The sequence below is a fragment of the Scatophagus argus genome, chromosome 14 (genome assembly GCF_020382885.2).
Source record: "Scatophagus argus isolate fScaArg1 chromosome 14, fScaArg1.pri, whole genome shotgun sequence".
In the NCBI taxonomy this organism is placed as follows: Eukaryota; Metazoa; Chordata; class Actinopteri; family Scatophagidae; genus Scatophagus; species Scatophagus argus.
Window position 1 is genome coordinate 14946037 of NC_058506.1, and position 72089 is coordinate 15018125.

General features: G+C 39.8%; 1 protein-coding gene across 1 annotated transcript; it reads left to right on the plus strand.

Moving 5' to 3' along the window:
• Positions 1-1476: 1476 nt before the first annotated feature.
• Positions 1477-34624, plus strand: nsg2 (neuronal vesicle trafficking associated 2). The gene is made up of 5 exons (XM_046411728.1): positions 1477-1802; positions 2233-2406; positions 12025-12135; positions 30888-30998; positions 33067-34624. The coding sequence occupies exons 2-5, from the start codon at positions 2278-2280 to the stop codon at positions 33262-33264; spliced, it is 549 nt and encodes a 182-aa protein (XP_046267684.1). The 5' UTR covers positions 1477-1802; positions 2233-2277; the 3' UTR covers positions 33265-34624.
• Positions 34625-72089: the final 37465 nt, after the last annotated feature.

A 72089-nucleotide genomic window follows, 5' to 3' on the forward strand; every position in this document is an offset into this window, starting at 1 on the left:
ACCAAGTGACTCGTCCACTCCAACATAACAATGCCATCTGAAACAAGAACTAAGCTCATATAAAGAACAGGACCATGAAACAGTATATCACACTGTAAGGAACTGTAACATGATATGATACATATCGTGTTGCCAGATTCTTGCTAATGCACAGCCATAGTCAGGAAATGAAAGAAATCAGCTGCACTACCACGTAGCACAAAACAGAGGATCCCGTTTCTCCGGTCCATACTCTTATCTTTGAGAGACCACCGCTGCAGATTGGGATGACAAGAGAAAATGATTGGTTATGATTGGATGGTTCAAGAGGGAGGGCCAGCAGAGTTTATAGGCAGGGCAGGAATGTGATACCACTGTCATGGAAGATTGAAACTTGCCCTCATTGTCACCGCATGCAAATGTCCTGGCAGATGTGGTGGTTCAGGCATAGGAAAAATGAGATGGGAGCATGTTCAGCACATGATGCATTGCTCATAAGTAGGTACGTCAAAGCAGGCAGGCAGAGGTTGTAAGGTCTCTGAACAAATCTATCCAGAGCTTTAGATCATGCTGTTATCATGCATGTCATGAACAGGACAACAGAGGACAGTGCGAGGTATAACGTCTCGCAGATGCTGAAGGACATTTTTTTTTTCTTCAAAATACTGTCGTGGGATGAAGATAGAGGACAAAGGACGAAATCACTGAGGTGCATTGCTGATGTTAAACCTCTGAAGAGATCCAGTCAGATGAAAGACAGAGAGAACACCATGTGAGCACACCAGCATCTTAGAGAGTGCATCTTGACATTGTGCAGCAACACTTTTCAGGCTGGTTCACAGAACACGCTGAAGGATCATTGTGACCAAGTCATTTCTGTTAGGGGACATACTTGATGATATTATTCATGATCTTATCACCAACCCCCTGCACGGTTAGATATAGATATAGATATTATTTATTTATATTATTTGTCTCAGTCACTGTTGGCTGATTTCCTTTTCAGACCAATCTGACTGTGCGTCAGTCACTAGACCACTAGATGGCGCTGTAGGACCAAAAGAAGCAATTTAGTTGACACATAAGTTTATGTTGCTTTCAAGTGCCGTTAAAAAATATTGAATGTGTTATCTGTTTTCCCAGGATTTATTATTTTTATTTTAATCGATAACAACATTGTTTCAGAATAAAAATAATTACATGTAATTTTGAAGAATTCTGCTGAAGTTTTCTGTTTTGATTTTGATTTCTTTTGAGTTGAGTTCTTTCTTCTACATTCGCATCTTAATTCACACAACAACTTCAAACTGTTCTAATTAATTAATTAAAAATAAAACAAAAATAAAAACGCTTTTGCAAAGGGACGTATTGTGACAATATCATTTATCTTTATGTGACTAATTTATATGACTAATTTTAAGTATTATACAGATTCCACTCCTGTTAACTCAGGTTTAGAGTTTACGAGCAGCCATGAAAGGCAACATTAATTCTGCTTCTACTTTGGCAAACATACGAGACTCCCAAAAGAAAAAAAAAATCCCCCTAGTGGCAGCTCCGGCGGCTGGGTGTAGCAGCACGGTGAAGAGGAGGCTGTGTTTGGATTAGGGGGGTTGGGCTGCCTGCTGGTAGGAAACCTGCCGCCAGACATCCAGTTTGTCTCCGGCCGTGCAGCGTTGCTTTCCCGCAGCATCAGCAGCAGCGACGCCGCAGCGCAACCTCCAGCCTCCTCACCTGCTCCTCATCTACGCTCCCCTCCGCCTCCGTCCAGACACAAACACTGCCGCAGCACAGAGCAAACGGACGGACAAGGACGATCACCTGTAAGTAGCTGCTTTCTTTACTGCTTTTCTGTTTTGTTGTGACATTTATGTGACAGAGAAACGTGGACATGATGCTTTTGACGGAGGCTTGCACCCCCCCTCCCCTCTGCTTTCCTATAAATATAAAAATATAGTCCGAGATAATGTTGACACTGCAAACAAAAAGAGCTTTCTTCGCGTCTTTGGCTCTTCTGATCATTCTCTAATTAATTGCATGCTCCGAATTGACACGTCTCTCAACTAAACAGCCATTTTATTGCATTGTGATGTAGAACACTTTAAGGCTACAATCAAGTTAAAATCTCATCAATATTTAATTTCCTGTTCCACTAGAATCCTCTCCATCAAATAGTCTTGAGTCTGGCGGGTTTTATTGACCTGAAACGCTGTGAGGTAAAAACCGTCCTTTCTCAACACCTCCTCTATTCAGGAGCAGTCTTCAGGGAAATAAGGGAATATAGAAGGGCGGTGAAAAATGGTGAAACTGGGGAGTAATCTTCAAGACAAAGGGGCCAAACCTGTGAGCGTGGAGGACGGCTTTCAGAATGTGCCCCTCATCACTCCACTGGATGTTGGCAGCCTCCAGAGTCAAGCACCTGACAAGGTGAGAGACTACAGCCCAGTGGGGTGTGTTTGTGTGCCAATTGTGTGCCAAAGTTGTCCATGCTTGTTTGTGCGTCCGCCTGCTTTTCTAAGTCTCTTTCTGTTTCTCTGAAGCCAGTGTTGTTGACCTACGATGTCCCCAAACCCCTCTTATGCTGAATAACCCTCCCAACACACACCCACACACGTACCACCTTCATTCATAGTCACATTCATTCATCTCAGCTGTCTCCCAGCCATGTCCTTTGTTTTCCAGCTGAGATTAGGAGACAGATTTGGTGCCAGACAGACCGTCATTTATCATCTCGACATCCCATAGTAACTGCACCGCTGCTTGTTAATCCAGTTTCCATGGTGGCAGTGCAACATGGAGAGCCGATTGGTGTTTCTGTGGGGGTCGGGACAGAGAGCTGCACTGATTGCACATTATGAAATGGAATTAGACAATAGGCGAGCTCACTGACTCTCCTTGTGAACGCTTTATTATACAGCATACGATGTGATGATCTCATTTCGCAGCTACATGAATCCATAGTCCCTATACTGAGCTGCCAATCAGTGACTTATTGTGGAACTCAGAGGTGAGTTTCTACGTCATTCTACATCATTACATCTACACTACATCACTCAAACCCACATACTTGGACTGGAATCTAACAGGACAGTCAGTTTTCGTCAGGGATGCTGTTTAATGTCTGGTGAGCTTTGCTCTCACAATTAGCACTTTGGTTGTGCTGGGGTAACAGTCTGCATTATCTGTAGCCTTCATATTCACGCGAGTGCGCAGAGATTAAACTGCAGCTTCCTGGAAAAGCTGTCACTCTCCGGACGACATTACATCACGCATCATACTACACAAGTAGTCTTAAAGAAAGTCACCTCAATGAAATTATTGGTCAATTAATATCACTAGACTAGAAACTGGCAAGTCTTTTGATAATTAAAATGCCAAACATTCTCTGATTCCAGCCCCTAAATGTGAGTTGTTTTGTGAAATTTCATCTAGAGAGCAGCCACTCTATTGTTTAGTGTTGTCTGTATCGCTCACTGGTGGATAGATTTTCATCTGCGATGATAGTTGTTTAACAATGGAAGACTCCCATGATCCCACAGTACCCACACTGATGTCTGACACTTCTGTTATTATTTTGATTGAGGGACTCCTAGCGGCAGAATTTACACACTTTGTGTTTAACTAAAATGGTTTGGAGCGAGCCCTGGAAAAACAGGAAAAACATCACAGGAAACCGCAAAAGCCTTTTATATCACTCTGTGTCCTATGAGTCATTTTGTGAAGCTTTGGAAAGCATGACAATTTACTGCACGCCATTTAAGGAGAGCAAGTATCACATGATTCGCACGATGATGTCTGATTTTGGGATGGATCCCCACCGGTTGTTTTATGGTCGATGATTTCCAGAAAACTCCACAAACAACCGCAAAAACTGGACTTCCATTCTCGCTGCTGCAGGCACAGACACACAATAGAGCCTGAGCACCCGCTTTGTATTCTGCTGAGGGAGGCACAATCTCTTTCCATTTCATATACCTGTTAACTGGACAGACTTGTCATTCACTGCACTCGCTCACACACAGCAGAACACACAGGAAGGCTTGCGTGCACTTTAATTCACGCTTGTGCATTCTGAAGGAGTGTGTGTGTGTGTGTGTGCGCAGGCATGTGAACATGTGTGAGTGACAAGTCGTTTCTGTCAACAGTCACCAGGTCTGAACATGACATCCACGGAGCTGTCAGTCATTTTACGCTGATTAAATCAGCCTCACTAGACTGGAGAACACTGGCACACACTGTGGTCAAAGCTGCCGTTGTGTTACCATGAGCACACGCAGACACACACACACACACACACACACATTGCCGTGTTGCACTGTGCTACTGGTCAAGTGTGTTTTACTGATTAACCTGAGCAGCGAGAGAGAGACAGAGAGAATAACCTGGTTGGAGTGTGAGCTCCTGTGATACACCAGCGAGTTATTGTCATTGACATTTGAATGGAAAAGAAGTCAGAGAAGAAGACTTGCTCTTCGGTTGACTATCGGTGACCTTTTAAAGGCCTCGGGAGACGCAGGCACGAAGATTGCTGTCGCTTGTTGCTTCTGCATAGACTCTCTGACGGCTGATGCAGATTTCGTATGCCGCTCACTCACACACACACTCACACTGCAGAGAAATTGTTAGTTCAGTCGCTGTATGAGTTTGGTTTAAGTTGCCCATACTTAAAGGCATTAAGCAAAAAAGTCTTTTTTTTTTGTATGTAATTATGCAAATGAAGATGGGTCCATTTGCTTTTACATGGGACAATGTGGGAGTTTTAAAGGTCAGTTTGCTGCTAAATCTCTGAATGCGTCTCCAGCTGTAAGCGTGAGAATTTGTCTTCCTGGCAAGTGATGCATGAACACAACAGAAGCCCAGAGACATAATAATTAAATCTGTAATTAGATGTCAGAGCGTGGGAGGTGTTGATGATGGCTATTCCAATTCATTTAATGGAAATTCTGCACACTGTACTGCACCCTACACTTTATGATCACGCTTCTCTCCTTTTAAAACACCATGTAGCAGTATTTTTTGTCCTTTAAGGCCAATTTTCTTTATTGCTTTGTAATTTGCTTTAAAGGTATAATCATTAAACCTGCAACAACTGATAATTTTTATGATATGGTTAGCAAACATTCACATTAGATCAGCTTTACCAAGATAGGATTCCTGAGGGAAATGCATGGCTTTGTGATGCTGCACTACCATCTAGTCACTCGCTGTGCCTGTCTGTTGTTTGACGCTGAGCAGGTAGTGTACTGCCGGTTTTTAGAGCTTTTTTTTTTTTATTAACTTATAATGGCTTCCTGCTACAGGTGAACGACGCTACGAGAGCTTTGAGAGTGAACAATTGAGGGCCAAACAGCTAAACAATGAGCTGAAACTCCCAAAGCTTGCCAAGGGGATCTGCATATTCAAGTGACGATTGTCACTGTTGTCTCATTGGTTTCATATTTTCATGTATTGCAAGAAGCAATACCTTTGTGTTGATTTCTAAACCTAAAAATATGCTGCACCAGTGAAAGCTTTGTGGTGAAAATCTCTACAGTTTTGTTGAATTTAAAGTTGTTGTTGTTTTTGCCACTTGCCACACTCAGGAAGAGCTCACTGTTAATCAGCTTTTGTCTGCCTTTCAGAGTCTGATCTGAGACCTGTTTTGCTCAGTCTGTCCTTTAAATCTAAAGCGTAAGGTTTACTGGGTCATGTGACCTGACTTGTACCCCAGATCAGCAGCGCAGCTCTGAGCAGCTTTCCACAGTCGACCCCAGCTGTTTTCACCCTGATCCTGCGCAATGACTGTGTGACCTCCTCGACTGCAGGGCTACCAAGGGATATTTGCAGGGACTGGCTGCAGTCATGGTGAAGTTCATACTCATACGTACACAGAGACAGAGACACACACACACGCGCACACACACACACACAAACCCATGCATAAAAATCCTGCTGTGGCCTTGCAGAGGCTGAAGCATTAGAGAGGTTTTAGATTTGATTCCATCTGGGCAGGGATGCGTTACAGCCACCGCCGGGTCACCTATATCTTGATTAGATTGGCTGGTAGTTTGAAGAGAAAAAAAACCAACCAAAAAACAACAACTAGAGGAGGGTGGAGAGACTCGGTGATAATTTGACTCACAGACAGACATACAGATCTTTTCTTTGTGTTTGTCAAAGCTCAGGTACAAAGACCTGCTTCAAAGGCTATGATATTTCCTGTCCAACACATCTTCTCATACACTCTCATCTTTTTCTTGTTGCTTTCCTCAGTTCACACGGAGTAGCTTTTTAAGTCTCCTTCCATCTTTACGGCTGTGTGTTCTTATCCTCATGAATTACAGAGGAATTCCTGGGAGCAGGAGTCCTCAGTCAGCATGTTAAATCAGTAATGGATCAATGAACGATCTCTTACGCTGTAGTGATCTGAGGCCTCATAACCAGATGAACCGTCATCATCGAAGTTTAATTTGACAGATGATCACAAATTATGCATTGCATTAAAAATCTATCTGGCGGGCTGTGCACAGAGGCTGTGAGAGTAGCCGTGACTTCTGAAAGCTAATAATTCTAACGATGCTTAATAATAATCCTCTTGTTTATGTAAAGGAAAGCCTGCACCCTCATAGAGCCTGTTAGCTTCCAGTGTGTCTGCTTTTAAAAGTAAAACCCCAGCTCTCCATGAGAATGTCTGTTATTTGAGCCAGAATATTTTTTTAATTGAATATAAAAATAATTGTTGAATAAGTTTCTGTAAGCCAACTAATTGATTAATTCACTGATAAAGTGGATAGAAAAGAAATGTAAAGAATTGAAATAATAAATCAACTTACTAACAAGTACTGTATGAAAATGAGTTTCCAGCTAAATCGAGGACACAATGTGCAACTGTTCAAAAAAAAAAAAACAAAAACATTTTCCATTCAAGCACTTCAGAGCTTTTTAAAATGTAATATTTAGCACACAGTGGGGTTTTTAGTGTTAGTCCCTTGTAGAACTAACTGCTACAAGGGAAAAATGTATTTCTTTTGTATTTAAAGTAATAAAAAACTGTATATTTCATAATCATACAGTCGCTCTGGGCCCTTGTACACTGTGCGGCCCAAATGTAGTACAGTGCTGCCTGTTGGGCACACCAGTAGATTTCAGTTCTTCTGCTCAGGACTGGAAGCCCTGCTGGTTTTTATTCTAGCTGTGCAGATAGAGAACGATTTGAACCTCAGAGATGTCAGGGGAAAGCAGATAACCAGTCTGGTTACCACCTGGTTGAAGAGAGAACCACCAGTGGGTTTCAGGAGTGACAATCACTGGGATTGTCATTTATTTGTAATGGTATGAAGCTTTGCCTTTTTAAGCTGCTATAATCAATCTCTTACACTTTATTGGATCCAAATTCCCATGTGAATGTGAAAAATGTTGCTCTTTGTAATTATCATCCAACTCTTCAGCTTCTCTCAGCTCCACTGCGGTGTTCAGCAGGACTTTCAGCTCGTTCACTTTCAGCAAAAAAGCTTTAAAAACGAGGGCTGAGTGAGTGTCTGTTCAGCCAGCTGAATTATATCTGTATCCATATTTGGAATGGGAAAAGTGTGTGCGGTCAACTGGAAGTTGTTTATTTAAGTTGCTATATTAATTATTTAATAGAAAACTATTTACAGACCGGCCTCAGAACTGAGCTTCAGATCAATGTTTTTGATCACAAGATTAATAGAACTTATTACAAAACAATCTTGAATGAATAAACGTCTGTTGGCAGTCAGGATTTTCTTTCATCATGAGAACAGATACTGATACATTTTATTTGGATGATACTTGTAAAAAGAAAAGTACATTATCTATACTGGAGTTATCTGAGCATTCACTCAACCCCACTAAAAACCCCACTGCTACCTGCTGAATACTAATTGGCAGACAGAAACAGAGGTAGCAACTAGCTGGGGAACACAGTGCAGCATTTAGCAGCTAATATATATTTGTTTTGAGTTGGTGGAGACCAAAAACTTAGCTAAAAGGAATAGCGTGATTATCGTGTATGTCAAGTGGCCAAAACATCACTCCAAATGAATGCTAATGTTGCTCTGCACCTGCCTGATGTGTCAGTAGACAGCTGTTTGCTAATGAATTTTCCGTCTCATCTAATTTCACTGTTGCGTTTACAGCTTGTTTCCATTATGCCCAATGGGTCAAAAAAAATCGTTTGTTTCAGGTTTAAAACAAACACATGTTATGTCTATGATCAAGAGAGTATGAATAAAAGGTATTATTAACTCAGCATTATTGGATAATTACATCCTCTGAAATGGTATTATTTGTTAAGGTCTTTGAAAACCTGTTTTGAATTTCTAACCAGATCCATGTCAAAATAAATAAATAAATAAATAAAAAATACTGAGTGGAACTGATTTAACATTAATCACCTTTGATTACATCATAATGTATAATGCATCCATCCTGTTAGAACTCCAATAAGAACTGCGACAAAGGATTTTTCACTGAAACCTCACCAAAGACCAACTCTCCCGCAGCTCAGTCTGTGGGGATGAAAAATGAAACAGCAATCATAGTGATAACAGGTCTGAGGAATAATATACTGGTGAGGACAGGGAGAAAAGAAAACTTTTGACAGCTTTTCCACAGGGAATATCAAATCTAAAAGAAATAGTGTGATTGGGGACAGAGAGATGGAGAGAGAGAGTTTGACAAGCTAAAACTGTCTTTTTTGAAATGTACTACTCTGCATGTCATTCAAACTCTTGTTCATTCACTCAAATATAAATATTACATTTTAAAAAGCTCTGACGTGCTTTTAAAAAAAACAAAACATATCAAATCCTGTTCTCTTCAGTATATTCAGTCTCACATATTGTGGAAGTAGTCATTTCAATGCACGGAAATAAACTGCAAAGCTCTGTTACAGATCTAAATGTGACTCAGTTTCAGTCACGGAGATATTAAAAGGTCACAGTGAACCAATACATTTGCATAAAACCTTCATGACTAATTGAATATCTGTAAATAGATTCCAAGAGGAAATTGCAGCAGAGACTGTGTTTGTGTACGCACTGACATCATTTAGCTTAATGCTACTCACGTAGAAGCTCCTGTCGGTCTTATTAAAAAGTCACAGTAAATTAAGAGATTTAACTGCAAGTTCAAATTAGGTCATGATATCAGGCTGTTATGCTCAAGTTTAAGAAAACCAAATTGGAAGATGTATTAAAATTGAAACGAAAAGTCACAGGATCACCAAAGTTATTACAATTCACAGTGACATGTTCTTGTAACTTTGTTGTATTAGTCAGGTACCAATAAAATATTTTCTTGTTCCTACTGGCATATAAACAAAGGTATAGTGAGAGGAAACAAGACTATAGGAAACAAAGTAGTAAAAATGTGGCATATTAGAGGAAAGGAGAAGGTGTTTTTGTAAATTCTGGGTACTGGGAAACAAAACTGAAGTTTGCGTACAAAATGCTACTAAATCTGCACAGGCACTGCATTATGTTAGCAAGAGAGGCTTAGGGTGGTCAATGTGTCATGATATTTCAAGTTAAACCAAAAATGCCAACATTTTGGTGTCAGAAAGCTCACCAAAGTAACTCAGTTTCATGCTCTGGGGAGTCATGAATGTCTGTATAACATTTCATGGAAACCCATTCAATGGTTGGACCGAAGTATAGTGGGCTGACCCTCTGATATTGCTATCTCTGCAACTGTCCTTAGTGTTAAAAAGAAAAAATGCGAAGAAAAATAAACCACGAGAAATCACAAATGAAAAGTAAGGTTCCTACTGCTGTGAAATAATGAGATGCAAGCTGTAATTATATTTTCAGTGATCCTGTCACAAATGTTCACGACTGCATCATTTATATGATTTTTTTTTTCTTTTTTCTTTTTTTTTTTTTTACATCTTTTTAAAACAAGATTTAATTGTTCATATATTAATGGCTTCCCAAAGAAGGTGGCTGGTTGTTCAGTTGAGCTGCTCATAGCTAAGGGGCTGTGCAAATGAGGCAGCTTTGATTGATTGCCACTTCAGTGGGTAATATGAAATGGAGGCGCGAGAGTTACAGGAGGGAAGAGAGTAATGAAGCAAAATAAAGCACTGCTGTGTTTGAACCTAGAGGCCTCTCTACACGTTATTGTGAAATGAGTCAGAGAATGAGAAAGTTGAGGCAAAATTAAGACATTAGTTACGAATGTGACAAGCCTGATGGCGGCTGTTGGTGCACTGAACACCACAAGGGTCCGGAGCCTCAGGGGTCCAGTCAAATCCACTGTAGTCAGTACACCTACTGCGGCCTTCAACTCTTAGATAAGAGCTTTCTGCAGCCAGCAGACAGCATTGTTATTCAGATAGTGGAGTCAGTTTGTGTGCGCAGCAGTTTCTGGCTTTGTCTCAAAGTGACAGAGAGACGCTTAGAAGCAGCGCAATTAGCCACAAGGACACTGAGACATTGTCCTCTTTTCTATTCATGCAACCTCCACTCTGCATTGCCATTTGTACACCTTTCCCTGCGTCTGTCCCATCGTCTCGTGTGCACTGGCCATTATCATGCACAGTGAATGCACCGAACAGTACGGACACTTTCTCTTTTTAGTGCAGCACCGATGCTAAAGTGAAACCTGGTAAAAGCAATTTTTTTTTTTTTTAAATTCAGTGAAGTCAGGTGCTGTGAAAGAGGAGGTGACACTAAAGCTGAGAAGACTAGTTAATAAAGTATTTTTTAGGGTTTAGGATTAGGATTTTTAAGTGTGGATTGTGCAAATGCTGAGATGTTTAATGTTAGACATGGTGGATCTGCACCAGAATTAGCTTAGGTGTATGTGAGCAAATGCTTTCTTAAGCAAAATCTTTTTAAAAACTCACTCAGCATGCACATTGTATGTTGGATTGGCAGAGTTAAAGGATAATTCCTCTTGATCATAACTTAGTTTTTATTCTTACCATTATACCATTTCATTTTACTGATCAGGTTAATGTCAGGTTAATGTTAATGAATTTGAAGTTGAATTATAACCTAAAGTCTCTGTTGCAAACATCCATTAACTTCCTGGGTGAAACTTGGCCCAAGGAATAGACCCCTCAGTTGTACATATATTTTTATCTTTTAATGGACGGGCTGGATTGTTGACACTTTGCTTAAGGGAGCACTTTCCCCATCTACAGTTTTTTATCCAGTACTATCTGCAAAACAACTTAAAGGTAAAAAGTGGACTGCTCTTTGGGAATTTCGCTCTGTCTCTTTTACCCAGGTTCCCTCGTAGCCATCTGTTTGCTTGAGAACTGTCAGACTGACAGTACTGGGGCAAAGCTGTACTGCCCCCCCCTCTTTTTCCTTCACATTTTGGGACTGGGATTCTGGGCACCAGACCTTATTAACATACAGTAGAGCAGAGTAGAGTGTTTCCTGCAGCATGGTTTCTGGCTGTTGTGCGCTGGGTGTGATTTATCTTTGTTTGATCCAATGACAAAGTAAAAGGGGGAGTTCATGAATTCACGGCGCTGGCAATATGCTGCACTTATGCTATATACTGGCACTATTATGTATGTGTTATCTGTGCATTATGTTTTCAGACATTTACTTACTTACACTGTGTCTTTTTTTGGCAGTGCTTATCAGTAAACACATTTTTTAAATTTCATTTTAAAATGCAATGCACAATATAAAAACCACTGCCCTAAAGAAGTGCATGTTTATATTACTCTCAAAAGCCTCAGAAGGCATGCAGAGATGCCTTCGCCACGACAGTTACAACATAATAAAATGTCTAATTTTGAAGGAGATTCAAAAAAACAAACATCGAGTAACTAAAGTTGTGATTTGGAACCTGAACCTGTGATTCAATGCTGTGGACTTCACAAATTAATGCTGGGCATCAAATCAAAGCTTTCTTTTCATCAGGTTGTCATTCATGTGTCTTTACATCTTGTTTTCTACATCGTTAACGTTGTGGTTTGTTATGATGACTTTCATTCCCTCCTACAAAACCATCCATCCACCCTTCATTGCCTATAGCGTCCCTGAGGATATGAATGCTTTAATGGTTTCTTTTCCCCTCCAGGTGGTGGTGAAAACTCGCACGGAGTACCAGACAGAGAAGAAGAGGCTGAAGGTTCCCAAGGTGGAAGAGTTCACCATCAGCTTTACTGACGGGGTGTCTGAGAGACTGAAGGTAGGAATGTATGAGGAAGGGCAGGGATGAGCTGATCCGTCATAGTGGATTGGTATCTGCACTGATCCTGACCTTATTACGGGGATCAGGGATCAGGCATTATATAGTTTCCTGTCAATATCATAGTTTTTAGTTGCATGCATGCAGCATTGGAATTGGTTGGGTACCAACTACTGGCCCTGCATTCAGTGTCAAGAGAGTAAAAATTGGATTGCTTTCCTAAAGAAAACGTATTTTATTTGATGTGTGGTTCAAAAGTGTAATGACTGTCCAAGTAGAACGTTTCCTGTGTGGGTTGAGGTAATATTTGGCTCTAAACAGAGGCAGGATATTTATTCATCTGACATTTCCCCCTCGGCTCATCAAAATTAAATCAGTGTGACCAGGTTGAACTGCCAGAAATACACCTACAACTGACTCAGACGGTTTGCAATGTAAATTGGAAACAATGCAAGCAGAGCTGCCGAGAAACAAATGGAAGAACTGGTAACAATATGATCACCTCATGCTGACACGAACATCATGCGCTATAACCGTTTCAGCCACAGAGAGGTAAAAGTGCACAAAAGCTAACTGATTTTCTAGAAGAATTTCGTTTTTTTTGCTTTTCTTCCTCCACAATTAATCTTCTCACAGCCCCTCAGATTTATTGAGTGACGCTCACCCCTCAGTTGGAAACAATTGGCCAAAAATACTTGACTGTATCTATAGGCAGGAACACACATTGTAACTATGGAGCAGGTTATAAATGTCACTGGATTGTCACAACTGATTGGACCAAGTAGCACAGGTCTGTTTGAGTCTAATTCAGTGGGTGCTTGTATTTTTGCCAGGCAGCAGCTGTGGCCTAGAGGTTGGAGAAGTGGCTTGGAGGGTTGCTGGTTCGACGTTTGTTTTTTTTTTAAGTAGGATTTTGAATGCAGGACTAATTTACATGGCTACTTTAACTTTTAGTAAAGTAGCTGTGCACTTCTTCCGCCTCTAATCCTCCCTGGCAGAGCAGGACAGGTGACTTGTGTGTGAATAACTGAGTTACCTTTCGCAAAACATCGACATCACCCGGGAGCAAAGAGAAGTCACTTTGTCATGGCAGCAGAGAAAACCTCCCTCCATGGCAACCCTGAAAGAGAGCGAGAGAAAGAATGAGCTGTGTGTGTGTGTGTGTGTGTGTGTGTGTGTGTGTGTCTGTGTAAATGAGAGGTGTTACACTGGCCTTAAAGATCCTTCAAAGAGAAGGAGAATAGAATTAGATATCAGACACCAAAAGAGGCTGTGAAATCTGTCTCTGGATGAGACAGTGTGTTAACACACACATACACACACACACGCACACACACACACACTGCTATGCCGAAGCCGTGTCAGAACATGTTGCCAAGGTTAAGTAGAAAACTGCATCACTTGGACCTCTACAGCACTCCAAAGCGATGTGAAGTTATACAGTGGAAAAGCGTGTTAAGAATCCTCCATGTGGAAAAAATATCTGTTTGTCCATGAAGTCCTGGAGTCCCTTATTGATTTCAAGTATGACCAGATAAAGGGGAGGAAGTCCTCCAGCATTTTATGAACTGTATTTGACATCACACAGGTTAATTAGGGAAAGGAGTAATTTGGAGTAATAAAATCCTCTGCCGCAGTATATGCAATATACTGTACTTTCTATGATAGATCATAATATCTATCTATCTATATCTGTACAGTTTCATAATATGATAAATTGTGTTTGATAACCAGAAGGGAATGTGTGTAATGTGTGTTTTTGCACAGTAAAATCTCATTTCTATCACTTCATGGCATAAATTGCCATATCGCCCCACCTTGTACAGGGATTATGCTACATAGCAAAGACTACATTAGCCATGAATAGTATAAGACACCTGAACCTCTGACCAAACAGAGGTTGAGTTGCATTGTGGGTAACACAGGCACCAGGAAGAATTTGTGGGATTTCCATTTCATTTAAAAATGCGGTGTAGCAGGATTGCTAATGTGCTCTTTTGGGATACATTTGGCAGCTGTTTTGGAGACTTGTTGATGTGTGGCCCTTCCATCAGGGGAAAACAAATCAGGACGCAAAAATGTACACATTGCCCTGCAGCAATGTTGAGCAACTTGTTAGAGATTGCTGCTCATTAGAGCTGCCCCAAAATGTTGCATCAGACTTTACTGTCATCTCTGGCTCGCCACACCATGTCAGCTTTTGTTAGGCAGAAATGCATTTCGGTCTGTGTGATTTTGTGCGATGTCGGTTGGTTTTTGGTGCTCAACTTGAAACGCTTGCTTTGCTTGACTGACAGAGCTGATTCTGCAGGCACACAGGCATGTCCATGCACACACACACACACACTCAGCTTGCTGTGCAGTACAGAGCAAACATTTCTGGATGAAAAGCTTGCATATCTCCTCTCTCTTCAAAGCTTTGCAGATTGTGTTGATGGATGAAGAGCTCAGAGTGTAAAATGCTCTCTAATCTGCGCTCTCTCACTGCCTTGCTCTCCATCCTTTTCTCCACTCTTTTTCTCCTTCCCTTCCACTGCCTTCTTAATACCTTGCACGTTTTTGCTTACTGCACTCAAACTGCTTTATTTTGAAATGCAGTACAGCTTGTTTTATAAAAGCCATTTCGCTGCAGATTTCAATCCAAACTGACACACGTGGCCGTGGCTGTGAACATGGAAAGCAGACAAAAATAGTAGCAAATGGGTGATTTTTATGTTTTCTTTGAGGATGTGTTCATACCCACAATGCATTATTACCTAAGGAAAAGGAATGTAAAATACAGCTATAATGTGGTGGAAGTAGGACATAAAGGCAGATATATGACGATGGTTTCTCACCATAGCCCACATCCTCCCTGCTGTTTCTCTCCATCTTTCTCATCCATTCCCTTCTCCTTTCATCCCTCTCTGTTTCCCAAAGATTCCTCTCTTTAGAGCAAGGTTCATGTGTCATGGCTTCCGGGGTCTCAGTCCCCTCCCTCTTCCCTTACCGCCTTGGCTTTTACCCTCCGCCCTCCCTCCCTTCCCTGTCTTTCTGATTACTCCCGGTAGGCCTGAGGTACAACGTATTCCCTTTAGTTGTTTTGTTCCGTGACCAAACCGAGGAGAGCACGTTCCTCCTCTCATTAGCTAGCCAAAACAAAGTCAGATTTGAAAGCTTTCTGAACATGGAGGAGTCTCAATATAATGTTTGTAAAGCCTCATAGAGAGGAAAAAACAATATATACCAGTAAATTAATGACTAAATGTATTTATAAGTTAATATGAAGATGAATTAGTCTGTGGTGACAGCTGATTTTAAATAGGAAAAAATAATTTCATGCTATGGTGCAGGTTTACCCAAACAACACACAACTTCATTTAATGTTTATTATAATTAGGTTTAGTTTATTATAGTTGTGATTGTTAAAGGACACGGTCTGCATTTTGACACATTTTAAATATTTTTCTCATTTCGGGTTATATGCGATCGATATATGTCTCTGTGCCAGCCATAGCCGTGGCTGGAGGAAGTGTTTTCTTATCATAATCTTTCCCAGACAAAAGTGCATTTCAGTACAAACCTGACCACGTACGAGGCTCAGCCACAGTCTCTGGTGTCACAGTTCTTCATTTTGTCCGCCAGCTGTCCACCCTGACCACCTCCCTATGACCTCTGTGTTATATAACATCTTGTCTAACATCTAACCTGTCATTTATATATTGCTAGTTTGTTTTCCCATTTATGTTGGCTGGACTCACAGGGTCACAGGGAGGTTTTCTGGGTGGACGGGGGGCTTACAGAATCTCTCTGTGGCTGAGTTTATGCATCAAAAACATTTTTGTTAGGGAAAGCTTGTGATTTCTGTTCATAAACATGTCGTATCTTATGCTTTCTGCCGCTGTGGACTTTTCCTGTACTGCACCAGACCTTGATCTTTCCTTAACCTTAAGCAAGTTTAAAGCTTGGCTATGCTGTAATCATAGAAGCAGTTATTTCTTAATTTGTTGCAAGATTTGATATTTTGCTTGAAAAGAAATGTACGTTGTCAGTGAACATATTAGAGATTAGTTGCAAATTAGTTACATGTACATTAAGTAATTTCCAGGAAACTAACTGTATTATGCAAAACTATTTAGTGTGATATAATGTAAAGGTAATTTTACCTGTAGGTTTACCTGTCAATGTTATGCGTTCTGTGAAAAATATAAAATATATCAGCCAGTATATTTTTTGTTCAAATATCAAAATCGGGCAGGCTACAAAAAGTCAATATCAGAGAGAGGATGAAACTGAAGATGCATTAAAGGTATTTGCAGTGTTTTTGATTTAAATTCAGCTCATGGCCTTTGCTTCAAAAGGGCTATTCTCTGTCTCTTCCTTTTTGCCACCAACTCCAGCCTTTTTTGATAAAAAAGAAAATGCCACGAGGAGCATCTCTGAAAATGAAGACATGGAGGAGAAAGGATTAGTATGGAAAGGAATGGATTAGTCTGGCACAGCAGGGCAGGGATTGGGAGATGCAGGTGTAGAGTCTGATGAAAGGCAGATTTAATTCGTGTTGTCCTGCTTGGTTTCTGGCAGGTTTGCTATCCAGAAAACATGGTGTACTTGGCCAGCTTTTGCCCCCCCCCCTACACACACACACACAAACTTGAAACCCACGTGCACACACCCACTCCTACACACGCTCACACTCCCAGACCAAATGCCAACGCAAACCTCATCATGTGCACACACGTGCGCACACACACACGGACACACTGACTACACGACAACGCCATGACTGCCAAGCCGAGCCCACTCTGTGCCAGAGGAAGTTAGCAGGCCTGTGCAGGTAACGACGGGAGAGACAGCCATCGTCCAAAACAATTATCCCATTATTACCTCCACTTCGCCTTCTGATAAAAGCTTTGCTGTAATCTGCCGCCTCCACACAAGGCCGTCTCTGTTTGTCAGGTTGGAGGTAATTACTGCTGTTGTTCGAAACCTTGCGCGGCCCCCTGTTCCACGTATTGTTCTTCCTTGTTTTGTATGGATGACTAATAGTACGTTGATTGTAGGGAGTGTTCTCTGCTCTCAGTTAAACACCCACACTGATGCACACACACATTCAAGAGAGCAATGGGGGGAACAGTTGATGTACCTTCAGCAACAGTATTCTACTCTGAACCTTGTGAGCTGTTGAAGTCAGTAGAACATCAGAGTGAGGGCAAGAAGAGGGTGGATGCTTTTCTTTTTTTTTGCTTATGTGGGAGCAGCAGCATCCAAAATGCTTTGCTGCTCTTGCTCATGATGATGTGTTTGTAAGCGAGCATCAGCTCTGGCTGTGGTCATCTATTTTTAAACTCTGTACATTTCAAACTACAGTTTATTTCATTCCCATCGTTTTAGGTTCTTACTGACTTTTATTAATTTAAAATTTAACATAAAACATGCCACAAAACAAAAGTGGAGATCAGAATTTGCATCCAGTGATAGAGAGGAAAACTTGAGGAAATGAGAATAAGTTGTTTTTAGATCCCTCTAACAAACAATGCAATAGTTTAGCAGACAGAAAACGTCCCCAAAGTTATTAAGATTCATCCTCTGGGGATAATGAATGTTTGTACAGAATTTCATGAGATATTTCAGGGAGATACCTTTTTTCCCCACCAATCTCACTCGGATGCAAAATACTGAATTTTAGCACCTTTGCCCGAGGATACCTTCACACCCACATGTAACATGGGCTGCGTTCAAATCAGCTCAGAGAAGTCAGCCAGGAAGTCAGAAGAAACAAACAAACAAACAAGAAGCTCTGCGTTTTTCTTATGGGAGATTACCAAAAGCACACACCACTATATACCTCTTCACCCTTCAATCCTTCAGTAAGACCCTGTAGAAGATGCATTACATGAATACATTTATGGGCAGACAACCCAAGGCTTGCATGCCTAAAGGCTGTCTAGCTACACTGTTTTCGTTTTTTCCACACACTGGAAATAATTTTTAACAAGTCCTGAGCTGACTTGAATGTAGTAATCATCTTGCAGTATTATTATCTGCACCTCAGCAGCTGTCATTTTGCCCAAAGGCAGCTCAAAAGTAATTGGTAACAGAGGCGTGACTTTGTTAACCTGTTCAGGGATTCAACCCACTAACTTAACTGGCTACTTATCATCATTTGGCAAATATTCCTTCCTTCTCTGTCCATATTTTCTCCTTCACCTTCTCTCCCTCTCGTCATCCGTGCAGCTCACGTTTTGTTTTTTTGTTTGGCTTCCTTTCACTCTCTCCCTTCCTCACTTCCTCTCTATCATGTCATAACGAGTCAACAGTCGGTGGCGGCACACTCACACTCTCTCATCGAGCTCAGTCCTGGGAAGCGTTTTACAACACTTCTGACACACACTCACAGTTCCTGTTAGAGCGATGCCAGCTGCTGTTGGCAGATTTTCACAGGCATCTTATTGTTCAAAATTGGCTTCTGATAAAATGAACTAACCAGATGTGATCCTCAGATCCTAAAGCCTTGGCATGCGCACACACTTGAAGTATACACACACACACATGTTTAGCTGCTGACTGTCATTGTTAAATTATGAGTTGGTTCGGGATGTGGTGTTCGGTTTAGGCTTCAGCTGACTGTGATGGTGATATTGGCTTCATGTGTGCAACAAAATCAGTTATCAGTATAAAACAGAAAGGAAGAGTTAACAGGCTGAAAAATCAAAAATCAAAACTAGCATACAGCTGGAAGGACCCGTACGTGTGTCTTCACGCTCCACCGAACCACAAACATAGTCCTGGTTTGATCCGCGTGCCGTCCCAAAGGCCTCAATGCCGACTCAAGTCTGAGTCATTTGTCACTGCAAAGAGGTCCCTCCCGCTCGTGTCAGCTGCCATACGAGACACACAGACAGACTGGACAGACAGACAACTCGCGATCTTCAGGGCCAGACAGAAGGGCAGACGGACAGATAACAGCAGAGACAGACGTCGCTGCTGTGTGAGTGATATTTGGGATGATTTATAAGCCCAGATGGCAGCCGCTCTGCTCTGCTTCTTGTTTCTGATCCCGTATCAAGCAGCACCTCAAAGGGCAGCAGACTTCAATCACTCTCTGCCTATCAATATCAGCAGATGTGAATACATATACATAAATCATCCCAATTACACATTCAACATAAGAGGGATACTTGAAGGAAGTTTGTTTCACCCAAATCTGTTACATCTTAAAGGCAAAGAGAGAATTTAATTTGTGATCATTGAAAAAGAATCTGCATCCAAACTCTACTGTTGGACTTAATGAGTCGTTTGTCGCCAGTTGCCAAGGCAAGAAAGGATTTTTGAGCCTGATCGATGGCCAACAAGTCCATGCAATCTGACTGCATTAAATCTCTTGGCAGGCGTATTCATATGCAGTTTCAGTTTGTTTCAGTCAGTTTTAACAATCCGTGATGTTGTGCAAATATCTGCTTTTCTGAATCACAACACTGTCAGTTTACCGGTTTGTGAAGGGACTGATTCAAGTCACACTTTCTTTTAGTGGGAAACTGACGTGGAGCATAATTCATCATTCAATCATCTTTTGTTTTCAAAGCTATCGGTACATCTCGAAAACTTCTAAGCATAATTCAATAAAATTTGCTAGAGAATTAGGCCATTGCCTGAGGAAAAAGTAATTAGTGTCTGTCTGGTGCTGATGTAGCAATATTCAAAGGATTCGTAAAATTGCAAGATAGGGATTTTTTTTTTTTTTAGTGTTCAAATTTCTTATTAAAAAAATTAATTTTTAAGATGAATGCAGACTGTTGCTGAGCTGAAATGTGTGCTCTCTTTCCAGTTTTTTGTAACACTAAAAGTATACGGAGCCAACCACAAAAGCACTTTTTGATAAAGACAAATAAAGAATGAAGAAACAATGAAAAGGGCAGCTACATACATTAAGATACAACCAGTGTGGTTTGTGAGATATTCACCATGTTTCATCACCTGTAGTTGGGAAAGAATGCTGTTACTCATACTCTTACTTGCACTTCTTATTTGTTTATTTCTTTTATTTATAGAGCCGTACAAATCCATCATTTCCTGTCTTTTTTTGTTTAATCAACAGTACAACTGATGTATCTTTACTGAATGAGGGTTTTCTGTCTACCCATGCAGTACAAATCCCATATGCTCGTTTTTCCAAATGTAAAATTGGTGTAATTCATTTACTAAAGACTGAGCCGGCTGCCCACTGCATCTGAATCGAAGTAACTGACAGAAGAAACAGTCAGTTGATAATATAAAGTGGATTGGTCTCATCTGCCCAAAAATCAATCCATGTCATGACGTACCAATCGGCTTTTTGCATCCCTAATTTGAGCCCTAACGATCATCTTAATTAATCTTGTGCAGATACGATGAATGATGAAGATATGATGAATTTAAGACAGACAAAACTCATAAAACAAATTCCTGCAGCATCTCATGGCAGGTCAGTATCTGTTCTTTCTGCCAAAATAAAAAAAATGGAGCCATAAACCACAGAAAAAGCCAGGCATTGATGTTTCCATGTTGAAAATGATAAGATAAAGGAAGGAAGTCAGCAGCCATTGAGCTCCCTCTCCTCAGCCAGAGTCCTTCACGTTGCTGCCGCTGTTCTGACAAGCTGAGCCATGAGAGCAATTAAGAGACAGACTGTGGATGACTAGTCTGACCCTCCACTTTTCACTTCTCTGTTGTTTCCTCTCACTTTAACATCTGCCCTTGCCATTGATCCGCCTCTCTCTACAGTATATATGTTATCCGCTCTGCATTCGCAGTCCGCACATGGGCGATATCAACTGCCTTTATGTATTGTTTCTATCATTAATTGTCTTCCCCTTCTGTGAGTCGGAAAACATGCTGATAAACCAAATTCTCAGAAGATCAATTTTTTTGTGAGGTGTGTTGACAGTAAAAATGAGTCCCCTCGCTTTTAACTGATTGTGAAACTGAACAAAAGTGGTGTAGTGACCTTCCCATAATGATCAGGGCAGGCAGCTGAGAGTTTCTGCCCATCATTTGTTTTACCCCTGAAGCTTTTCTCTTCAAGATAAATTGTCGCACTCCCTTCTCCCCACTGAATCATTTCCCTGTCCAAAATCTCCCCATCTACTCTCTCAAGTACAAAATCCTCTTTATCTCAGTCCAATGATTTTCCTGTCGTTACAGCAGGACTTTGATGGCGCCACATGGCTCTGAAGGTATTTCCGTTGTTTGCACTTAATATTGGCTGACCCAGTACCTGAAGATAAATTTGACCTTGTACCCTCTACAAATTGCTCTGGATTGGAACATCGCAAAAATAAGCATTTTCAACTGATATTATTGTTGGTGTTGCAAAATCTTTTTCTGTTTTCCTCAGATTACAGCAGCTCCCAACAACAAAAACTGTCGGTTTATCGATTAATTTAGTCTATGCTGGAGACATAAAGGAGACAGAAATGGTGCCATGCTGCCAGCCTGGCTGGATTACCAGTCAGCCTTCATATTCCCAGGAGATTTCAAGAATCGTGAAAGAGGATTTTAACACCAGCTAAATGCTGATGGTGTCATTATTCTGTAGCCATTACACTGTAATCAAAGTTTAATTCATAATAATATGTTAAAGAAAAAGAACTGTCCATTGCCAGTTTAGACAAAATCAAAGTCCGTATAACAAGACTGGAAAGACCAAAAGTTTGGCATTTGGTGGTATTAATTAAACTACTTCTGCTACTATGACTCGCAACAGAGAAATAGGATGTTTGTAAGTGCTTTAAGGAGTAATGACTACAGTATATAGAGCCACCAGTGACAAATATATAACTATAAAAATTAATTAATTACTCATAAAATCATCATAAAATACAAAAAAGCTTTTTCTTTTCTAATATAAACTTGGGGTCTAAAAGTCAGTATTTAAGCTCACTGCAAGAGATCTTGGTTTAAATGTAGTGTAGTGGAAGAAAGTAAGAAAAAAAAAAGAAGATTTGCAAACTTACACCGATTAAGAGTGATTAAGTAGCAACACAGCACATTTACTCACAGACACATGGTGCGCGCACACGCACACACAGCTGCCTACATGGTGAACATACGCAGGAACATAAAAAATGCCCAGGAGACTCAGAGCTGGGGATGCATTAGAGTAATGAACCTTGTCTTCTGATGTAAACAACTGTGAGGTGTGTTGAGTATGTGGTGTGTGTGTGTGTGTGTGTGTGTGTGTGTGTGTGTGTGTCTGCTGAGAGGCGGGTCCCTTCATTAATAATATCTCCATAACATCTTAATCTAGTAGAGCAGGAGCTGATTAGCAAATCTTATCCAGATGTTAGGTGTCTCCTCAGAGACTTATTACTGATTCATAATGAGTGTGTCTGTGTGTGTGTGTGTTTGTTTGTGCGCTCGTGTTTGGGTTTGTTGTCATTATTGATTGGTATCGTGTTATATAGGTGGGAGGGAACATGGGGATCATATTTGAGTTTCATGTCACCGGAGGTTTTGCAGGTGTGCTTCCTGTGTGGTGTTTATTCATTGAGCTTGTGTTTATATATTCTCAGCGACCCTGTTCTGTTTCTGTATTTCTGTCGTTTGAAGCCCACTTCGAGTCTGTACCTGAAGAGCAGGTTCTGCCCCGTGCGGCATCACTAGCTAATATGTCAGCTCGCTCCAACAAAACCTTTGAAACTTAGTCTCCATAGAGACCTCGTTTAATTGGGATGCATTAACATAATTAGCATCTCTCTCCTGCTGAATGCGCACTGTCTCAACTCTGTGCTGAACCCGTGGATTCTGTTTCTGTGTTCCTCTATGACATCTTTTTACAAAACAGCAGAGGAAGTAAAAAACATTCACAATAAACAACGTGGTCCCAACGTGGTCCACCTTCTCACTGTACATTTAGCCTCATATAGATATTTCTGGAAAGCATCATTCCTGAGAAAAGGTCTCATCTTCACTGAAGCTGGAAGCACAATGAATGATATGAAGGCTGATTATAAGCCAACTTTCCCATGAAAAAAATATGTTTTCTTTCTGAGATCGTAAAGAGCCTGTGACTCAGAAAAATAGGCCAAGTCACCATGGACAGTCAGCACGTTATCTCACAGTGTGCAGGATTTAAATCTTATCTCCCAGCTAAGCATCAGAGCAGTCGGATACTTCATATGAAAACACTGGAATCGTTTGATTTTTTGAGTCGAATTGACTAAATGAATGCTCTTTGAGATAATTTAAAAAAGATAACTCTGAACTGAGATGACCTTCAGTTGTTATTTGTGTTGGGAGTTTAACAAGCCTCTAATTTGTTTCTGGCTGGTGTATCTCGGTTTTAGCTTGAATGTACTGTAGACGCAGAGCCCTCACTTTGTTCCTGGAAGTCAGTATAGTTGCCAGCCTGCTTTGATTAAAAAGAAACTCTTACAGTGCTTTTTTGTGTAGGAGGCTGCAGAGGACATTCAAGTACAAAGTGTTTGCAACTCATTCACCTGAGGATTTGTGCTGAGAGGGAGATTTGTTCATACCAGACAGAATTTAGTTTTTACCTTGCGCTTTTCTGTGTTTTTGTCAGTATTTATGGAAAAAAGGCTTTAACCTGAGCAAATGTGTTAATCCTTGAATTCAGTGATCCAAGACTGCTGTCATCAACATATATCAGCATGGGCACTGCTCAAGAATCAGCTAAGCCCATGTTGTATTCATTGTTTCTGGGAAATGTTGAACAATTTTGTGGATCGCACCAGACGGAAGCTCACAGAACCGCCTGCAAAGCTCTGAGGGAGGGACATGCTCTTGTGTGCAGGCCTCAGCTGACCTGAGATCAGAGGAAAATCTTGTCCTTTTTTTCAGGTTGGCATTTTGTGTTTCCATCTAAGACGCAAAGCATCTCGACAGCAGCTTGTTTGTGCTTTGTTGCCACACTACTGTAGCTTTGCTTGTCTCAACCGGATAGCCAGTCCTCGAGAGCCCAAATCCCCTGTACTCGGTCTCCTTGACATCCCTCTGCCCCGTCTCAGATACTCCGCTCTGAGGTAGCCAGTTCCCAAAAGATCCCTGCTTTGAGACGTGTTTTTCTTCCACTAAAAACAAAGATAACTTAGCACTGAGATGCTTTGGAAGGAAAAAAGACTATGCACACACTTAGCCGTGACCACAGCAAAAAGCAGAACAAGAAACAAGTCTGAACATAAGTTTAAAGACCACAGTGATGGAAAACAAGTACATGTACTCAAATTTTATACTTTTTACAGCACATATTGCCTCTGAATACGTCCGCAAGTACAATTTTTGAGTGGAGTGTTTTTACACTGGTGGTATTTTCTTCCACATATATCTTCAACAGCTAAGAAAGCACCAGAGGTTTAAAGAGATCTTCTGGACCTCCAATGGTCACTGCTGTCTCATTCCAAACTGTTTTAATACTTGGTTTTTTAATTACCCACAGAGCCACCCATTTATATTCCATGTACAGTGACTGAGCAGGTACAGGCTCAGTGTTTTGCCCAAGGATGCTCCGGGATTAAAACGATGACCTTTCAGCTATCAGTTGTAGTTTCCTACCACTTGCCCTAACAGGTACACTGTAACCCACCTCATTAATTTCATCATCACAAAAGTGCCCTAAGAGGATAAGAGAATATTTAATTTACATTTTTATGTCACAAGCTGATCCCTGACTTAAACACTTTTACATGTGATGATTAGGTGAGAGCTTAGTGGTGCGATTAGACACTTCAGGATGATGCATTTCCAGCTACACTTGATCCTAGATTGGTTGGTATGGTCCCAGAGGGAATGAGGGAAGCATTTTTTTTATTTGACTCTTTGTGAATATAAATAATATAAATTTTATTTATTTTATATTTATTTTACTGTCTGATGTATTCACAGTTAAGATTAAGGCTGCAAAAAAGATGGTAAAATAAGATAGTGAGGGGCAGTTGCCGGTTATGCTGGTGATATGCTGATATACTTTATCTTTTGAGCAACCTTTTGAATTCTGTTTCACAAATTGCTTCTTTAACTTTGTTAGATACCGTTAATGGCTAAACGTTTGAAAATGAGATCCAAGTTGTATTCTGGAATTACCCTTTAAGAGGGCTTTTCCTCTCCTTTACTGCAGGACATTAAGTCTGGTGGACACATGCTGTCTCTTGCTGCAATCTGGCCAGTGACCTTTAAGCTTTTTTTTGTTTTGTTTTGTTTTTTCAGGGGGAGACTTTCTCTCCGTTTGGGCTCACCCTGGAACCAAGTTCATTAATTTCATTAATCAGCAAACTTCCCTGAAGGCCTTTGAGGTTATTACAAATGTGTTTATTTTTTTTTTTAAATACTAAAGACCTCTCATTTATTGTTAATAGCTCTTTCTAATGCATGTAGTGCAACACGTCAGCGCACGGCTTCACTGAAGATGAAGCAGAAATGATTCAGACCAAAAAAAACAAACAGGGGGATTGAGCCCCCTTTTGTGCTGCTATTGAAGAGGTGTCAGAGGGGTAATAGGAGGATGAATGAAAAATTGTTGTTTATCCTTCCTTCTTTCAGTGGTGTACTGATAGATGCATTAGCCGATATCCCATTGTATTTGCTGCCTGCCTGCCTGTCCGTCCGTCCGTCTCTGCCACTTGCTACCAAGAGAGGGAAGGAGCTTCTCCATCTGCCCCTTGATCTCCATCGTTCCCTCCCTGTCTGCCTTTCACTTGCTGCTTTATTGTCTCTGTCATCGCCTCTTTTATTTCTCACTTTGCTCCCTCCTGTCACTCTGTTATCTGTTTTTATCAGCGTCATTTTTCTCTCCTGTCACACACCCACCTTCCCTTTCTCTCTTAGACACACACACACACACACACTTACATATTCTCCTTTTTTTTTTCCTCGAGTGAATGTGAGGAGGTGTCTGCTCCCCCATATGGCTTGTCAAGTTCCAGTAGTGAAAGTGTGGGTGGTGTGTTGCATTCTAACACGGTGCAGTGTTGTTGTTTTGTTTTTTTTTTAAAAAAAATAATAATAAAGAAAATTTTAAAAAAAGAGGATCATATGTCGAATGGTGGTGAAACAGACTGTGAAGAAGCGTATCCATTTGGGCAACGGCCTTTGAACTTATGACGCATTGTACAGCAATAAAGGAAAGTGGATGTTGTGGAAAATATTGGACTTATAAATCAATTCTTTTCTGCCATCCAGAGAGGGTCAGTGTTGGAGAAAGCAGGTGGCGCTTGTGTTATGATAGATGTGGGCAAACATAACCAATAGGTAGGACTGCAGATGCTTAATCTGATGAGAAAGCTGGAGAACAGAGGAACAATTCTGCTGGATCTTTTATAATCTGGTTTGATTGTTTGTCTTTCTTCATAATACCCAACCGTCTGCAGCTGCAGCCGCCTGTTGTTTCACCAAGAGGACTTTGTGATGCAGTACAGCAAAGGACAGAAAATATGTGCATCAAAATGCGAGGAATATCAAAGTTTGACAGTAAAACAGTCGACAAGACTTTGGATTGTCAGTAAATGTTCGTTTCCAAGTGAAAATGCCAAATGTTCGCCAGGTCCAGCTTCTTCATTAGAGAAGATTGTCTGCTTTTCATTTTGTGAATGAAAATTATAGATATTGAGATAATAGATATTAATGCCAATTTATCTTTTCACTTGAAATACATCAAGGCCATTCAAGTCTTAAAATATGAAAATAACATGTGACGTTTGGCAGGTGTCAACACCTTTTTCTTTTCTTCTCTTTTTTAAGCTTTGTGACTATTGAGTAGACAAAACCAGCAGTTAGATGACATCAGCTTGTGCCTGAAGAAATTGCGACCAGCATTTTTCTGACATCTTAGCCCAAATTAAAAAATAAAAATGCTCTTGATTATTACTCTCTTGAAAATGGAGAGTTTTCATCTGTGCTTTCATGGTTGACTTAGCTGTCAAATAGAATAATTCAAATGAGAACAGAGTAGCAAACCTGTGCATGATCACTTTACAGGATAATATACCACTGGGATGAAAGAGGCTGAGTGTGGTTTGTTTCATGTGGCCAAACAGTGTGAATCCACAGGAGGACCGGGAAAATGGTTAAAATGCTTTATTTTGCATAAAAACCTTGCTCAGCAAAACTTTAAATACAATCAGAATGTTGTTGTTAAACACGTGAGTGGACTCACGGGGTTTCTGCTCGCCCTGGGTGGATCTGATACAATGATTGAAGCCCATGTAGTCAATTCAGTCTTTACTGATGGAGCCAGTCCTTGTTAAGGACACGTTGCATTTAATCCAAATTACAGCAGCATGCTGTGCTTCTACCTGAATCCAAGAAAAACAAATGTCTGTTATCTGTGTCGCACAGCGAAAAAGGATGATGGTTGTGGTTGTGGTGGGGGTGATAGTGGTGTGGGTTGGCACATACTGGAGTTCTAATGACAAAACAGCCATATCGACTGCACAGAAAATAGGATGACATTGATGTGGGTGGAAGAGGCTGCCATGCTGGGAGACAGCCTAGTATTGACCAAAATCAAGAAAACAAAAACATTGTTCTGTATTGCATCATGTTTATTTGCATATCTTAAACGTGGCCACGGGCTTGGCACAGATTTGGTTGATATCAGATAAATGAAAGCACTATCTTGTTATAGAGGAATGTTGCGTCGGGCCGGTTGATACTGGCAGATGAAAGTATGAATCCACCACATGCATGGGGGGGGGGGGGTGTCTTCATTCGTGAGCTGTACGACGACCTCCTAAGGTTTACTGCAGAGTTCAGCCAGATTATGAATAATGGAGAAAGGTCAGGATAGATTTTAATGGATTTATACACCACATGGTTGCAACTGCATCAAGTGGGATTTTGGAGCAACCGTTTGTATTACAAATGGTGGGGTGTGTTCTTGCCTGAAGTCTTGAGCTGACTGCTGCTGCAGTGGTGAATCTACCGTGAAAGTGTGATCGAATGTTAACGTAATCTGTAATTTTAAGCATCGAGAAAGTGTAGTGAGATAATTTGTAGGTTTTATTCACTAAATAATCTATCGATTTGCAGATGTGGTATCCTGCTCTGTTATTTCTGCTCTTCCATTTTTCATGTTGCTAATATTGTTATATGTCACATTAACAGTACAACTACAAGCTAACCGAGCCTCTTTGCAACCGAGCCAGAGTTATACGCTCTGTTTGATGTTATGCAAAGTGTATTTCCAGTTAGTGTCAGCTGGAAGAAGTGAGTGAGGGCAGACAAAATCAAATGCATGCGGTTTCGATTGCGCAAAGAGCAAATCTCTTCAGTCATTAGTGAGTTAAGTCTTCGTTTCATGTTTCAAAATGTCAAAAAGTTGGGTCTTCACATGCATAAAAGGCTCATCGCTGGCTCCATGATATGAGGAGCTTTATACTAATCCCTCTACTTAATAAGCCGTTTCATGTGCGTGGCTATTCAAAAAAGGGGTCAGGGTGGGTCTTAATCAGTCATTCTGCGTCTGTTGACTCTCCAAAAGGCGGGTCGCCATGACTTTAAATGCGTCGTTTTAATGCATCACAGTGTGTGATGTTTGAGATGTAATTTACAGTGTCAGCAGCAACCAAGGCTGAGAGCGGTGTCCCCGAGTTGACACCAAGTAAACAGTCACTTAGCTTGTGTGTCCCTGTCCACCCCCACAACGCAGATGGAGACTAATGATCACACCCATATGTAATTGCTCTGACACCTCTGTGACAGATCATATGGAGAGCAGTAAATCAGGAATGGCTTTAATGTCGCTCCAGAAATGGAAACAGGACATTAGAGATATTCATCCATTAGGGAGGGTTCTGTTTTGTTTCAGCTGGCTCAATGGGATATGTTTGACTTTTTGATGCCAACTTTTCATTTTTGAGTTAGTGGGAAAAGCAGACATATACAGGCGTATACCTGGAGTGGCATTTATGACTTGGCAGACAGTACCGTTTTTAAAAACAGCCATCCTTTGCACTTGATTTGCATAATTCTAATTAAATGCTTGCTCAGAAGCAACCAATCAGGGTGTCACATACAAAGTGGGAGAAAACAAATCCTTTTATATGTTAATCTGCTTTACTACTATATTGTCTGGTCTGCCAGGGAAATGAATATTTCACACCTCAAACTACACAGAGGCGTTCTTATTTGCATCAGTACGCTGAAATAAATGTGTTATTTCCATCATTTTAGATTAGCTTTGCTTTTGGTTGCTATTAAGCACTTTTCTCACTGCAGATTTTGCATTTTGATGCTGTCCAAGCAAATCCTGATATCGTTTCACGATTCCTTGTTGGGAAAACTGTCCAGAACATTTTAGTTTGCTCCATTTTTTTAATAATATATTTTGGTTGGACGAGTAATTGAAATAATTTGCACCCTCACACCTCACAGCTGCTTGAGGTTTCAGAAAATGCCAGTTCATAAATCTGTTTGTCACCTTCGTATTTACGAGAAGAAAAGGAAGATCTTTCTTCTGTATTCCGCTTCTTGCAGCAAGTGGCAGGAAACATTCAGAAAGTTGTTGAGGCGCTAATTGACTTCTTTTGCTGACTATAGTGCACTGACAGCCAGCACAGATTTGGTGCCAGCGCAGATGCTGAATGATTCATGAGGCCGATTCAAAAACAAGATAACAAACAATAAAGAATCCATTCAGTTTTCACCATCACAATCAATAACCCCAAAGTCAGTGAAGATTATCACTGATCACTAATCAAAATCAAGATATAGATAATATGTGCACAAATGCATGCAAATCACAGATGAAATAATCAAACTGGTGATCATTATTGTTTTGTTGTTGAGAAAATATTCATTTCTAATTTACCATTTGCTTGGAGTCATTCTTTCTTTATACTCTTTATACATATATGTGAAAGCATGTAGGGTTGCTTCTGACAAGAGCCAGATTAATGTAATATTGTGATATTAGTCCACTGGAAGTTGATACACAAATTAATTTTGCCCCAGTCCTAATTCGATTGGTCTGATTACACACCATTACAGATTGTTGTAATGAAGTCCTGTGTGTTAAGCTCACATCACATGAAAAACCAAAAAAAGAGGAGGTGGCATCTTTTAGGATTACAGCAAGATTTTGTGTCAGTCAGATCACTGTAGTTTCACTGAGAGTGGACGTTTTAATGCATATTAATTTGACCGTTCTTTATTTAAGAAGCCTAACTGGAAGTTCATGCTTACAATAGACCTTTTCCACAGGGGGCTTTTCAACATGTCACAGTAGAAAAAGCACAGGTGTAAATAATGGAATTACTGGTGGCTGGATTCCATTTATTTGCTACAATTCCTGCATTGTGTGTATTGTTGATGCTATTAGTAAAACTTGTACTTTTCCTGCTATGACAAGTCTGCTGTGAAAATATTATGCTGAAAAGCAAAAGGGTTTTGGTACAGTCTATCCATGTTCTGTGAAGAGAGGAAGACAACAAAATGGTTAAGCAGGAGAGAAATCATCCTCACCTGCTGCTGCTTAACGTCACTGACTCCATGTTTTATATTTATCCATACATAGAGTCACAACCTGAGTCATGCATCACGTAGCTCTACAGGGACACCTTGCCCTGAGGAGCCATTGACCTCAGTCAGCTGCATCTTACTGTACCATTTATTATGACTACACACACACACACACACAAAATCATACTTGTCTATATACATAACTCTTTTTTGTTGTGTTACCCTAACCCTGTCTCACGTACATAAATCACATATTCACAGTCCTCTTTGATTGCTCTTGCTCACACACACACACTGACCAGTGTTTGTCCTCCCTCCAGGTGACAATTCTGATCATCCTGGCCCTGGCCTTTCTTGCCTGCATTGTGTTCCTGGTGGTTTATAAAGCCTTCACCTACGACCACGCCTGCCCAGATGGATTCATTTATAAGGTGAGACGGATAATTGACCTGTATTTCATTTTACAGCCTTATAATAACCCACAGCTGTAATGTGAAGTGGCTTGAAGATTAGCATTTACAGCACCAATTTTCATCATTGATGACATTTTTTAAAAATTAATTTAGTCTATAAAAAACCAAGTCTATAAAAACAAATGTCAGTTTCCAACATTGGTTCGTGATGTTACTTCATCACATCACTGGTTCTTACCATCTAACAAAAATCTAAAAATGAAAAAATATTCGGGGGAAACACGTGTTACGGCAGCACAAAGACAGAAATAAGTAACTTAGAAAAGAAAAAGTTCCAAGTATATACAGTGAAAATAGTACTTTAAATAGAAATGAAAGATTATCTGCAAATAAAAATACTAGATATAAAGTGATAATTTGTGAGCTTTAGGCAGATTTGCTACCTTTGGACAGAGCTATGCTAGTTATTTCCCCATTTCCACTCTTCATGCTGTTCTAAGCTAACCGACTGCTGACTGTAGCTTCAAAATTTTGAGATTGGTGTCAATCCTCTCAAAATGAATAAACATGTTGAACTAATGATTCTTTAAGGAAACTAATGAACCAACCACCCTAACTATCCACCCAGGACTAGAGCTATATATTGTCCTTGTGCAAGGCGCCGATTTTGCTCTGCCCTTCACTATCTTCCTCTCTACTTCCCTCTCGTCTAAATAAAGAATTAAAGGTGAGCGCACAGCACAGTCTCCTATGGGAGAGGAAAAAAAATAAAGTCCTCCTGTCCTACTTTTACTAATGTCTGAGGTAATGTTACAGAAAGAGGCTAACTAGGCTTATTAGACCAGTAATTGTCAATCGGTGATATCAGTCATTTTTCTAAATTCTTAGCGCCAACAGCTGAGGAAAAAGATGCCTCATAAAGCCAAAGTATTAGGACATTGTGCAGTATGTGGGTGCAGTCATCCTCTGCTCCCTGGGACATATAGATTTCCACTGCACTGCACCTTTAACATAAGTTTCCAAGTAGTTTGTGCAAGGTCACCTTTGAAGTCTGTGTCTCTGCACAGATCTGGTCTTTAGGTGGAATAAATCTAGTTTGTGGCCCACAGCCTCTGCAGGGGCTCTGACTGCAGTCTGCAGAGGTATTATTAGAAGTGTCACATGCATGTTCTCCAGGAGCAAAGTGTCAATAGAAAAATGTGCACACACAGTATGGCGCATACGTTACACAACTGCACACAAGGTTTTGTGCACACTCAACCACATTCTAATGATATGCAGACTCAAAATGCACTAATATACACTTTCCATTCCAGCATTATGAGCCCGCCCATATGTTCCTGTATATGTTCCTTCATAGAGCTTTACTATAAGCTTCAGAAAAGGAAATGGTTTCTTCCCTTTATAGCCTTCAATAAAATCATTATGTATAAAAATGTAAATTGGGCAAGTTTTTCTTCAAATCAGTGCCATTTAATCATCAGAATTTTTGAAGAGAGTTTTGGTGGTAAGCCTTTATTTTACATCATCGATAATGATAAAAAAGTGATTGTGTTTTCTATCTCTGCTGAAAATTTTCAGTGCCAGTTTGCAGTTGTAAAACTAAATTTTAAATTTTATATCCTGATTTTTAAACAGAAACAAAAAAAAAAAACAGAAACAAAAAAGTAGTCCCACCCCATGTTAGCTCCATGGACATGCCACTTTTAAATCTCTCAATTAGATGTAAATATTATTGAGTAATGTGAAGTATGCCACTAAAGTTTTGTCTTTATAAATGTGAGCTCAATTGCTCAATTTTAATAGGCAGTTTAGTGTAGAGTTTGACATTTTTGTGACTGACTGGTCTGAACCCTGAGAGAGCCTGCATTAAACTACATTATGCACACCAGAACCACAAACTTGAAATTTTGAAAAGTCATAGAAAATCATTACAGTCTAAATTACATTTGCAGCATTGGTCAGACAATACTGCTTTTAGATTTGGTTCGGCGAATTTTATTTTGTCCTAACTCGATATCGTAGACGCCACGTAACATTAGCTGCTAAATGTTCTGAACCTCACTTATCTCTTCCTCCCTCACAGCACAAGCGGTGTATCCCAGCCTCTCTGGAGGCCTATTACGCTGCCCAGGACGCCAACTCGAGGGGCCGTTTCTACACAGTGATCAGCCACTACAGCATGGCCAAGCAGACCACCTCGCACTCTGTCTCCCCCTGGCTGCCCGGAGGAGCGGGAGGACAGCAGCACGACGCTAAACCCCCAAACGGCGAGGGCCACTGAGTAGGCTGAACGGTTAAAAGGGTGTCGTCGACACATACAGACAGACACAGACATGAAGAAATACAGACACAGGCAGATTTAGACACACACACACACACACACACACACACACAAGTAGGCAAATATTTAGAAAACATAGACGAAAAGAGACGCACATAAACACAACAGCTACATATATAATGCCAATGTAGAGTGAAGATGTGCATGCAGACATAAACCCACACAAAACACATGCTAGGTCGTATTCTGATTTACCTTGACTGCCCATTTATGTGCTCTCTCTCTTATCGAGGGGCATTTCCCATTGAACCTTGGCTCTCTTGGGATTATCATCGTCTGAACACTCACACACACGAACACACGCACACACGGTCTGCTCTCGTTACCATGTCTACTCCCTCCCTAATTTATTATTTATTGACTGTCATGATATATTTATTTTTTACTTTAACGTATGGATGATTTGTATGTCAACTCTTTGTACAAAGGCACGAGTCAGTGCTAAATTTCAAGCTTCGTGTTCGTGAGCTTGTTCTTTCTTTCACTTGTACTTGGGGTTTATTCATTCACAGCCTCTTTTCTTTCCTGCCTTTTCTGTCCAAACTGTGTAACCTCAGGCACATCCGTCAAAACGCCACACGCCCACAGATCACTTCATATTCTGGTACAAAAAAGTGTCAGTATGGTCTTGTGTTGCTGTAACACATTTTTAAATTAAAAAAAATAAATAAAAAAAATTCAGCTGTACCATCTGAGGAAGGTTTGATGCCAATGTCCACACCCACAAGACATCCTGAGTTGATTGAATGAATTTTTCCATCATGGCTGTTTGATAGCTCATATTCAGTGACATTTCAATGTGCTGTGCTATACATTTTAAATCCTGAAATCCCCCCCCAGTGACCCAAGCTGTACATACAACTGTGTGTTCAGGCTAGTTTTTGTGAGTGTATGCATCGTAGTAGCTTTTATTAGGAGGATTTTTTTTTCTTTCTTTCTTTTTTTTTAAGATTTCTCCATGGAAGTCACTTACATATTGCTTCAGCGGCCAGTCTTGTAGCTCCATTGAACACGATGTTGTAGATGGGAAAGGAAATATGCATATCACCGTCTCTTGCCAAAACTCTTTATGTTCTGCTGTGCTTTGTTATGTTTATAGATGGGCTTCAACTGCGGTCAAGTTTTGTTCCTCTACTGTTATTTTTCATTTTGTAACGTTGGATCTGTTGTCCAGAGCGCTTTTATGAGATATCGTGATGTTGTTAGTTGATATGTAGAGATACTTGATGTAATTTATCAGTGTGCATCCTTGTCCCTCTTCTCTTGGTTTGAATTCAAAATAAAACAAGCTGTGACCTGTGCTGAGTGCGTCTGTCAGTCCCGCTCACCGCCGTGTGTCTTTAGCGCTCACACGGCGTCCAATGCAGCCCCGAGGCAGTGCAGTGTGAATGACAGTGACTGCTTTCCATTCAGCACGTTGTATTATTCAGATGTTCCTACTCAGATTCGTAGTACATTGGATATGTATTCTGCTGTCTGTGTCTATTCAACTTTCCAGAGTTGCAGAGAAGCAGATTTGTTGCCTGTAATGATGAGCACCTGTGATTGACAGCCAAAAAAAAAAAAAAACGAAAGGTACCTGAAGAATACCTGTATCTGTAATGGCTACTGGATATATTATTCAACTGCAGAGCCCTCTGTGAATGGCAGATAAGGCCTCTCTGTTTCTTACATGCAGCACTAATAACGCTTTCTTCAGTGAGTGACAAGAATAGCTGGCTTTTCTAATTAGAGGCTTGTATTCTAATGAATCCGTCAGCCGTCTGTTTTTCCACTACACGGGGGGGGGGGAGTGAAACAACCACTGAATGCAACAGCTTTCAGAACAAGACTCAACAAGGAGGAAAAAGACAAATACTAACTGTACCTACATATGAACATAAACAGTGTAAATATAACACATCCACAGCAAATCCAACATTTTTAATGTACAGGAAGTTGAAGTCTTGAACTTGTGTTGATGCATTTTAGCCCATCAGTGTTACCAGAATGTCAGACAACAGGAATACATCACTAGTATCATCTTCACACAGTAGAAACAACAATGCAGAGCTTTGTTTTATTTTGGTTTGTTTGTTTTTCATTTGTTGCGTCACTATTATTGTAGTCCTTCTATTTCAGTAATAGATAATGCTTTATTGCACTGGGGTTCACCACCAAGCTAACCATGGCACACAATTAGTAACTGTTTGTGGGTACCTGGTGTAAAAACTGTCAAAGTGACAGATGATGATCTAGTTGTTAGATCATTTACACTTCAATTTACTCTTCAACACTGGGCCTATTTGTCTGCTTTTCCATCTTAACATTACAATAATGATATACTACCTATAATTTTACATTGCATACAGTATACATCGTTATATAATATAAATAAATGTCTTGTTTTTTGGTAGATCCAGCAAACTAAATAGCTGAAAATGAGAGTTTATCCCAGTGATGCAGTAACAGTAAAAATCTAATTTTGCTAATTGATTTATAGCATTGTCCATTACAGACTCCTGCCCATATTGAGGTTGATAGCAGACAAATTTATATTGTCACCCAAGGCCACTTAATATGCAATTGTACTTGTTGCTCACTAGGGCTTAAAGTATCAAAAAAAGAAAGTATTAAACTAGCCACTCAGTTCACTTGTGTTCCCTTAAACCAATTAAAAAAGCAGCCCGACTTCACACAAGCAGTATGTGTTGTGTTCGTGTTGCATCCTTCTGGAAAATAAATAAAAGCACCAAGAAAGGTTTCTTCCTGATTGAAACAGATATTGTTAACGCAGTCATTTGCATCTGAATGTGTGCACTAGATTTCGTAGGAACATCGGACTGTCACTGCCATCCCATATGCCACACCGCTAGCATGGCTAATTCAGTACCGTTCAAATCAAACACACACACACACACACTGTCATTATCAGAAACAGCTTTAAATGAAGATTCAAACCTTCAGAGAAAATGATCAAATGAATACTGAGCTGCCAGCATAGCTTGTTTTAAATACTAAATGGTTGCTGAACTGTAGCAAAAACACACTCTTTACTTTTAGGTTTTTACAACCAATACTTAACAGCTGACAACTGACCATAAAAGACTGTTTTCCTGATGATTGCCGTTTTATTTATTCCCATGTGGAAAACAAATCAGAACTGACTCAGAGTTTGTACAAACTGGACAGATGGTTGCTTATGCAGTGCTGACACAATGCTTACAAAATGATGACATGTTGGGAATTGAGGGGTCAGGTGCAGGAAAGCAGCTGGCTTCATATGGCCTAGAGATGGTTTTGGTTGTCAATTACCTTCAAAGGCCAACAAAGTTCAGTAGCAAAAAGAACAAGGTGTACCTCTGAAGTCACCACTGAGTAATTGGAGAATAAATTTGTTAAAAGACTATAAGATGTAGAAAAAGGACAGAAAACTTTTTCTCCTCCTAGTTAGACAGCTACAAGACGACGTACCATGTTTGATTTTTGAAACTCACTGATTTTTAGCAGAACTGCTTAATGTGACGATCCATTTCTTCCCTTCACACTGCGAAAGCATACAATCTTCCCCAAGCTTATGAGACCATTCATTTCAAAGACCTTATGGCCCTGATTACTTACCAGGGACAATTGGCAATCAGATATGGAATGAACTGTGGCTTAATCCTCTCTCTGACTCTGTAATTAAAATGGCAAATAGCTTCCAGTGGTATAATTCATGCTAAATTCCTGCCGGTGCGGGATATTAGATATTGATGTGAGGAAGGACTGATTGTTGCAGACAGGTCATTGGTGTTTTCTCAAAGTAGACAGGGATGTGGGAAGAAGGAGGGAGAAAGGTAGAAGGAGAGAGAAGAAAGGCTCTGTGTTGATTGGCACAGAGGGAAATTAAGCCTGACATCTGGAAATGAACAGTCATATATGTCCATCCTGTTGTCTCCCAGCACAGGAAGATACGATGGGCTTAAAACTTGCCTGATGATTTGGAGGCGCTGTATTTGTATCCACAATGAAATAGCGACAGCTGCCTCTCTGTTTGGCTAATATTTCTTTGTTTGTTTTGTATTCAGTCTCCTTCTCTCTTTCAGGCCTCATCTAAGTTTCTCTTCACTCACATTTTGTCTTTTTTGTTTAGCTCTCTGCCTACAAAAAATGAATTTTGGAATACGGCGTACCCCATGGTTTCATTTTAGGTCCTCTTCTATTTGAAATATGAGATCTGCTTTTGAGAAATCTTGACATCCCTTAACATTTCCACCCTGATTGTCGGGAAGCGTGAGGCTCAATGAACAGGACCCAAAAGCACAATGCTGAACCAGGACTTCTAGCTTCCTCGAGGACTTGAATGTGACAAAAGGAGTTTGGTACACGGAGAGGCTATTCTCACAGGCAAATAAAACAGTCAGGCAAGGCAAGGGTAAAAACCATAAAACAAGCAAGAGTCCCTAAAAACAGGTTGTCAGGATATGCAAAGAACTGCTGGAACACGTGGTATCAAACATAACAAACTTGCAAACTGCCACAGGGGGAGCACAGGTATATGTAGGGAAGTTAGCAAGACACAGGTGAACACAATCAGGGTGGGGCAAACAATCAAAACAAAAAGAAGGAAAAGAACAAAGACAGGAAGTACAAAGCAGAAAACAATACCACTGACAATACCCCATTAAAACAGGAAGACAGCAAAAACACTATGGAGTGTGACACTGTAACTAACTGGTAACTCTGGTCTGCAGCCTGCTGTCTTTGCCTACAGTTTAATACTGATGTAAACAAACAAAAGTCATAGGAGTCCAATTATTTACTTAAACTACATCTTCAAAAACAATCAGACTGCAGAATTGTGTAGTTGTTAGTAAAGCTCTGCATGGACTGTAGTACATCAGCAGTGAGTCCTTAGTCCCTGTTCTGCAGATTTCTGATTAATCCTGCTAGCAATTCTACATTTCCAGTCAGTTACACATATTCACCTGCTTATTGCTATTATAATCATGTTTAAAATTTTCTGAATAAAAAGAGACAAAGAATGAAATGAAATTACTCATTTTCTAAGGCCAAACGAACGGCACGGTCTTGTGTCTCCGTTCTCCCCATCCTCCAGTCTGTCTCTCTTTTCCTATACACCCACACACAGCACACACGGACTTCAAAATTCACATGGACTCAAACATACACACATATGGCCATCTGTGTAATTTGTGCTCTACACCTCCATCTCTCCCCTCAGCCATCTCTCCTGCTGTCAGAGAAAGGCTGCTTCTCAGCAGTTGGCCCTCAGAGGTGTGGAGGAGGAAAACAGAGGGAAGAGAAGGAAAGAAATAAGGGGACATGGGGGGATGGGGGCTGGACCAGGCCCCGGGGGGAACTGCAAGAACAGGAGAGGAGGCAGGTCAATGATAGGGAAGCTGTTATCACAAGTTTCATCAGAGCTGCACTTAAGCAGACGTGCTCACCAGCACACCGATCAGTTTTTCATGTAGGTGCATCATAAAATGATTCGTTGTGAGCTGAAAGGGCAGGATTCGCCAAGATCATTGAAAACATTGATTTTAACTTCGTTGAACACTGACACCCAAGTTGCGCAGCTGACCAACAGCAAGCAAGAAGTCTTGACAGTGCTGACCTTTGAGGGGATGAGAGCTGTAGAGTTCAGAAATGGAGGAAGCCTTCCTCGCTTATTAGCTGTTTTGCACCATCCATCTTTGTGTACACCACAGAAGAGGAGTGGTTTGTTGTACTGAAGAGTACAAATGCATTTTTCGGTCTAATGATTAAATTTATAGCTTTCTTTCATTTTTTAACTATATACTGGTGCAAAAATTCTACTCCGTAACATTAAACAAATTTATTACTCTTGGAAGGGAACTACTTGAGTAAATTACAAAATAAGAGGAAGACATTTAGCTCACATTTTTATCACATTGTTTCAAGGTCACTTTGGCAATGGGCAGTTTTGGCTCTTGGTCACAACAGACCCTAACTACAATCAGCTACAGATGGTCACAGCACACCACCCTTCACCCCACATCCCACCGGTTTGCAGGCCTGCCTGCTGGATGACTGATGATGCTGGTAAGCAATATGTTTTGTACGTCCAGCCATAATATACTCAAGGAAATATTCAGTACTTGAGAAGAGAATAAAATATTTAATGCAATCCACACTTTGTATTAAAAATGTAGGACTTCTCTACCTACACTAACATTACAGATGATGTGTTAATAATGTACGTTAAAGGACTTTCAAATGTCAAAGGAGCGATTAAGGAAATGGTTATGTCCTCTGAAATGATGGCTAAGTTCAGTTAATTAAAGACTTACTGGACTTTCCAAATGGACTCTCTCTCTCTCTGTGTGTGTGTGTGTGTGTGTGTGTGTGAAGTGTTTGAAATCAAAAGATGAATTCAAATCATCAACAGGAGGGTTGCATCTATCATGTTTAAGCTACACTTTAATTTTTAACAGCGTAGTTTTAAGAACTAAATCAAATGTTCAAATGTTAATGCATCCAAGTGTGTGCGTGTCCCTGTGAGTTTGTGCTTTGTTCTGCCCTAGTTTCTCCCACCCATTTAAGAGGATGTCCATTAAGTCCACAAACCCTTAGTGCTGCTGGGGTGCTCCTGCTGAGTTTGCTACATATAATATTCAAAATACTGAGCACAGTTCAATTATTTAGAAAAAACTGTCTGGGTTAAAGGATGTAGGGCTTCTCTCTCTCTCTCTGTAAGGCTGCAGAGCATAACAATCTGGCTGCCTGCAGTATTTATTATTGCACCAAAACACAAAATGTGGCTCAACTGTGTGTTGGCACTGGGTTTTTATTATGCATATTATTTCAGTGGAAAAAAAGCTCATTAGGTCATAGGTCTGCGAATAAATTTGTCATATCTTCTTTTTTTTCATACCATCTGTAAGCACACCCTCACTGCCTGAAAGCAGACATGTTCCTAAGCAGATAAACATATGCTCACGCAGACTGAATGTGGCCCACAAACACACACTGTCGTCTGTGTGGCTCATTTGTGACACAGCGCTCTCTGCTTGCCAGTCCCAGTGAAACTGGGGCAATGGGATAATCCCTGGTCAGATGTCAGTCATATAGGAATGGATGCCAAGACACTGTGTGCTGCAGACAGCAAAGTGAGCTCTGTGAGAGCAGGGATTACTGAGAGATGATGTTAAATACCAGAATGGATGCATTTCACGTCCACATGCTGGTTACAAGTGGGTTAATTTGATGACTTGTGTGATTCATTTTCTTCTGAAGAGGTTGGACTCTTTAACTGTTGTCATGAGACTAAAGCATTTTGCTCCACTGATTGGGCCACAGCAGACAATGAATTTAGGAAGCTATCTCCACCGATAGCCCTTTTCGTCTGATGAATCCAATCAGCATCTTAGGTTATTTAAATCTTTAGCTGAAGCAGATTAGGCTGTTTGAACTGAATCCTCAGTGCAATGCCAGAGACAAAATGTTGAAACCAGGGTTCAAATACGTATTTTCAGGATTTTATCTAACAATGTAACAGAATGAAACCTGACAGTGTGATGAAATCCAGTGCAATTAAATCTCCTATCTCATGTTTCAATGAACAGCAGACACAAGTCTTAAGATTGTTTCAGTGTGTCTCAATAAAGCTTTTGCCAATTCAGAGAGGGAGTATTTATTGTATGGCTTTTGATATGGAGTGCATTGTTTTATATAACATATTAATAGTATTGAGTTGTCTGTGGTTTTCAATGTAGGAAAGGATGATAGAAGCTGTGCAATTCAATGTCTGACCTTTTTTAGAAGAACGTCATAATGGCTTGCAGTTCAGTGAATAGCAGACCACGAAAAATTGACAGCTACATTTCTGAATAAGGTACACGTGAATAGATATTCAACCTATAATGATATGATATATAAATGAGAGAAAAGGAAAGTTTCACATTTGAGAAGTTGGAATGTTGTTTTTTATTTTCAGTCAACTAATAAATCAACTGATCCCTTCACTAAATGGAATATCACCTAACTGATGATAACAGTTGTATTTTGTGCTGCCTTAAACTTACTGGATTTATCATGATGTGATTTTGATGAGAACTCACAATCGTTGCCTCATTAGCAGGTGATCCACCTACTTTGACATTGGTCTCAACGAAGCTGTTTTAATAAGACTTTAATGATTTCACATCTTCAAGTGACTAAATAATAATCTTGCTCGGTTCTTGGCCTGGTGCTCATTAAAAGTCAGACAGAGTGGTTTTCATTCAGAGTTAATATTCACAACTTTTCTCACCTATCCTCTGTCCTCTTTTCTCCTCTTTTCCCTTCACTTCCCTCTCTAATTATCCTGTAATTGGGCCTTCATTCACGAGCATATCTGTCTCATCTCACTGTCACCTGGCCATGAAACCTAATCAGAGAGAAAAAGAGGCAGAGAGAGAAAGAGCCAGGTGTGCTATCTCTTCCCTATTGATTTGCTTCTGAACCTATACAAAATCTTTGTGTATTTTGCTGCGGTCTAAAGAAACTCCCTGCATTCAGTACATACTGTGGCTTCTGTATTAGAAACAGGGGGGGACATATTTTATCTCTAATCATTTCACCTACCGCTGCAGAAACAGGAATGAATTCAGTGGAAAGAAGACGCCTGAAGGAATTTGGGCGAGTGAGGTTGAGTGATAGAAATACTGAGTTACCAACGTAGCCTCGAGCAGAACTGAGCAACAGCTAACGCAGGTCTGGTAACTTCTTCACTTCCTCACAGTTTCCCTTCAAGCTTGGCTACATGAAAATAACCCCCCCCCTAAAAAACAAAAAACAACAACTTGAGAATATGTAATAATAGTCAGATCAATTTTTTCCAGTACATACAGTAAATCTGTTTCACAGTGATGAGTGACCAAATGGAGGTCAAAGATGAAGAATCTCAGTTCTTTGCAAATTGAAAACTTGAGCCATGCAAACTTTCCAGTGTTGCTGCTCAGGTAAGGAAGAGGAAAAGGGCAAATAAAGAGCAAGTTGAATAGCTAAGAGTCTGAGGGGAGACCACATTAGAGGGCACTTCATATTGTATCTTCCATAGGGGCATACAGGAGCAAACATCTGGGATCTATAATGACAATGACACCAAATTGCAACTCAACCTCCTCCTTTGTTTTTATGTTACCACCTTATAGGTAGAATGTGCCTCTGGCAGTAATAAACGTTCTAATAAATTTGCCACATTGGAATAGTTTTCCTCTCCTCTCCATGAAGGTAACATATAGTTGTTGCTACAGCCTGTAACCAAACCTTGTTTCATTTCCAACCTAAAACAAATGTTTTTACATTTGGGAGAAAAAAAAAGAATACAAAAACATTTTCAGTGTGTAACAAAAACAATTTAGCTGTTCCATTAAAGCCCGAGAGGTGCTGATGAAATGAAATGTGACAAACAATATGAATTTTCTCAGCACCTGTGACTGTCATCTAAGAGAAATAGTTTACATTTACCTAACAATAATATACAGCATATTGATGGCTAATATCACTTTTAGTTTTTTTCCACCACATTATAGACCTCAACAGATTAATAAACTTTGTAAAACATTCATGAAACTCTCATAAAACAACGGTTGTAAACAGCACTGAATTGCAATGCGAACAGTGCTGGCATTTGTGATACTGCTGCTGCTAAATATATCAAATAATTTGTGGCATTTAGTCACATCTGCCTTGAGGTCCACTGCACTTTCCTTTCTTTTTGGTCCATTTGCTTAATTTGGGAAGTGAGTGCCTCAGTCATACTCCGTTAAAAAAGACCTACACAACACACAAACACTTCTGTGTCATTTGTGTAAATGCTTATTCAGAAGTGTGCAGAAATACGTGGGTCTTGTCTCATATGGTCGCAGTACTGGTGTGAGCTGGCAGTAATGTCTACCTTATGTTCATACTGCACATATGGAGTTATGCCAGCTTACGTTGAATCAGTACGGTTTACTATATGTCTTTACCAGTCATGCAATGAGATTTGTGAATCAACCATGAGATACACATCCATCCATCCATCCATCTGTCTCTCTCTCTCTCTGCCTATCCATCTGATTTCATACTCCCTGCGTGACGAGTTTGCTGCATCGTATCAAGATCTTACTCTGACAGCTGCAGTAACATGCGGTGGATACAGATATGTTCACACACAGAGAAAACACACACTGCACTGTTGTCCGTCTCACAGTCCCAGGGCTGACGTGACTGGCTGGGTGCATCCAAGCATCCAAGAGAAAACTTAAACGAACACAATCCTCAGCTGAGGCACCTGATGCCTCAGGAAGCAGATGAGAAAAATCAATGTCCGTGCCCTCTCCACTCTTTAAATTATTATTTTCTACCCATTTTCTATCAGTCAAACAGTTGCAGCAAAAAGGACCATTTTTTTGTTTAAACTTATCATTCTGAAGTATTGATTGCACATTGTAATGGCTGTAGAAAAATGAGCTTTTATATTGGCTCCCTATAAGCCTAACTTTCACTCTCTATGCCATTCTGTCTGCCTCCAGGCAGGATTTTTCCTGGGAAAATGAACGGTGTATTTATGGCAAAAAGGAAGCCTGTCTGCCATCTCGCAACCACAACAGGAACAGGATTTGTTTTCCATGGAAGCAATCCTCAGGAAGTGGTGGAACACCCAAAGCATCTGTGAAAACTCCAAAGAACCCAGTGAACGGAGAAGACAAAGAAGGTGAAAGTAGAAGAAGCCAAAAGTAAACCAAAAATGAACAGGAATTCGCTTGACTGTGTCAAAGTCTGTTCCCCTGTTGACAGACCCCTTACCTGCGGGACTTGAGAGGGTTCAAAACCGACACTGAGTTGGCACTCTGCTTGATCAGTAAGTAATAAAACCAGCCTATTTACAGCTACCTGCAGCTAGCTATGGCACAGCATGGTGAGCGGGCCTGATTGTCCTCCTCTGCCAAGTAAAAAGTTGCTCCTCAGTCACAAGTGAACAGACTCCCTCCTGTAGGGGGACTCATACAAAAGTGCAAGGTCCTGGCGTGTTATTTGAAATGTCACTGACAATCTCACAGGGGTCAAGACATTTTTAGAAACTAATACTTCATATGGCTTCTGCTGCCACAAGAGTAAACCATTTCTCATTCCTCTGAAAATGTCAAGAAGGTAGAGGATATGAGGTGTTCAGACATCTCTATTAAAGGAGTGTGAAGGAATTTCTTATTCGGGCATATTTGTGTCTTTGCATCCATATTTTTCATACATATTTGTGTTTTTTTTTTGTTTTTTTTTTTAAGTCCAGCATGACTGCAAAGATCGATCTGAAAACTCCTGTTTCGGAGTACATCCTGATTTAACACACACACACACACAGAGGACTGCGGTGTCTGCCCGACATCCTGAGGCTGACATAGTTGGCAGATTCTGAACTGGATGGGTGCATCCAAGGAGAAACCGTTCAGAAAACAGTCCTCCGCTGACATGTCTGACGCAGAGGGAGGGATACTAGAGAAATTGCTGTCTATACGCTCATTCTTACTGTTTATATTTTCTACTCCCAGAGTCAATTCATTTTTTCCATCCAACCATGCATTAATTACTGATACATTTAGTCTAATATTATGGGGTTAAGCCCACTCTGTGAATTACACTATCTTAGAAATACACAAGAGCAACAAAAACAAACAGCATAGTAGCTCTCTGACACAGTAAATGAGCCTGAATAAACAATGCTCATGTTATGACTGTGCCCATCTGCTGCAGACAGAAGAAATAATTGCTCAGGATGAAATGGCTCATCTGGTAACCCTACATTGCATCAGGCCCTTACAGCTCTTTTAATTCTGTAATTTGATAGTGCGCAGCATACATCTGGCGTTAATGGCACAATTAGCCTTACATGTACAGTACAGTCATTTTGCACGTTGCTCAAGCCTGCCCAAAAAAGTTACAGCATCCAGGTTAATTTTATTCGTTGTTCAGCCACAGCATCACAAGATCTAGTCTTGCATAGACAGATCTGTCTCCACAGAGCTGTGTAGCTCTCTGGCTTGTTGGTATTGTGTAAAACCAATCACAATCACCATGGGTGGCACAACGCACAGGATGCAGTGATGGTGGCCTCGTAAAATAGTGTCAGGGGGAACGTGTTCTGGTGAGACATTTGCACATGGAAAGGCAAACTCTGGCAGAAAAATGAGTCCCTGCAAAAAATGAAAGTTTGCAGCTTGTTCATATTCATGTTGTTACTGACCATGTTAGCGTGTAGGCTATTAGGAGGTTGTTGTTTCACAGCAACACACAGCCTGCCAATGATTGCCTGAAATAGCTGGCCAACGGCAGGCTTATACCTTCAGCTTACATTCAGTGAGTGAGTCTACACGATAACCAACAGATGACTTTCTCTGAGAACTGTGCCAGCAGTGCCTCAACCAACAGCATCAGCCCTGAGACAAGACCAGCTAGGAGGCCCTCTGCTCAGTAACTAACTGCTGGTAGTGTAATAACATGATGGTCAGCTGATACGTTTAATCTTCATTCGTTTCATCTTCTTTCATCCTGTGCAGCTTCTGCAAAAGCAGGCAAATGATGATGATGATGCTCATCTGCTGCCCTGACGAAGAGTTGATGTTAAATAAAATAATTCCCTACAGTGTGGTTAATTGCCATTAAAGCTTAGCATACACTGTACAGTTTTAGAAATGATTAAAGTCCAACTGCACAGTGTAAATTCAAATCTCACAATGAAGTTTGGCCCAACTCTGAAACGAGCACAACAACTTAGCTTCTCAGGGTTTTTGTTTTGGCAACTAAATCACATAATTCACCTCCACATCGTTCAATGAGTTAGATTTATCACATCATTTAAGATATTACATTCATTTATTTTTGCTTCATCATATAGTGGTAGTTAGCTATAAATAATGTCCTTATTTATCAGCACAAGAGTTGGTTGAGATGGAGGTCAGTGTACTGAAAAGAACTCCAACTTCTTCTGTTTTTACAGAAGCTGTTCTGTTTCTGATTATTTCAATGAGTGCAAAGATTTAATTTTAAAGGCAGAAACCACTACACTATACATTGCATTGTGCTTAATTAATGACCTCCTATTGATTTGACAAATTTAAAATGTACAATAAATGATCTCTGTGGACTTGTGCACTTGTGTTCGTAGAAAGATAAAACCACCTTTATGTGTATCAACGTAAAGGTCTTTGCTATTGAGCAGCTGCCACTTTCTGTTAGAAATGGGGTTATTCTGTTTTGTTTTATTCCAGTTTTGCCATGAATTATTTCCATACTTCTCCCCTAAGTGTGACTTCAGACAGAAAGTCTAGACAGGTCCTTGAAGTGGAAAATTCTAAACCACAAGTGGTGATGATAAAGGAATACAAATAAGTTGGACCTGAAAGTTCAAGTGAAGTGAAAAACACAAGGGACGAGAAGACAGGGGGTAACCTTACACCACCTACATATCTAGACTGACTGACCTTGCTATAACAGATGGGGAATCTGTTCTAAAATGTGCTCTATTGCACATTACTTTCAGTTTAAATTTTACCCTGAAATGTTAATACTGTACAAGGCTTGTACCTGACATACTTTATGCCAAAAGTTACTGATCCGGCCACATTGAATATTCTCTCATAAAGGATATCCACACTGACAATCTATTCATTCGAAATCATTACATAGACTGACTTTTCTGCCATTTTCTCTTTTAAACCAAATACTCCCTCATTGTGCCCTACCATTCAACAGTCACTATAGCTGCAGCACTGCACTCACATCGTGTCTTTCAGGAATTCACAGTTAATCACCACAAAAATGAATGACACATTCAGGCCCATTTCCAGACAATACATTAGACTATGATTATTATGTCAGTCTGTGTATGTGCACTGAGGAGCGAAGGAGAGCTTTTTAAAATCCCCCTAATCTGTTTAGTGCTCTGTTGGGGTAAAATTGAGTGAAGGAAATGTGGTATCAGAAGAATTTCTTTCTCACCTCATCCTTATGTTTTTAAGTCAAGTGCAGGCTCTTTTTTGAAATGGTAATTGCCCTGCTGATAAACCTAATCTCCCTTGAACAACCAAACTGAATTTGGGAATGAAATATCTGAGGAACTGAATTTGAGGCAATGGGTGGTGGTATATGGTTATCCAATGAAAAAACAGTCTTTGTTATTTTGGGATATGATATGTTTTAAAATACATTTTTATTTATTTATTTATTAATAGTTTATTATCACATTTCTTCACACTCTCATACCTTGAGAGTAATGATTACACTACTTATACATGAAATAGAAAGTTATATCTTGGATGTGTGGAAGAAAATCCTTAAAAGATACCAGAAAGTTAGGTATTTTACATTTTGAAATTTGTTTTATTTCAGTGTGATGTAACATGTAATAGTGAATAGTGATTTCCTTTGTTTATTTGTGAGATTACATAAAAAATGTTGAGTGATGTATGTTGTTATACCTACTCTGAATACCATGAGTTGCAGCATTTTCCAATCATAAGCACTAAATCCACAGTGTAGATAGTGCACAACAGGCTGTTCACGAGAAGTGTGTTGCTCTTTATGACACAATGACATGCCTTTTCTCCCCCATCTCCATGTATTTGCCTATTATTTAAATTTTCTGTCACTGCATGTCTAGTTCAGGCCTGTCGTGTTCAGGTTTCATCCTGATTGTCATGTCTGCTCTGCACACCTATTTCCATACATCAAATCACCTTGAACTGAATAATGCCCTCTGAATTATCTAGCTAAAGCTGGTTTCTGACAGATGAGTGGTATCAAAGAAACTGTACTGAAAGCCACATACAGAGGCTAATACAAACACACATACCGTATACTGAGACACAGAAAGAGAATAAATATGCTCTCTGGAGGAAGCAGTGAGAAACAGAGAGCTGTTCTGAGGATTGTTCAATTAGGGGATGTACTTGAAGTGAAAGTAACAAGAATGCAGGAATAAGAGATGAGAGAAGATGAATGAGTCAATAACACTACTAATCTGTAAGATCTCTTCTCTGGTGTTTGTTAAGTGTCTGACTCATCCTCAACAGTGGCAGAAAACGCCATATAAACGGATATGGAAGTATGATTTAAAATGGACTCCAAAGTGAGATGATTATTGCACTGCATCAGTCACTTCCTACAAAGAGAAAATGGTGCATGTGGGAGTCATGAATCCAACCACAGATTTAAAATTTCAAATTACATTATGAAACATGTTGCCTTTGGAACACCTCAGCTGAACAATTTTTATCCCCAGCTCACGTCATTCATCTGGATAAGCAGTCAACTCTCAGCAGCCTGTAGCTTGAGGCGGAGCTGGCTGGCACCCTGCTTTGTGGCTGTGACCTCCCTGAAATCTGCTCTTTGTGTCATGTAAAACATACATGCCCCATTTGGGTAAACACATAACCACAAATAGGTGTAAAATTATGTTATAGCACAAAATTGTGAGGCTTAACTTTACAAGAAAAAAATATTTTTGCAACAAATAAAGCTTTGAAAATACTCTTGGTGACAGAAAGTGAAGAGAATAAGGGTGAGAAAATACAAGGGAACCATTAATTAAGCACCACGGTCTCCTACAGTAATTGAAATAGAGTGAGTGTTTGTGATGGATGCCTTTAATGAACACCATTTTGACCAAAAAAAGAAGCTACTGGCATGAATGCCTCGACATTAAAACCTCTCTGTAGTAGATCTGGATTTTCCTTTAGCATCAAAGAGTTTAACCAAGATTTCCCAGACATGCAGGATGAGAACAGTGAATGCATGTTTTTCTGCCCTGTGAATGACAAGACAGAATGTCCTTTTCCTGTCCTGTGAAAGGCATCCCCCACGTCGTAATCCACAGACTCGGTCTCTCATGTCTTGGGCTTTGAGAGAAAAATAAGTACAGTGAGTGAACGAACACCTGACAATGACTCGCCACTGAAATATGTTTGCAATATCGTGGCTCTTAATGAATTAAATTATGAAAAATAGATGGAAATATTCCTTTCCATTGTTTTATTAAAGTTCAGAATTATTTTATAGCTAAAAATTACTTAAACAGCTGCAGGCTTTAGTGTCAAAAAGTTACAATAGACGGACTCAAATTAGCATTTAATTACAATATTATCATTGATGAAACAGACATTTGCATTTGCAATGTATAAGTGTCAATCTTGAATAGTTTTTTATTGACTGGTGTAAAAATACATGAGACCAATGTTAATGCAGGGATCAAACACTAATCAGAAACCAGCCCTAAAGAAGCTTAGTGAAATGCCTGACATTGCAGAAGTTATTACCAAAGATGTATTCCCAAAGATGTTGGGATTTATGTTTCAGGCTAGAATGAGATGCCAAACCACAAATATAACAAATACACGTATGTGCGTGTGTGAGTGAGTGGAAATATGCATGAACGTGTGTGCAGAAACATGTTTCTCTGTTTGCACATCTGAACTCATATTATTGATGCCATGTCATGCCATGGACAGTTAATCACTAATCAGCTAGTGTTTTAAGATTCAATGAAAGTTTCACAAGTATGATTCTGCAGAAATAGCTTTCATCCATAGAGAGTAGCCTACAGAGTTGAGTGCATGCAATCTGTTCGCTGTAGCATCAAATCCTTTGAGGACAATTGACAATTTACTAAGCCATCATACAATAAAATTGCAGCTATGATGTGGCAGACTTATAAAGCTTTGGATTTCACCACAAGCTCAAGTGAAGGTGTAGAAAAAGCAGCAGGCTACTGAGCATTTGCTTAAAAGGGGCCTTTTTGAACTTTTTGAAAATGAAAAACATGAGAGTTAAATTGTAAGGAATAGAATAAACAGAATAAATAAACTAAGTAGCGTATTAGCCGAGCATTATGCTAGGCTATTTATCAGCTATTATCCAAGGCTAAAGCGCACATCAAAAACTGATTCAAAAGACAAAGTACGGCTACATGAATGAATATTTCAGTTTGTGCACTTGGATCATCATGAAGCTCTGACAGACGAGGTGCTGAACTTAGTGAGCAGTCAGTTTTGCCCCAAACTATTGAAGTTAGCGCATTTTTTATGTGGATATATTACACCTACTGTAGACTATAGAGTGCTGTTCTCCCTGCTTTTAGTTCCACCACCTCCCCATCCTGTCAGTTATGTTTATCCTTATCACAATGCTCTGATGTCCGTTTTAAATTTAATCAGAGGTACACAATCCAATTGTGTTGGACAATAACCTTGAAAGTTATCAAGGTTTTCAGGATTTCAGTCTGCATTAAAGCCAAAGGCAGAAGTACTTATTACTGGCAGGGACTGCATTTTGACAAACATGTGTTCATATTTTAAATTAAAAAACACATCAATATATGTATTACTGAAACATCATTTCATTCCGTGCAAAGAAAATCTGCTTTTTAAGTTCTTCTCTGTCGATTCTCAATGGTGTCAGAAATGCAAATCAATGTTTTTTGTTTTTTTTTTAAGCCTACATGCACTGACTACTTCTTTTTCGTCCTCAGCCCACTGTGCACCTCTTCTATGTGGCAAATTCACATACGTCAAAGCAGATCCTTTGTTCCACGTGCTGCTTGTACAGACAGAGTTCCTTTTTGGATTAATTACCTCCATGCCAATCATCCCTCTGGCTTGGAGCAATCAGTTCTTAAATTCCTGCCTCAAACTGAGGGAGTTGTGCCATAAGTTGGAATTATAATATACGTGTTAGGAGATGTTAAAAACTGCTCTCTGTAAACAGAAATAATCCTGTCAGATTTACAAGAAGGTTTGGGAGCATTAGTTTACCCTCACAAATTTTTTAGTTATAGACCAACTACACATTTCCTAAAACCTGACTTTCCCCGTTATAACTTCTTTAGCTCTTTTGTAACACCAAAGCACATAAATATACACTTTGGGTCCCAACAACAAGACATTATGGGGCATTTTGTGCATACAAACACTGCAGCAACATGTCCACAAGTAAAAGCTGGACGTTACTGTGTGTGTGATTTAATAACACACAAATAAGACAGGTTGGTGAGGTTCCCTCGACTTTCTAAGTCAGAAATCTGACTTCAGGGGACGTCACTGTGAACAAAAACGGGACCAGAAATACAGTGCAACGATGTTTCATTTTTTTATTCTGGTCTGGACCTAATAAACCAAACTACAGACGTGGACACCTTAAGGCTGCAGTGTGAAACAGCAATGAAGACAAACAGTAAGACAGAACAGGCAAAGGACAGGCTCTTAATGTATTTGACATGTAATACCTCAGACTGAATACACTAAGCAGAAAATGCAATAACACTGATAGATTCAGCCGGCTATACCCAGAGGTTCTCACTGAGCACTGAGTCTGTTGAGACCAGCAGAGTCGGCTTCGTGCCTGTAACACAGTGCAGAGTACCAGAAGCACGTACAGAACTTTTCAAAATTGAGCCTGACAGCATTTTATGAGCCAGTCATTGATCACAGTATTATTTGAAGCCTGACCACTGAATGCAAGGAAGCTGGCAGCTCAGATGCCACTGGCTGGTTGTAAGGAAAATGTGCATTACAACAGCCTAACATCAGCATGTTAACATCATTGTTGTCAGTTAGCTGAACAATTTGGGTGCTTTGCAATGTGAACTAAATTTAATTACACAAACATAAAGAAGTTCATCTGATGCTTTAGCAAAGTTCAATAGCTGATCTCATTAGGATTTCTGGAGATACTGAAAGTTGAATATTTATTTTCAACTGCTTCTGAATGGCATGTGGTCCATTGAGTTACCTCCAATCTCATGAAGACATTCAAGGTCATTAAAGGAAGAAATTAGGGATTCTGTTTCAATAGATGAGATTGGCGTAATTATCTAAAGCAGCGGTTGTAAATGGCATAATTAGAGTGAAAGCGATCAAAACCTTCTGGCCTCCAGTCTGAGTCTGATAATAAGATCTCTCGTTGTCTCACTCTCAAAAACACAAAGGAGCAGTGAAAACGTCTGATAATAGGAAATCATAATTATTGACTCTGAGCATCATATCCGCTCTGGGCCTGAGCAGTTTTCTCTCTGCTATCACAGTTCTCTGTGAAATTTGAGACCCTGCCGATGAAAGCGCTGTGTTTGATAGGGTCATGTGACATTTCAAGTTTTCAAACTAGAGCTCCAAAGCACCAACATGCCATCACCTGGTTAAAAAACACCTCAGGAAACAGTAGAAAGAGAACATTAACTGTGACAGTCAGCAGCCTCTGTTATAAAGAAGAAGTAATGCAGAGTTGCCCAAACATGACTTTGTGTTATTGAGGTTTCATTCAAAGCGGTGAGCATTTTCTGTTGCTCATTGACAAGGCATATTCAAAGTCAATTAAACACTGTGTAATAATTTTCCACTTCCAGAGAGAGGGAGAGGGAGAAGTGAAGAAAGAAACGGCTCGAAGAAATAAAGTTCACTGAGCATTGTCCACATGAAGTATTCAATTAAGGGAGGCATGCTAATATCCATGCTAATAAACCTTTTTAACAATACACTCTGGTCCAATCCCTGCAGCGTGAGTCATCCTGCTGTCACTGTAGAGGACTTGCCCAAGTCAAAGCTTGCCTCCAGCCCACATCTGCATGCGAGCATATATATATTTCAGTTATGATCACAGCCACATCAGGTCAACAGCTAATGCAGATTTTGTTTGTTTTCCAGTGTGCTTATGTTCTAGCTAGCATTTGATTTCTGAGGCTGCCTATGGAGTAGGTAATATGTGCATTAGACTGCATTAGAAGCCAATCACAACCCCAGAACCCTGCATTGCCCCTCAGCTATTACTTCTTGCAAAAACTACTACTTGCCCAAATGTACCAGCTTTTGCTGTAGCTGTACCTTCAAACCACAGAGCCACATTAGAAGCATCCCCTCCTCTTATTAATGACACAGCATCATGAGCCTGCTGCTGGCCATCCCTTTCAACACATTTGTACCTAATGGTGCTGCCAGTTTATGGTACACAATATGTCACCTTTAATAAATCTTTGGGAATTTGTCTTGAATTTCTTTCTGTGGACAACCGTAAGAAGAAAGTTTTTTATTCTGATATTATTCTTGTGAGTACAATAGCAGTGCATCCTTTTACTCTTATAAAGCAGAGTTATTAGAGCAGGCATGTCACACTGATGTGTTTGGTATGGTACGTCATGTGTACTATGCATCCTCCGATGCCAGTTTATTAGGTACAGCTGACTTCAGTAAAACATATGGTGGTATGTGCAGAGTTTCAGTGCATCTCAGAGGCCCCTCAGAGACATCCAGTGATGCTATTTCAATTGTAAAAAGTGTGGGTGTGATAATTACAAGCTGCCGAACAAAGGCTGCTATTGAACGTGGACGACAGGGTAAAATTGCCTGTTACTTTCCTGCTGTTTCATAATGTAGCCACATAATAAACACCTTCCAGGACACCCACCTATCTTTTTTTTTCATTCCTTGTGCTTTTCTCACTTTCTTCTTCCTCATCATGCTTTCCAAGTCTGTTTCTCTTCTTACTCAGTAATTAGCACATACTGAAGCCAGATGTTTAAAAGAGCAGAGCTTATCTTTGCCTCCCTATGACGAAGGGACTGCCAGCCAAACTATAAACAAACATGAATGAATACAGCAAGGAAGGACACTCTTTTTATTGCCCCATGTTACCTTGTGCTGTATTTTTGTATAGAGTGATACATAATAGTCATTTCCTTTCAGATCTTTGAGCTGATAACCCTTTGCTGAAATTGCTTGCATTTTATCTCGAACAGAAAGATTAGATTACATTTTGTTTTTACAGATAAAAGATCAAATTTTTTGCTAGGATAAAAAAAGCATATCTTTCAGACATCAAGACTCATCCACATTAATTTACAAGTATACTGTATGGCAGACTGTGCAGACGTGCACTGGTAACAATCAACAGAAGGAACAGAAGCAGTGACGACTCAGGTCGTCTGAAGCTCAAGGGCGGTACAAATACAAAGGGCACCAGCTGGATGGGATGGGGCACCAGTGAGCAGAACTTAGTGATGCATTTATGGTGAAACATTTTCAAAATATTTTCTAGTATGTAGGACAGCCTATAAGGGACTTGTTCCATTATTTTTTACTGTTTTGTCTCCATTTTAAGGAAATCCATTAGTGTGCTGCACCATGTTTTCTCCACAAAAAAGGTCCTTTATGTGTTGAAGACACCTTAATATGTTTTTGTGCACACTAGGCTACTGTAGAGGGCACTTTATCATGTTTCGTCTACCATGGCGATTCCAAGAGGTCACTTTTGGAGTGTTTTGCTTTTCTGACATGGGGACGTTGGTATGCATGGTCTGCATACACAGAAAAAATATACAGTAGCTTCTAACATACAGATTTGATGTCACTAATGTAAGAATAGAAAAAGCCAGTGGGGGAGTATAGAGATTCTGACTGTGGCAGAACGCTTTGTGTAGCCGAAGGGTAATTGATACAAATGAACACTTGAATGACTCTTTTGTATGTGGGGCTACATCAGCTCATCGAAGAGAGGGTGGGAGGCTTTATCCAAGATAAATGAACCATCCCACCATTCCCCCCCCCCGACCCCCAACACCTCCACGGTTTCCACACTCAAACCTGTGAGTCTGCCAGCCTGGAGAACACAGGGTCGGTGATGAGAGTTCTTCAAAGTCTGTGCTGTCGGTAGGGGTGGTGATGTAAGGCATTTTGGATTCAGGTGCGTTGCTGCATAATGTCAGGTATCTGAAGGGGCCGATGTACTATGCCTCCCCTGAAGTCTTGCTCCTAAATGAAGTAACATCTAATCTGTCTCAATGCTAGGATATATTTCCAGCCACAGCCTAACTGCACACAAGATGCTTTTAAAAAACATAATCAATATGGAGGTGGGATACATGCTCTTCTCGTACAGAATGAAACGACAGATATAAGTGCGCATACTCACACAAAGACTGCTTGCAATCATGTCCCAGACTGCACAATGACATGTACAATGAGAGAGTTATTTTCACTATGACATAACTAACTTATTCCAGTTGAGCTGCATTCTGTGTTTAGGAAGTTTAGGCAAGTTAAATTTAACAGACTTGCAGCTTCCTTGCTGTTTAGCCATGTGATGTAACAGTAAAAGGCAGAAGCAGATCACTGAATTCCAGGGACTTCAAAAGGGTAGACCTGCTTTGTTACTGAGTCAGACACACACACACACACACACACACCTGCACATGCAAAATGCAGGTCTTCACTGAAGGTGAAGACCCCCCTTCACTGTTTCAAATGAAGAAGTAACCTCAGTTTTTTCATAATCCCAGGAAGCACACACACTTGAGTACTCATGCAAGTCAAAATACGTCCACCAAAACACACACACACACACACACACAAGGTTTCTTTCTCGCACTGTTTTTGCTGTGCATTTGATACCCTCCTCCTGCCTATCACACCCAGGCAGATTCAGTCTGACCCACAGACTCAAAGATAATGACTGTCTTCTCAGGTTCGTCTGCACAAAAAAGAACTCCGTTAGTGTTAAGTTTTCAATATATATTCATAGAGAGGAGTGGATGTGGTTGTACTAAATGAGTGAAATGAATAAAAAAACATATTCAAATCACTTACAGTTGATCCAGATTCCTGTTTTTTGTGAGATGTGGATGTACCCATCATGTAAGAGATGCTGGAGTGATGACATGCTTTAACTCTGCATCCTTATAAGCTTCAGTTTAAAATGGCAAGAAATAAACAGACCGTAATGAATCAAACATGAACTGGGACGTCCACACACAGAGAGACAGACACACACCGTTTGTTAAAACAGAAACTGTCACTGATTCAACATGCTTATGATCATCTTTGTTGCTGTCAGCCATTATTTTACAGATGCTAATGAGGACTGTGAGTGAATGGTGTAGTTCACAATAAAATGACTGCAGCCAAGTCTGAGTGACTTTCATCAATTTTGGTTGGACGGACAGACGGATGGATGGATGGATGGATGGATGAATAGATCTATTAGTCTATTAGTAAGAAAGACGTTGACACTGACAGCAAGTGGCAGAAAGTCCACAATTACAATCTCGTGCACACTCAGAGAGCACGGGAAACAATATTGATCTCCTTAATTAAAGACACATGTGAGGGGAATCGCAAATGAGGCTGGCTGCATCATGTACAGCCTCCAGGGCTCGATGCAGGTGTCTCACTTACGTCTTACTTTCATGACTCGCCGATGAGAGAGAAACCGACAGCCGGCATCTTCACTCAGAGCCACAATTACTAGATTAATTTGGTCCTTTTTTTGTTAAGACTTTTCTTGGCCAGTCGCTGAATTAGTTATTCATTTATTGTCGAAACTCTTGTTTCTTTTTCAAAGCTGCTATTAGCAATATTTTTATAAAAGGTATTAAAAATGAATGGTTTGGTCTCACTGTCATGGCCTTCTGATACACTTGGTAAAAAGGCTTAATAAATGAGGTAAAACTAATCGCTGGTCAATAATGAATTCTGTTAATTCAAAATGCTGCTTGAATAAAGTAGCTTTATTATTATTTTATAAAGGCAAAATTACACTTGTGAAATTCTGTCTGATCCTATGAGTGTGTATCTAAGTCAAGAGAAAATGGGGCACCGAATTTCTTGTTATAGATACAATAGGTTTTACTTTATTTTTAGGAATAAGACCTGAAGGTTTCCTGTGATTGCATATTGAAGTTTTGGCAATAGTCGAGTCTCATCACTGAAAATGAGACACACCTCAGGAAAGATAATAACCAAACAGGATGCCTCTGCCCCAGGAGGGCATGAGCTAGTATTTGCAGGAGACCCTTGAAATACTCTCACTAATTTGATGTTTGCTGTTCATTCAATCAAGAGACACGGCACGAAGAAAATAAAACTCTTTGTCAAGGATATTAGGTTGAAAAGCAGTATTGTAAGTTTAAACAATGAGAATATTCTAAATGAATAGCAAAGATGGAGCTGACTGAGTGAAACACTACTCATTATTTGCTCAGAATAGAAAGATTAAGAGGGGCATACAGGGTCAGAAAGATGAACACGGAGGTGAAGTTTGCCCTTCACTGAAACAGAGATGAAACTCAGTTTTACACGCCTATGGGAAAAACCTAAAAATGATCCATAAAATGTTTATTCCCCCCCGCAGCATTGTCCAAAGGATTTTTCATGGTACATTGACTTTCTGTATACTACATCATATCAAACTACACTCTGCATCAGCCTTTGGAGCTTCTTTCACATTTGAATGCACAAAGACTCTGCCATCACACACTTTTTATTCTTTCCTCCATAACAAGTGACCTCAGAATTTCTGAACACACACGCACAGGTTAGGGTTGATGTCGATCACAAAGGAAATATTTTGCAGACGCACAGAGATGCACAGATACGCATACATGATCACCATCATCACATGTATAAACTGTATATATAATTATATAGTCAGAGAGGTATTTCAGCACCATGGAGAGAAACAACATCCTTTAGTTTCAACAATGGCAGGAACCACTGATAGACTGAAAAATTAAATATGTATGAGTGATTTAAAGAAATTATTACATTACTATTATTATTTTTTATATTGCCTTGATGTCATTTAATTTGTAGATTCAACAACAACAAAAAATCCAATGATTATGATGTGAATTAATAGGCCTATAATGCCCATCACCATTACTAGCCAGTTAACTGACAGAACTGATGACCTTCTCCAACTAATGAAGCAGTCGCATTCATATTTATGTCCATATTCATATTTTTCAAAAACTCCTACTCCTACCACATCCTGGTAACATTTAGCAGTCCAAAGAGGAAAGAACGGAGGAGGAGACAGTAGTTAGATTCTGGGTGAGTTGGTGAGACAGGGGAGCGGAAACAAATGGAGGGAAAAAGAAGGGCTCAGCGAGCAAAGAATTACCATGGTCATAACTCAAGGTCAGCGCATTGAAACTATGTGTCTGCTTCACACAGGAGTGTGGAGTGTGGGGAAGACAAAAATGGAGATCCAGTGCCAGCCTGCCTCTTATCATCACAGTGCGCTGAGGGAAAATGCAGGAGAAGGGCAGCATGACTGTGTCTGCAGAAGAGAAAGGAGGAGGTAGCAGGTGTGAGTAGGCTGCTTGAGGCAGCAATTATCAAAACGTTTAAGAACCTCATCAGCCCTGCTGAATCTACACAATTTGTCAATGTGCCAAGTACTACTTTCCTTAAATAACTATCAGTGAGGAACTGTGATGATTGTTACACTGATAAAATAGAAGAAAAGGCCTCCAATACTGCGTGCACAAGCCCATACACAAACACTAAGTATGTCGTTTCTAATGCCTAATCACAAATATTCTTAACAAATGTGTGTAATTAAAGAACATTTTTAATACATCCACATTTCTCCAAGTCTAACTAATATACCAATTAAGGAGTCACAGCAGCAGGGGAAGTTAAAACATATTACACCATGTCCATGTCGTAATCTGTGAAACGCATTTGCCTTGCTTCATACACAACTTGACTTTCAGAATATTGCGCTCTCTGTGTAAGCTAAAACCTCTCAATCCGCCAATAATGAGAAGTCTCTCCACTCCGGGTGTGGAGTTGCTGACACAAAGCTTCAGAGTGATACATGGCTTATGAGTGTGTGACTAATAGAAATAGAGGGATAATCCCCCTCACTGCTTGGGTCTGCAACTGACTGGCTTTGGAAAAGGGGCTGATACCCTGCCTTTAATGCCAAAAGACAGACGGAAAGAGGAAACAGTAAGGAAGGAGGAGAGAGGGCAAAGGAAAGATGAGTTAAAAAAAACCAAAACATATGAAACAAAATCCCAGGCAGCCAATTCATATTGTAATCTCCATGCTAACGACAAGGAAGAAAATGGCAGTAGTTTGCTACATGCCAAGAACTGTGCCTCACTCATGAGTCAGACAGGCTACTTATCAGAGCAAACCCGATAATGCAGTGAGAATCCTCCCTAGGAAAGCAACGTGATGATTAGTGTGGCTGGTAAATGCGACAGTACAAACAAAACTGACCCCTGAGAGTTGTCTTGACAGCAAATACTCATGCTGGCACATGATACCTTCTTAGATGAAATCTGACCAGGTTTCTTAAATGTTCAAATTGGAATGGTAATTAAATAAATGACTGACTGATAGTTAAATGCTTCAATAGTAAGAGACACTATTGAATTAATCCTTCTGGATTATCTATCCTTTTCCATTACAGTAACTTATAGAAGCACTATATTGACAATGCAGGTAACCATTTTGGATGTAGTGCAATTGCTTATGAATTCCTCATGCACGTATTTCACATACACATTTAAATCAAGAAGCCGTGAATGTAAACATACTGTAATCCTTCAGCTGCTGTCTTTCCACAACCTCCCACAAGCCAATTGTTGGTATGGTGTCACCCAGCGCAAAGTAGCAGAGAGCTGAAGTGAATCGATGCAAGACAAATATTTATCAACGCATACTTTTGGTGGCCCACGCCAAAGATAAATGCCAGGGAACTGGACTAACATTTGACAGGCAGCAAGAAAGAGTGTTTTACTGGAAGAAAAAAAATGTGCGATTGTTAGCATAAATCAAGAGAAACATCGACACATTTAGATAAGTGGGCTAAATTGTGTTTTCTTTAGTTAACTTTAAAGAGATTTAAAGAGACACGGCACTAAATAGTGGAAGAGAAGGAGAAGCACCCCATCATCTCGCCTCCCCAACTCCTACAACAACCTTAAAATGAAAGTATTTTCATTTGTGAACCTCCTAAGGGCCCATGAGAGGAATCTTTTCCAGTTGTTATGCGTTTATCTGCCCTGGGTGTCTCATGTTTTAGATGCCTGGACTGTCTTTTTGCACTCTTGCAGGAACGCTTTGAACGCCTCCAGTTTAGAAAGCTCAAAGCAGAGAAGCTTCTGACATTTGCATTTTCACAGCGGACAAAGTGTTGGTTGGATTGTGTTTGTTGCCGGATACTCGAAGTTATTTGATTTTACTAACCGTAGTTACCATGAATTAAACAAAAAAAATTAGGCCCGGAGGCCAGTTACTGCTGCAGTAACTTGTATTGTTTTTTTTTTATTTAAACTTAAAACAGTTAATTGGTAGCATACAGTTTATAGTTTGCGTGAAGGCAACGTTAGCTCACTTTCACTGAAACTAAAATACAACACTGATGTTAAAACAAACACAACCAAGCAAAAGCTAAGCTCAGCTGCCGGGCAGCTGCAATAGACTCCCTGTAGTTGGTGTTCATTTTTGAGATGCTCGAACTATTGATGGACAGCAGATTGCGTCCTCGAATCATGCTAAAATAATAGTGTTTATTCATTAGGTAGCTTCTTCTCTCCTAACTAGGAAGTTAACTACTTTTACTGACATAAATAAAAATGTACAGATGTAACTGTTGTACAGTTTTTTTCTACACTTTAAATATGGAGAACATTTTATTCATTTTATTTGTGAAGTACAGATTAATGGACTGAAATGTGTGAAGAGGGACAGTCAGAGAGGCTCCTTTGATCAGAGCTGCTGCTAATCCCATAGACATTTCAGTAATTAAGCTAAACTAAGATAATCTCACTGTGACAGAGACATTAAAAAGGCTTCCGTTTATCTTTTCCTCATTCTTGGTAGGCACAACATCTAGTCCCCTTACAAGGAGACTATCCCTTTAAATGACCTGCACACCCACAGAGGAACTTTCAATTAATCAGATCTCTAGTCAAGTGGAAATTGGGTGGAGCCATAGGCAAGGAAATGTGTGCCACTAAACTCTATCTAATGAATGATAACAGTGTAAGTACTCTTAACAAGGGCAAGACAGCTAAGAGAAGAGTGAGGAAGAAGCTGTCAATCAAGCACAGTGTGTACATGCCCATACAGTCCTGAGAAGAGGTCTAATCAGGCAACGTAAGTGGAAACAGCCTGAGCAGATGGACTATGGGTGGGTACGGGCTTTAAGGGTGCTCCAGTGATTGTTTCTTTCATCTGGAAATTAGCTCTGTAGAGAAGGTAACAAACTCCACTGGAAACAGGATCTACTTTGCAATGAGTCGCACATTACAAATCTCACAGGTCATTTATAGATAATCAGGTTTGTCACTTGTCGTGCTTCTCAATCTCAAACGCCACACGCCTGAGATTTTAAGAGGAAAAAAGCACAAAGGAGAGTCATCAATGCAAAAACATGAGGGGGGAAAAAAAAAGCCAGACACGTGGAAATTTCATTATTTGAAGAAGGCAGAGTGTATTGTCAGGAATACTGTGAAATCTCATCAATCTCAGGTTAAACGGCTTGACAGGAAAAATAACTAACTTTCAAACTTCTGCCTGTCAAACCACGTCTCTTTAACAGAGACAACTGCACCCTTTTTGGTTTAGTGATTTCTCTGATGCAGCTAACGTCCAGTGTTTCAGTACACAGTTTTAATCCACTGGTTCTCTGTGAACTAATCTTCTGGCATTTTTGGATTCTTGTGTTCAGCACTGACATAAGTGATATTAATGGTGCTCACCTTAATGCCAGCTATTGAAGTCAATAAAGGACTCAGAGTATCACTTTGCCTTAACCTCCTAGTGAAGAAGAGGCCAAAATATTTGAAATAAAATATGTGTGTATAGAAAGATCTAGACACAAACACACATCTAAATTAGTAGTAGCACTGGTAATTTCTTTCTTTGTACAAGAATAAGGGAAGACACCCATCCTTTCAACTGACAACACTAAATGCTACTGCGACACTCGACACTGAACACATTTTTTATCGTCGGTTTTTGTGAAATGAGGCTACCAGTCAATGCCTCTGACTCTCTAACCTCGAACATCCAATAAGCACCTCAGTTTCACATTTTTTGAGATACATTCCAGCTTGGTCATTTTCTCACATGCAAAAGTATAGAGTAGTGAGCTTTATTCATAAAAGGTATGCGTGGCTAATTTAACTGGTTGGCACACAAGACCTGTGCATACATTGGAATCTGATAGGAATTAATCACAGAAGATATTATTAATTCATTTTTACTTTCCCTTATTTTAGATTCAGAACTTTTTTTAGTGCTTCACCTATGCACATTTCTAAAGAGATCCCCTCCTCTCCATTATCACTGTACTGCTACCACAAGTACATAACCTCTGTGAACCTGACAGATTATCCATATGTCATATATACATTGTGTTGCTTTCATGGTGTTATGATGTTATTTCTACAGCTCAGTTTCAGTGGATGTAAACATCTCTTCTTCTGCATTACGGTGTGACCCCTGTCATGCTGTAAGCTTTTCCCTGAAATGTTATCTGGCAGGAATAATCCTGAAAAACATGCCACAAAACCAGAGGACCCATCTGACCCACACACAGAGGAGACGGAAATGGTGCACTGCTCACTGGGGTTTAGCAAATAAAACACAAACTATCATTTATCAATGTATTGCTATCACTAGCTGATACGAATCAGCCTTATTAATCTGTGTTTTGTCTTTGCAATAATAAACCTTTTCTGACATGTCGCGGTACATCTGTGACCCAAATCACTCCCTGGTTCATTCGTTCACATAGTCACTCACTATATATCATTCAACAGCAAGCAGTAAAATGAGATTTCAGACACTTCCTAATCCCATTTGGCATCGTCATTAGCAGATGTAGAGTTTCTGTAACGTGCGGAGCGTTGTATTGTGGAATTTGTGAAGGCGATTAGAATCTGAACACTCAAATAAAATATTGGAACTAGTGAGTGACTTTGGGCACAACATAGGAAAAGCACAATAACAATAATAATAAAATGAACACTGGATAAATTGCATTTAGCTGCCTCAGACAAACAAACAACAACTAAGGTTTCACGATGGCTTAAATTGCTTTTGTGGCAATTCAAAAGGTGAAGAAAACATCACAAGACTTCTGCACATTTAACAAGCTGCCAATTAGCTGAAGGATATCAGATTAGCTGAGAAACATCTGCAGTGTGTTTGATGAAGAAAGAGCAGCCTCTCCAAAGAGCAGCTGACAGTTTGCAGGCGTGCATTTGTGTGCAACACAACTTCCTGATAAGCAAACTTGGCACATCCTTATGCCTTGAAAATTAGTGGGGCTGGACGTGCACACTTCACTGCACATATCAATTTTTCTCTGAGCTGAATTAGTCTAATCAGCTTGTAAAAGATGTGCACAATAAGGCAAACCTTTACATATACTGCAGCCTCATCAGTGAAATGTACAGGGGTATTATTAAAGAGGACAGGACTTTAATGATATTCTAATACTTAGAACTAATAGAGCACACCCTGCGGTTGTGTTCATGTGTATTTACCCAAACAAATCGGACACTGTTACTCTATTTAAATGCTAATATGTTCTGTGAGTTTGTACGACCTTGCACAAGCGTTGTAAACAGGACAAACAAATAAAATGAGTAAAACAAGAAAGCGTGTTTTTAATGTTAAATTGGTGCCAGTCTGTGTGTTTGGCCATGGGCACCCAAGTCAGGTAAAAACCACCAAGGTGATGATTGTCACAGAATCACTTCTCCTGAGCTTGTTTGAGTAATCACTGTGACATAGGCTGCTGCCAACAAAAAGCAACACTGCTGCTCTGCCCCAAATTATAAAAGGTTACATCATACAAGCACACAGGGATCAGTATTTACATACACACTGTAAACATCCCACCCACGTGATCAGCATGTATGACCTGATTTAATATGACAGAAGATGAATTTCTGCAAATCAGAAAAGCTTTTCAAAAACTATTCATAATTTTAACCGCAAAAAAACACAGCATTTTTATTACACTTAAGGTGCTCTCCAAGTTGCTCACTGAGGTTCTGCTGAATGGTTCTCTTGTTTGGTGTCTCCATGAATACACTTAATACTCGTAAAGGCAGTCAGCAAAGCCATAAAGAGAGAATGAAATCAATAATTGCTTTGTTCTGAAGCGTCACTCCAATAACACTTAAAACCACAGTTTCTTTATTTCACCTTTTCTCTCTCTTCCTAATGGAGATGTGTGTGTGTGTGTGTGTGTGTGTGTGTGTGTGTGTTTGCTATGGATACTATTCCAGAAGGGAAGAGTGAATTGTGTTCAGTAATTAATCATTTTGTTACCAAGTTGATTTGATGACACTGTGTACACATGCACACAGTTGCATGTTCTCTTATGCATGTGTATGTGTTATTAATTTGTGTGTGTGTGTGTGTGTGTGTGTGTGAGAGAGAGAGAGACCAGTTTCTGCAGCAATTATAACTGAAAGAACACAAAGTAGCCCTCACTCACTCACTCACTCACTCACTCACTCACTCACTCACAGGTCCTGCAGTAAGAAGAGAAGGAGTAAACTCTGAAGTACGTGTTCGGGGTATGAATAACCACTGGACTGTACAGGCTCCGACTCTGGTGCAGTGGTTGGCAACCTCTGCAACACAGCAGCTGATACACCAAACAGGAGCTGGAGAACCAGAAAGCCACAACTTCCAGTTGACAAAACCCTGTTTGAGTAACATTATCTGTAAGAAATCACTCCTCTTTGATCTCTTGTTCAAAAGTCTTTGAAGCCTTTCTTTAATTTCAGTTCAGATTTTCTTCAATGTGAACAAAAACGACTCCCGTCGACTTCCCTCTGCAGAGGAGACAAAGCTGTACTTCTATTCGAGCAACAGTGACCTTCAAGTAAACTGTAAAACTATATTCACAAGAAAGGAAGAAAATGATAATGAACACTAAGTGTGTTCCAATCAGAATTTATGCAGCAGATTATAAGTCTCTGACTCTTTATTATCATTTGTAGTCGTTAGTTATTGGAGTTTTAGAATCAATGAGAAAGCGGTGTTTGTAAATCAATGATGGTTTTCTTTCCAGTTCCTCATTGTAAGTATTTTGTGTGTTTCAACACTGTGTTTGTGATTGTCAGTGGTGTTTGTAAGAACTCTTCTGTCTCTCATTGCCTACAGAGGAAGCACAGTGACATCTGCTGGCTATTTAGATGTATTCAGCAAACAAGGCTTTAGGGCTGAAAGTTTCTTTAACTAAGATGCAGAGGACTCATGGATAAAGAGAGATTCTTATTCATTCATTCATTCATTCATTCATTACTCACCACAGCAAACTACAGACAACTCTGTTAAATTGGATAAAATTGACAACAGACATGCATGTGGCTGCTTCTGTAGATGGACATCTATCTGTGTCTTTATTTAATTATTATTTTTTTAACTGAATCATTTCACATTTTAGTTTTTAAACTTTTGAAATTAAGTTTAGAACTTTTGAGCAGAGTTGCAGCCTTACTTGAGGCTTACTCCACCTTCTGTTTCCAAGGCCAACATGTGCATCATTACTAAAGACTTTGTTAGTCACAGACATATTTTGTCTACTGAACTCAGACACTGTAACAATTTAAACAATAATGTTCACTCATCTGAGCAGAATTTCCAGTGAAACCCAAGAACATGTTGTTGTAATAATCTGATTTCGTCACAAGGGAGCGCTCTTGCCCAAGATAATTTGCTGCCTTTGTGTCTAAATAGACTACCAAAGGTTTCCTGAACATAAAGTACTCTCCAGAGGTACTTTTGTAACCATTGGGGTGTATGTGGAGAGACTGTGAATACAAAAATTATAGCAAAAACAGTTTTGAAGTTGATTTTTAGTATGTTAATTGTCACAATAACCAAGAAACTACCAGCTCACCCTAGGACGAGAAGAAGTGTTGACTAGGTCAATAGAGAGTTGAAAAAGTTTTAAAAGAATTATAAAATAAAAATGATCATGTATAAATAGTTAAAATATCCAGCTTCTGCCACTCCAAGTGGTAGTAGTCCAAATGCAAACTTAACTGAACTGCCTGAAAATTAAAAACTCAAGCCCATGTATCAAAAAGTCTACAGTCACCATAACTGTGTGTGTGTAAAACAAAAAAATAACAAAGCAGTGAACAAAGTGTCCTCAAGAGGAATTAATAAAGGACTTCTTAACTGAAACTGGTTACAGCATCAACTGGGAGTTGATGCTATTGACCAGGAGTCAGTAGCTCATTAGAGAAAATTAAAGAGCACATCGTGTCAGGCACCAGAGATCAGATCACACAACCAAAATATGGCCACTTGTTATCATGTGACCAACATTACATACTTATGTCACAAAATCCTTGCTAATAAATAGACTTTTAGCTCATAAATCACTGATAAGAAACTGAAGATGACAATGTTTTTACACAGTCATGGGACAATCATTCTTTAAGGAGTAACTCATTAATAATATAAAAATCCTAAAAATATAACTTATAACTCAAATTTCGCCTGGGGACTATCTTGTAAAAGTCTTGTGCAAACTACTGGTCATTTGAAAAACATAATTAGATATCTGTGGAGCTCTTTGACATCACATGAGGGGGGGAAAAAAGAGTCCCACTGTTGGAAAACTCTTTCAGATCGTCTCTGGTTGGACTGTAAATATAAGAGTTTCAAGGGTCTCATTTATGAAAATGTTCTTAAATTTGTACCCGATCTAAGTCTGGAGGTCTGCTTACGTTCGACTCATAAGAGATTCTGAGTATTAAAGATTTTGCATAAGCAAACTCCGAGAATCCCTCCGGAACTTACATACCCTTGAGCTATCAATCTCCGGTCAACTTGAAACTGACGAAACGTCTCACGATTTCCCCTTAAATCATGTTTAGCTTGTTGTTGAGAGTTTATTCAGAAATAGCCTCAATCCAAAAGAGAACATCAAGCTTTTTGGAGGACGAAATCACAATCACGATCACCAGAGGAGATTGAAGTCAGGCGACATGTATTACTCAGAGACCTGAATAATGAGCTGACAAAGCCATACACGCAAGTTGGGAATGTGTCGCCACAGCAGCGAAAAAGGTGCGGCAGAGAGACAGAACTGTAGCTTGCTATGAGAAGAAATAGACTGGGAATTGATTCCTCGCACGTTTAATTCTTTCATTCAGCGATCACATTGCTCATAAGGCTCATGCAAAGTTTGCAACAGGCTTGGATCCATATGAGTCCCAAACTGCACTACCATAACCAGCAAGGAATCATACGCTGAGTCTAGACTTTGCTCAGAGATAAGATCATTTCCATGTCAAAGAAAGGTTTTATAAATGAGTCCTGTCAACATTGATGATGATATGCTTTATAAATGAGGCCCCAGAATATTATATATTGAATTATTTTTTTTTTGCACCTCCCTCTCCAGTCAAGTTCCCTCTCACATCAAGAGAGTCAGCAAACTTAAAAATGTCAAACCATAATAATAATAATAAACTGTTGATTTTGCATAATTTGAGGGGAAGAGTCTAAACTGTTTGTGTCTGGATAAAGAAAACAAGTAACAGCAGGAAACTAAATTGAAAATATGCAGAAAACAGTTCATTCCTGTAACCACACCACACCACACCACACACACACACACACACACTCCTCCCCTGCATACATCTCCAGAGACAGTTTTAATGGGAGCAGGGAGCAGGTTAAGTGACAGCCTTACAAAATCACAAAACAGGTTTTCCTGTTTGAAACCGAGCAACAACATTTGTGAGTGTATCCATCATAAAGGAGACAGGTAGAGTTTCCTTGTTGTGTCAGAGGCTCTAAATAACACAATGGAACCCAACTGTCCTGCCGTTGGCACAAGCTGTGAAAGGGGAACATGAGGAGTGTCTCCACCAGCGATCTGTCTCTGTCTTTTTGATTCACAATCCATCTCTGTCTCATCTCTGCAAGAAATGTGATACCCCCTCCCTTGGTGCATTTATCTCAGAAAGCTAATGCAATATGATGACAGACAGAACAAGGTGGAGAGACATTTCCACAGAGGCTTGCTCGTAATAAAAGAGTCCATTGAATGAAACATGGTGTGACAAGAGAGGAAAAACAGGATGAATCAGAATTATTAGCTGTTTTCATCAGTGTCGCTTTCATCAATGAACTAATTCACTCATCTTTCTTTCCTTCTATTTTTACTATATTTATTTGACTGCAATCTTTGTATGTAAATGACTTTATAACCACAGTCTGCAAAAGTCTGATTCCCAATTATGACATGTATGTAAACTCTAAGTACTGGCAATGACTAGAACTACCAAAAGTCTTTTTAATCACGATTGTGGGTTTTTTTGTTTTTTGTTTTTTTTGTAATAGCCTTGAAGTCATGAGGGGCCTTTTTCGACTGTGGCGACTCTGTGGCTTCACACCACCCTGTAACAGCGATACATTTCCCCTCTGTGACTGTTTACGTGGGGATGGATTTACTCTAGGCGTAATGGAGAGAGAAGGTTTGGGGCCCCAGCTGGTCATTTGTCTTGAAAAACATCCACACTGTGCAAGTTTAATGCTACATTAATGGCTATGACAATTTTGCAACAGGCTGGAAGGACAGAGAATAACTTTATGATGCTGCTACCTCGAATAAGCTTGTTTATATGTATTATCAACCATTACAAAGTAGAGTAAAAGTACTGAGTACAGAGTATTGGTTGTTCTGACATGGTTAAAAAAAAAAGAAAAAAAGAAGCAAACATCAACGCTGCCTTAGTGTCACTGAAATAAATAGACTTGAGATGTAATTACTTTTATGGAATGTTTACCATTTGGAAAATTGAGTCTCACTCATCAAAATCTACAAATTAGAGCAAACAAAAACAGGAAAAAGGAGAAATGTTGTTTCTGAATGTCCAAACCAAATGTGTTTCTGGGGTGAAATGAAGACATCAAAATATTTTCCAGCTTGGCTCATTTGAAGTAATTTACGTCTTGTTTGTTAGCACTATCAAATCCATTGCACATAATTAACTACTGGCGAGGATCATGCACACGGCGTGCATCTAACTCTGACATACGACCTCCCTAAAGGCTCTGACCATCACATTGACATAAAATATGAAGTGTTACAACATAAAAAGAGCCAAACGGCAGGCTTTGAGGAGTAATCCTCATTTCCCCCAGAGGTTCCCCGCGTGAAATAGGATCAGGTTTTTAAGTCCTAATAAGTTCTTAATTCAGTGGACACACACACACTTAAACATGCAGGGTCAATAAAAGCTTCCCATCATGCTTGAGTTATTTCCCCACTAAATTTTGTTTTGTATGTCCTTGAGTGCTCTACACATTCTGGGGTCCGGTTTCAGGACATTTGAACTAAAGGTTATACAGACTTGTAAAGTTCACTGACAGCAAAACACATGGGGATAATATAAGTTGTGATCGTCTGAACAAATAATTTGTACAAACAGCCCCTTGTTTTGTGAATGTTTTGAGTGTCAACAGTTAGAGCGTGTCTTGAAACCTACTGAAGTCAGTTAATTAGAGCGCGTGGAAACCAGGGGGGCCCCTCCACCATTAATCAAAGCAGTTCTTCGTCTAGAGACTAATAAAATCTCTCTGGTTGATTACACATCGCCAGGCAGCAGATGGGTAGGACACAACATCTCATCGAGAAGAGGAGGAGCCACCACAATCCTTCTGTATTTATCTCCTGCAATTAAGTGTAATCAGCTCTTGTAAATATTTAAAAATGAGAATCATCCTCACTCACAAACTTTATCTTCTTTTTTGGCTTCTTTAATTTTGTTTTTAGACTTTCATTTCCTTCCTCTCTGAAGTTATTATTGCTTATTCAAGAGGCATGTGGCAGAATAAAGTGAACATAATTTTTTAAAGAAGCTGATAACATCAACAGCCTTTTGTACAAAAGAAGAGTTTTACTTTGGTGCTACAGTGTTTATAGTCATAGCATTTGCAAGGCTTCTGGCTCCCAGATTAGGAGTAGAAAATGAGATAAACTTCCAACTGTGGACGCGTGTTTCTTGTCTTTTCTATTTGGCTGAAATGTTATTGATTGTGATCATCGGCGTTACTTGTTTTGACTTCATCTCTCTATAACAACGGCAAAGGTGGCTGTGCTGAAAAAAAGATATTTAAATGGATAATGTAATCAAATTAGGACCCTCAAGTCTAACTGAATTGGGCATTTTACATCAGCCCTCTGATCATGTCAGTTTGACACTTGATTATTTTTCTCCGTGTAACCCTTTCACACACAGTAGTCACAACAGTGGACAGCTTTTCAAAAGCTCTTTTCCCCTGTATGCATGAGTTTGGATGGGATTGCACAGCAGCCACCACTGGGAATTCTAGTGCGTCATCTCACACACTGCCAACCACTGGCCAGCTGCTGTGAGTGCAACACCAAATTTCTCAAAACCAACATGGCCAATGGAAGGTCAGAAACACTGAGCAGCTCAGGAATATCTTACTGAGCCTTGTATAGATCCTATATAAAACAAAACTGTAATATCAGGAAACAAACAATTTGCGAAAATTTCCAAGTTGAGTTTAGATAAAACTGCAAGCGACCAACTCTCCACGAAGCTTGACATCATGCATCGCTGCCTATATTTCACTTACCATTCATAGTAGTACCGTGACTTTATTATTCTTTAAAATATGTCTTTAGATATATTTTTGTGGTGCTCAAGGGCAGCAAAACCAACATCATTTTCACACAGTGTCCTGTAGCTTTGTGCTTTGACAATTTTCCCAGAAGATAAGACTTGGCTATGTACTGAAATACAAAACTGAACCGAAAAAAATAAAATACGAATCACTTGGATCAATAAATACAAGTATACTCACACTCACATCGTGTATCGCTCATGTAAAACAACTGAAAGCCTGATATGCAAAAGAATTTGTTCCCTGATCCAAGGCGTGGGTGGATATCAGACTCTGATCCAGGATGTAATAAACTGGAACAGCAAGTGGCAACATCTGCCGGTCCAACATTTTGATCCAGAATTAAATATCTGGACAACTATCAGATGGATTTATGAACAGACATTCAAGGTCTGCAGTGGCTGCCTCACATATCCAAACTTCTCATCTAGCACCACTAACAGGAACATTTGTTTTCAGTTCATGAAATGACAAAAAAAAAATCTAATCTAAAAAAAAGGAAAAAAAAAGCCCATATCTCTTGAGAAATTTAAACTGGAAAAACAACTGATTCACGACATCAGTTCACAACATTCTTGAACTTCCCTCGGGATCAATAAATATCTATCTATCTATCATCACATCCTTGCCCAGGTTTGTGATGCTCTCCATGACATTCGAGTCACTATAGTATTATTTTCCCTAAAAGATCAATAACAGACATTTTCTGAAAAACATAGCAGGCGGTTATGCAACACTTAACACTTTTCTAAAGGTATCATCAGAATCCTCATAATGAGATGAAAAAAAATGTTGCTGCTATTGTTTTTCTGACTTCAAGCAAATGCAAAGATATGCCAGTGTGCATAACAACCTCTGTCAGTTCACAGTAAAGTCACAGAAAGGTAAAACTAGATGTCAAATGAGATAACTGTGTACATGTTGCCAGAATTTGTGTCTACAGCACACTGTGCATGGATGAACGAGTGTTTTAAATTACAGTCATAAAATGTACATGCACATACGCAGCTCAGCTCGTCTGGCATTCCTCTCTGTTGACGTCTGACAGCTTTAAGGCAACATGAAGGGTGGATTTCACTGCTGCTTGTCAGTCTCTTCTCTTTTTATACTGCTCCTTCTATCAGAACAATGTTACCTCATTCTCATACTAACAATACAGGTCACATGATGAGGCCTGGGAAAATTATCCACTTGTTTTTTTCTGAACGCTGAAGTTTGTCTTTATGTATGTTTGTGTGCATGAGAAGTGAAACCAGATCCATCTGTCAGACTGACCGCTCCTGACCTGGTCTCAGTATACGATTTTGATGG

Excerpts from the sequence above, each read along its gene's own strand:
- nsg2 (XM_046411728.1), top strand. The coding sequence starts at position 2,278 with ATGGTGAAACTGGGGAGTAATCTTCAAGACAAAGGGGCCAAACCTGTG. Across the intron at positions 2,407-12,024 it reads AGAGTCAAGCACCTGACAAG|GTGGTGGTGAAAACTCGCAC; the intron begins GTGAGAGACTAC and ends TTTCCCCTCCAG. Across the intron at positions 30,999-33,066 it reads CAGATGGATTCATTTATAAG|CACAAGCGGTGTATCCCAGC; the intron begins GTGAGACGGATA and ends CCTCCCTCACAG.